The sequence below is a fragment of the Daucus carota genome, chromosome 4 (genome assembly GCF_001625215.2).
Source record: "Daucus carota subsp. sativus chromosome 4, DH1 v3.0, whole genome shotgun sequence".
NCBI lineage: Eukaryota > Viridiplantae > Streptophyta > Magnoliopsida > Apiales > Apiaceae > Daucus > Daucus carota.
Window position 1 is genome coordinate 9,857,401 of NC_030384.2, and position 72,089 is coordinate 9,929,489.

The 72,089-nt window shown below is 36.8% G+C and overlaps 4 protein-coding genes and 1 long non-coding RNA gene across 5 annotated transcripts; 4 read left to right on the forward strand and 1 right to left on the reverse strand.

Moving 5' to 3' along the window:
* The first annotated feature begins 10,794 nt into the window (after window positions 1-10,794).
* LOC135151948 (uncharacterized) lies at window positions 10,795-12,680 on the forward strand. The gene is made up of 3 exons (XR_010290930.1): window positions 10,795-11,528; window positions 11,606-11,681; window positions 12,548-12,680. It is a non-coding gene; the product is annotated as an uncharacterized LOC135151948 (long non-coding RNA).
* A 28-nt stretch (window positions 12,681-12,708) lies between these two features.
* Window positions 12,709-14,020, forward strand: LOC135151949 (uncharacterized). Its single transcript, XM_064091150.1, has 4 exons — window positions 12,709-12,937; window positions 13,018-13,110; window positions 13,192-13,308; window positions 13,408-14,020. The coding sequence occupies exons 2-4, from the start codon at window positions 13,108-13,110 to the stop codon at window positions 13,783-13,785; spliced, it is 498 nt and encodes a 165-aa protein (XP_063947220.1). The 5' UTR covers window positions 12,709-12,937; window positions 13,018-13,107; the 3' UTR covers window positions 13,786-14,020.
* A 1,820-nt stretch (window positions 14,021-15,840) lies between these two features.
* On the reverse strand, window positions 15,841-16,593 carry LOC135152164 (protein MAIN-LIKE 1-like). Its single transcript, XM_064091996.1, has one exon. It carries the CDS (start codon window positions 16,591-16,593, stop codon window positions 15,841-15,843), a length of 753 nt encoding a protein of 250 aa, XP_063948066.1.
* Window positions 16,594-40,996: 24,403 nt separating this feature from the next.
* Window positions 40,997-46,375, forward strand: LOC135152165 (uncharacterized). Its single transcript, XM_064091997.1, has 8 exons — window positions 40,997-41,138; window positions 41,220-41,384; window positions 41,514-42,472; window positions 42,866-42,888; window positions 43,332-44,166; window positions 44,269-44,940; window positions 45,178-45,244; window positions 46,176-46,375. Exons 1-8 carry the CDS (start codon window positions 40,997-40,999, stop codon window positions 46,373-46,375), a joined length of 3,063 nt encoding a protein of 1,020 aa, XP_063948067.1.
* Window positions 46,376-57,753: 11,378 nt separating this feature from the next.
* On the forward strand, window positions 57,754-58,355 carry LOC108203407 (uncharacterized). Its single transcript, XM_017372323.2, has 2 exons — window positions 57,754-58,167; window positions 58,257-58,355. The coding sequence occupies exons 1-2, from the start codon at window positions 57,754-57,756 to the stop codon at window positions 58,353-58,355; spliced, it is 513 nt and encodes a 170-aa protein (XP_017227812.1).
* The last annotated feature ends 13,734 nt before the right edge of the window (window positions 58,356-72,089 follow it).

The window sequence follows — 72,089 nt, forward strand, 5'->3', positions numbered from 1 at the left end:
AGCATGTTCTTTCTTTAGTTCTTCTTCTTCTGCAGCAATCAACTCCAAGTCCAAATTGGCTTCTGGATTTTCTTGTTCAAAAATTAACTTAGCAAGTTCTTCATCAGTCATTGGTTGATCTGATCCAGCCACTGGTCTCTGCTTTGACCCAGATGTGACATTGTGTGTTGGGACTGGAACAGACTTTGAACTTTGCTTAGGTTTTGAACTGTCAGAGTTTGAAATTCTTCCACCAGTTCCTGCCTGAAATCTCTTGTGCTTTGTAAAATCATCAGCATCATCATCATCATCCTTTTTCTTCCTTTTCAGAGTTTGAGTAGTAGACTTGCATTTGACTTGAGCTACTCTCTCCCCCTTTTTGGCATCATCCTCATCAGGAATCAGAATTGATGTGATCAGAGAAAGTGATGTTTGGATAGCTTCCAGCTGCTTTGACATCTTTTCTTGATTTGATTCAATCAAGGTCATCCTCTGGTCCAGAGATTCATTTGCAGTGACCAGCTTCTGTACACTTTCTTTTATAGGATTGATGGTCCTTTTCTTTTCCAGTTCATTTGTCTCCTTGACCTTTGCCACCTCTGTTCTTAGACCATCTATTGATTTAGATGTCTGGGCATGAGCAGGATGAAATGTCTTTAGATAGAGAATTGTGCCTTTGAGGCTTGACATAACATCAGAGTTTGTAATTTTCTTCTCTGCCATAGCTAAGAACTCTTCAGCTTTAGGTGTTTCCAAGGAATGCTGGTGGCTCAACCAGAGTTTATCCCAGACTTCACTTGGTGGATCAACCTGAAGATCCCTTGGGAGTGGCTCAGAGGCTGTATTCAGAGTTTGTAGCCTGGCATTGAACTGGCTAGTAGACTCCCATTTTTGTTGTGTCAGAGGGACTTCAGCATTTTCATCCTTGTCAGTATCTGAACTGGCATCATCCTCAGTATCAGAGTTTGCTTTTTCATCTTGAGGAACAGGATCAGCAACTTTCTCCACATTATCCTTAGCAGATTTTTCTTGAGCTTCAGACTGTGACAGGATGGGCTCTTTACCAGTCTGAGCAAGAGATTGTAAAGCTTCTACAGCTACTTTGTCAGGTTCCTCAACTACATCAGACCTGTAGTTCTCTGGAGCTGTATCATGAACAATGGCATTCTCAGGTATTTTCATTGGAGAATGAGGAATTGGAGTAGAATGGCCATGATCAGATATTGGAGATTTAGGATCAGACATTTGAGACATTGTGGCTCCAGCTTCAGTTGTAGCTTGTGCATCACACGCTATTTCTTCATCTACTGCAGATGCTGTAGAAGTTGCTTTAGGAGATGTTGTAGGAGATATTAGAGGAACAGCTTGAAGAGGGTCCACCATCAGAGGTTGAGATGAATCATCAGGAATTGAACTGGATGGTGCTTGCTCTTCTTGGATGGTGAAATCAGTAATTTCAGATTCTGGAATCTTGGCCCTCTTTGGCTTGTGTGCCCTTCTTTTGAATCTAGCTGGTTTTGGACTGGGCTGAGCAGGTTCATTTGTTGTTGTAGGAATAGGTTCAGGATTTACATCTTGTGCAGGTTCAAGATCATCAAATTCATATGCTGCAACAAGTCTCCTCCTTCTTTTCTGCTTTGGAGTAGAAGCAGCTTCAGAGTTTATTGGGATATCAGAGTTTGGAGCTTCAGAGTTTGGTGGTTTATCAGACTTTGTCTGTGGAACTTGTGTATCAACAGAGGTTCTGATTTTTGTTGTAGAGGGGGCATCAGACTTTGTGGATTGAGATGGTTTTGTTGTGGATGATCTGGGTTTTCTGGTGACTGTAGGAGAGGTTGGATGTTGTGGTTGAGGTTGTTGAGGCTGTGGTTGTGGTTCCTGAGGAAGATTCAGCCTTGCTCTGAATGGAGCTGGGATTTGCAGAGGCCTGAGAACTGGTCTTTTCTCATCTTTAGATATGAGATCCTTAAAAGCCCTTTTATGAAGTTTAAAGGGTTTGATCTCATCTGCAGCATCAAACTCCACTTCTCCAACAGTGGCATTAAACAATAATTGGCAAAATCTTGAGAAATATATGACTTTCCTATTCTCAAGCATTCTTTCACCAATATTTCTAAGAACTAATCTACCAAAATCAAAAGCAGTAGAGTAGATCAGAGAATACCCGATCTGTAGCATGTCCATTGGAATAGCATCCCAGTTTGTAGATTTCTTCTGGAAAGCTCGGGTAATGCAATCAAAGAAAAAGCTCCACTCCTTATTGAGCCATGGACGCTTCAACTGACCCAGTTTATCCAGAGATTCGTAGTACCCCAATTCAAGCATCATTGTTCTGAGATTTGCATCTCCATTTGTAATGTACGCAGAATGTTCTGGCAAGTTGAGTGCCTGACGAACTGTTGCTGGAGTAACTGCATACTCCTCCCCGTCATAGGAAAACACAATTGATGGTGATCCATCTGCACCACCATTGTCATATGTACCCGACCTCCAAAAGCTGATGATTTGGCTTCCTGAAAGTCTTGCAGGAGCGGTGAGAGCTGTACCGATGACACTCTGTGCCAAGAATCGCTGAAAGGGATGATAATCCCTTGGGGCTTCAGCAGTATCAAGGATGGCTGCATAGTTGTTGGGAACAAATTCAACACCTGCCAAGATAAAAGCTGTAGTGGCCATTATATCAGAGATTGTGTTTGAGAAAATGTGTGTGAGAAGATTTGAATATTAGAGAGAAGAGAGCAAGAGTGTGTTGAGAGAGTATGTGTAAGTGAAGAAGTGAATAAGTGTATAAGTGAATGATAAGAAATAAAATCTGAAGTGAAAAACTCTTCAGATTTTGTTTCACTGAACACGCATGAGCTGTTTGTTCACTTGGACACCTGTCACAATACAACTGGTTGATGAAAGTTAGTGGGATGGAGAAACGATATTAGTAATCATGAGTGCAGTAAAACACGCGCAGTAATAAAGGCTGATTACACGTTCTCCTATTAAAATGTTTTTCATGTAAACCCACTAACAATACACCCGTTTGAAAATACTCTCTTCACATTCTCTGAATATTTGAACTCCTGAAATGTACAAGATTTAAAAAATCAAGAACAATTCACTCGAATTTTAAACTCTGAGATTTAAATCATAGAAAATAAATTTCTAAATACCTCAGAATAAAAACATAAGTGTCAGAATATTCATCAATAAATCAGAGTTTGTTCTAAAATCCATAGCTCAATAATGTGCTTGTGAAATCTGTGTGTGGACATGTGAAATCAGAGAATATAAAATTTCACAATTTCGTAATTATAAGGTAGACAAAAATAATTTATGCAAGCTCTCAAAATTTAGACTGGGACATACTCTGATGAAAACAATAAAATAATATAACCCCCTTTTTTTTTTTTTTTTTTTTTTTTTTTTTTTTTTTTTTTTTTTTTTTTTTTTCAGGACGCTTCTCAGTGTAAGTGAGGCACGACCTTTAAATATAATATGGCATTGGTATTTCTCCAGTAATCAGAGAATGTGACTGGTCACCATAGATTATAAAATCTTAGCAATTACTTAATACCAGCAAATGTTTGGTTCTTCCCAGTCACTGTCATCTAAGATCTCAAAGGAGTACCATGCTTATTCTTCAGGGGGTTTTGTCTCAGGGTAACAAAACATCAGAGTTTATAATCACTGTCTAATATATGAGAGAAAATTCAAATTAATCAGTCTCACTTATAATTAAGATATGTGAAGTAGTAGAGTCTCAATGATATCAGCATGCATAGTGTGAACTAATGCAGCACAAAATTGAGATCAGGATTAAGGAACTTAGCTGAGATTCATGATTACTCATTCTGAACATGCTTCATGGTATCTTCATAGGTGATTTGTCTCAGAGAAGATAAAAATGAGATCATTTATCAAGATTCAGAGTTTTATAAGCATCAGAGAATACTATCAGAGAATGTCATCAGAGAAAAGCAAACAGAGTATATCATCAGAGAATGTCATCAGATTTTAACAATCAGATTATATCATGGCAAATGTGTGAGTAATACATCTGGTAAATTTGACAATTTAAATTGTAAAGATCTAACCAATATGTTTACTCAGTTCCTGATATCATTCCTAGCTCATTCACCAGCCTAGTAAAAGTTGCTTCACTTAATGGTTTGGTGAAAATGTCTGCTAGCTGCTGTTCAGTAGGAACAAAGTGAAGTTCAATGGTTCCTTCCTCCACATGCTCCCTGATAAAATGATATCTGATACTGATGTGCTTTGTCAGAGAATGTTGAACTGGGTTTCCTGTCATAGCAATAGCACTTTGGTTATCACAATAAATAGGAATTTTAGAGAAGGATAACCCATAGTCCAACAGTTGATTCTTCATCCAAAGAATTTGAGCACAACAGCTGCCTGCAGCAATATACTCTGATTCTGCTGTTGATGTTGAGATGGACTTCTGCTTCTTACTGTACCAAGAAACTAGTCTTCCACCCAGAAATTGACAACTTCCACTTGTGCTTTTCCTGTCAATTTTGCAACCTGCAAAATCTGCATCAGAGTATCCAATTAGATTAAAATCTGATTCTCTAGGATACCATAATCCCAATGATGTTGTTCCCTTGAGATATCTGAATATCCTTTTTACTGCAATCAGATGAGGCTCTCTTGGATCTGCCTGAAATCTTGCACATAGACATGTGGCATACATAATGTCTGGTCTACTTGCAGTCAAATAAAGCAATGATCCAATCATTCCTCTATAGTTTGTGATGTCCACTGATGCACCAGTATCTTTTTCTAGTTTGGTTGCTGTTGCCATAGGAGTAGTTGCAGCTGAACTGTCTTGCATACCAAATTTCTTCAAAAGATTTTTGGTATACTTGGCTTGATTTATAAAAATCCCATCTTCAGTCTGTTCAACTTGTAAGCCCAGAAAATAACTGAGTTCCCCCATCATGCTCATTTGGTACCTAGACTGCATGAGCTTGGCAAATCTTTGACAGAGTTTAGCATTAGTGGAGCCAAAGATAATATCATCAACATAGATTTGAACTAAAAGCAGATCATTACCATGATTCAAATAAAACAGAGTTTTATCTATGGTACCTCTAGTAAATCCACTTTCAAGAAGAAATTGAGCTAGAGTTTCATACCATGCCCTTGGAGCCTGCTTTAGTCCATAAAGTGCTTTGTCCAACCTGTAGACATAGTCTGGATGTTTTGGATCCACAAAGCCTGGAGGTTGTTCAACATATACCTCTTCATCCAGTTTCCCATTTAGAAAAGCACTTTTGACATCCATCTGAAATACTTTGAATTTCTTGTGTGCAGCATAGGCCAGAAAGATTCTAATTGCCTCCAATCTTGCAACTGGAGCAAATGTCTCATCATAGTCAATACCTTCCTGTTGTGAATACCCTTTTGCCACAAGTCTTGCTTTATTCCTTGTAATGACACCCTCACTGTCAGTTTTGTTTCTGAAAACCCATTTTGCACCAACTATTGATCTGTCTTTGGGTCTTGGTACTAGGGTCCAGACTTTATTTCTCTCAAATTCATTTAACTCTTCTTGCATTGCTTGAATCCAATCAGCATCTTGAAGAGCTTCCTCCACCTTTTTGGGTTCTGTTTGTGACAGAAAGCAATGATGTAAACACTCATTGGCTGTAGCTGTCCTTGTTTGTACACCTGCTTCTGGATTTCCAATAATTAAATCAGGTGTATGAGATTTTGTCCACTTCCTAGCATGTGGAAGTTGACCATTTTCATCATTGGATCCTCCCCCTTGATCCATGCTCTCCTGATTCTGCTGATTATTCTCTGTAGCTCCCCCTGCAATTGTGCTATCAGAGTTTGAATCAGCATTCTCTGATGAGTTTGAGTTAACATTCTCTGATGAGTCTTCAGTAGAGTCTGAAACATTCTGATGCTCCCCCTCAACAAGTGCTTCACCATCATGAACCTGTAAGTTTTCATCAGAGTTTACTGTATTTTGTTCACAGTCAGAGTTTGACTGATCATCAGAGTTTGTTGAATCAGAGAAAATTTCTTCATTTTCAAAATGCAGTTCTTCATGATCATCCATATCTGTTAGACCCATTATTCTTTTGTCATCAAATGACACATGTATGGATTCCATGATCACCTTGGTTCTCAGATTATAGACTCTGAAGGCCTTTGTTATGATAGGATAACCTACAAAAATGCCTTCATCAGCTTTTAAATCAAACTTGGTAAGCTGTTCTGGATGAGTCTTCAATACAAAGCATTTGCACCCAAATATGTGAAAGTACTTCAGATTTGGCTTCTTTTTCTTCACCATCTCATATGGAGTTTTGCCATGCTTATTAATCAAGGTTGCATTTTGAGTGAAACAAGCTGTTTGAACAGCTTCTGCCCAGAAATAAGTAGGCAATTTAGCCTCATCAAGCATAGTTCTGGCAGCTTCTATAAGAGTCCTGTTCTTTCTCTCAACTACACCATTTTGCTGTGGTGTTCCAGGTGCAGAGAATTGTTGCACTACACCTCTTTCTTTGCAGAACTCCTCCATTGTTGAATTTCTGAACTCAGTTCCATTATCACTTCTAATGATTTTCACTTTGTCATCAGATCCATGATCCAGTTGTGTCACATGATCCATCAGATGCAAGGCTGTTTCATCTTTAGAGTGAAGAAAATATACCCAGGTGTATCTGGTATACTCATCAACAATGACAAGAGCATATTTCTTCCTTGCAATGGATGGTACATTGACTGGTCCAAATAGATCAACATGTAGAAGATGATATGGTTTGTTTATTGAGAATTCAGTCTTACTCTTGAAAGATGTCTTTCTCTGCTTGGCTTTTTGACATGAATCACACAATCCATCAGATGTCAGTAGTGATTCAGGGAGTCCTCTCACAAGCTTTTTCTTTATAAGCTCATTTATTGAATTGAAATTTAGATGTGAGAGCTTCTTGTGCCACTTCCAACTTTCTTCTGCAGAGATTCTTGTAGATAAGCAAATTGCTTTTCCCTCAGAGTTTGTAGGCAGGTGGATTTCATAAATATTTCCATATCTGTGTGCAATCACTGCCACCTTGCCTGTAGACTTACTTACTATCTCACTGTGTTCTTCATAGAAATCAACATGATACCCTTTGTCACAGATCTGACTGACAGAGAGTAAATTGTGCTTTAGCCCTTGAACAAGAGCTACATTTGATATGATGACATTTCCAAGATTGATATTGCCATATCCCAGAGTCCTTCCTATGTTGCCATCTCCATAAGAAACACTTGGGCCAGCTTTCTCCACAAACTCTGATAGCAGGGCTTTATTTCCAGTCATGTGTCCTGAACATCCACTATCCAAGACTAGGATATTCTTCCTGTTGCCCTGCAATCACAAAGACCACTAATTGTTAGTTTTAAGGACCCAGACTTGCTTGGATCCTTTGGCCTTATTAAGTTTGTTAGCTTTTGCAGCGGATTCTTTATTATTATCAGAGTTTGAGCTAACAGACTTTGTAGCAGAGTTTGTACTAGAAACAGAGTTTGTACTTGCAGAGTTTTTATTAACCTTTAAAGAAGGTTTCAATTGATAATAATCATAATACAAACTATGATATTCTTTGCAAGTATAAATAGAATGCCATAAACTACCACAATGAAAACATGGATCTTGTGGTTTATATCTAATACTACTTTTTCTAACTCCAGACTTTGTAGGTAAAGAGTTAATGTCCTTGTTCTTCCTGCAAAAATTAGCAAGATGATTAGTATTACCACAGTTATGGCATGTCTTCCTAGGTGCATTTGGAATAGGCATGTAGTTATTACTCTTGTCTATACCAATCTTACCATTTCTATTTTTCTTAGGCTCTCTGTTTTTGTCATCAGACTTTACCTCTTTAAGCTTGTGTTTAAGCTGTTTCTGAGTCATCAGTCCTATGTTAACCTGTTTGGGCTTTTCAGATTTTAAATTGTTGTTAATCTCTGATTTTGGTCTACTCTGTTTAGACTTAGAGGATTCAGCAACAAATTTAACAGGTTTAACCTTAGGTTTTTGAGTTTTGACAAACTCTGTTTTTGATGACTCAGCTTCTGAGTTATCAGTGTAACCTAGTCCCTTTTTCCAATTTCCACTACCTAAGATATCCTGAGTAGTTTTGCCTGAACTAGTCCATGTCTTAATAATCTCCCTCTCCTTAGCAAGTTCTGATTGAAGAGATGCATACCTCTTTAATAATTCATCTTTGACAATGACAGCATCATCTCTTTCTTTCTGAACTTCTAGCATTTGAACTAATTCTTTTTCTAAAAAATCATTCCTTTTCTTTACACTCAGAGTTTCAGATTTTAATCTTTCATTTTCTAAAGTCTGATCTCTAAAGCTAGTGTGCAAAGTTTTAAGAAATAATCTTAACTCAGTTATATCTTCAGTATCAAAGGCAAGTGTAGAATGAGGTACCTTTGCAGTAGATTCAGAGTTGTTGTCAGTGTTTGCCATTAGAGCATAGTTGACTTCTTCTTCTGAATCAGATGTATCTGTCCAGTTTCCTTTCTTGGTGATAAAGGCTTTTTCTTTTTCCTTTTTGGCCTTCTTGCATTCAGATGCAAAGTGACCCTTTTCACCACAGTTGAAACAGGTGTACTTGTCAGCTTTTCCAGCTTTCCCTTCCTTGCCCTCATTCTTCCTGAAGTTCTTCTTGTCATAAACTCTGTCAGAGTTTTTGTCTTTTCTTGAAAAACTTTTGCCTTTGTTGAACTTTTTGTAAGCCAACTTCTTGAAGCTTTTCACCATCAATGCTGCTAACTGCATCATCTCACCATCACTGTCATCAGAGTCTGAGACATCAGAGTTTGAGTCATCAGATTTTGATGACTCAATGTCAGACTTTGTGACATGAGCTTTTCCTTTGCTCTTAGCAGCTTCCTCCTGAACTTTCAGAGCAACAGACTTTGATTTGCCTCCATGGCGTTTGCTTCTCTGCTCCATCTCAAGTTCATGAGTCTTCAGTCTTCCAAAAACATCATCAAGAGACATTTCTCCAAGTTCAAGATTGTCTCTTATTGTGGTGACTTTCAAATCCCACTTTTCAGGAAGAGCTAGAAGGAATTTGAGGTTTGAGTCTTCAAGATCATATTCCTTGTCCACCAGAGATAAGTCATTCAGCAGTTTGACAAATCTATCATACAGATCTGTCAAGGACTCACCAGATTTTGAGTCAAAGTGCTCATACTCCTGTGTAAGGATGGTTTTCCTGTTCTTCTTGATGGCCTTAGTTCCTTGACATCTGGTTTCCAGAGCATCCCAGATTTGTTTTGCAGTTTTGCACCCAATCACCCTATTAGACATTGCATTATCAAGGGCACTGTGCAGAAGGTGTTTCACCTTAGAATCTTTACCAATTGACAGGATGTCCTCAGGGGTATAATCTTTCTTTTCTTTTGGGACCATTTTCTGAGGTTCATCTGCAAGCCCAACAGAGAGCTTGGTAGGCATATGTGGTCCATCATAAATCCTGTCAAGGTATTCTGGATCAACAGAGTCTAAGAATATGATCATTCTCTCTTTCCAGACTGGATATTCAGATGCCTTAAGGATTGGAACTCTAAAGGACGAAGCTTGTGATTTTTCAGACATGATTGTGTTTAAGATCTCACTGTAGTAATCTTAACAGAGCTGGCTCTGATACCACTTGTTAGGTCCTATATTTTCACTATATAGAATGATATAGTGATCACAATCTGTAACACAGTAAGACAATATAAGAGATCGAAAGCAGTAAACTCTTATATTCACAAAGCTTTAATAGTTACAAAAACTCTCTCAGTGATTTATATTCTATCACCAAGAGCTGCTAGGGTTCTTAACAATGTACTCGATAACTCAACTCATATAGAGTAACCCTAATCTGTGTTTATATAGACACAGTTACAAAATCAATCTCTGATTTGATATCCTATAAATCAGCTAATAAATCTATCAATCAAAGATTGCTCCAGTTTTCTGTTTAGTTTCCATAGTCAGCAAATCACTCCTCAGCATCTATCCTTCCTTGAAGTATATCCGCTTCTGAGCTCTTTCCACGTGTAAACTCTGTCGAGTCTTGACTATGTAAACTCTGATCAGACTTTATCAAACTCTGTCAGACTTTACTAAACTCTGTCAGACTTTACTTAACTCTGATCAGCTTCTAGCTTAAACTCTGATGATTCCTGTTCTAAAACAAACTTTAAGAACATTAGCAGTAATCATCAATTATATCTAACAATATGTTTTAGTGTGGTATTGTGTAGGTTTCTTGGAAGGAGAACGAAGAGGGGAATCATAGCTTTAATTGAAAAAAAACGGCGAAGCAATCGGATGCACGAGGAGAAAGTTATGGACGTGACAAGGTTGGGTGTCAGGGCTGCTGATTTGGCGCGGCCGCCCCGTTGGCGCGCCCGCCCCAACTCTGGCGCGGCCGCCCCACGACCTGAGCGGGAATTTTGGCCCGATTTGCCCGTTTTTGATCCGTTTAAAGGCCCGTTTGCTGGGAAACTTAAAGGAGGACTGGGGGAACTTAAAAAATAACCTAGAAACATTCTAAGGAGCACGTGACGGCTACGGAGAAGATCTAGTTCATAATTTCATCTTTGTAATTCTTCGAAGTAGGCGATACTTTTCACTACGCCATAAAAGGCCTATCGCAACGCGACCTTTGTAAATGTTGCTAAAAAATGTTACCTTAGCTACACTACTTTCACCCTTCCGCAACATAATATTTTTCATGTTAGCTTAGCCAAAAAGGGGATGTTGCCTTTGTTAGAAAGTGTTTAAGGGTACAACATGGAGACAAATATGTTAGCTTAAGCTATTAAAATGTGAAAATAATATTTTAACTTAAAATTAAAGAAAAAAGTAATTACTTGTATTAAAAATAAAAATAGAAGTTATGTAATAATATAAACTAAAAATATAAAAAATTATATAAAATATTAAATAATTTAATAGGTGAATGATTTTATTTTAAATAATAAATATATGTTTATTTATTTAAAAAGTAAAATAAAATGTAAACAAAAAAATAAAATATAAACTAAATATATGTATATATGTTTATTTGAACAAGCGGGCGTGGTTCCCGGTGAAATCAGACAAGCAGCGGGACTTTGTTTCACTAACACCCCGCCCCATTTTTTCACTTCCTTTTCCACTCACACTCAGTCATCTCTCATTTTCCACACAGTCCTCTCTCGCTCTTCACCCCCACATCTCGTCTCTCTCTCTCTCTTTTCACCCCCACAGTCGCCTCTCTCTCTTTTCACCGTGTCTCTCTCGTCGCTCTGGTCTCTCTGGTCTCTCATCAGCACATCTCTCTCATCTCAGGTTTGGATTTCAAGTTAGGGCATGGTTTGAGGGCTCGATGCTTTGATACTCCTAACTAGGGGTTTCTCTCTTTAAATCAGGGCTTCATTTCTTTATTTTCTTCCATTTACAGGTCTTTCTTCTTTTAAACTACATCTAATCGTACTTTATCTTTGATTTCAGGTATTTTCAGCGGAGGCTTTGCATTTGGAATTAGGTATGGTGGCTTTGATTTAATTTTTTTCATTTGTATATAGTGGGGGCTGTTAATCTAACTTTATTTTCTATTTTCAGGGCTTCTTCGGTTGATTTTAAGGATTTCATTTAAAGGATTTAAAATTAGGGTTTCAGTTTAAAGATTTTGCTACAGGTATCTCCCTCTCTGCTTCAACATTTTTGAGTTTTTGGGTTTGTTTTTGTTGTTATTTGTTTTTATTAGGGAAGTTATCTGATTTTTGTTTTTATTAGGGGTTTGGAATTGCATTTTATGAATCTTTGTTGTTTTCATTTTGTGGCATTTGTTATTTGTTGCATTTTGTAGTTAATATTTGTTACTAGTTAACATTTGATTTATATTTTGTGGTAAGTGTATGTGTCCAGGACTTGTTATTAAATATTTATGCTTGAAATAGGTTGTTCTGGTGACCAGTTATGACTCTGTTTTGTGGTTTCTATATGTATGCTCTGTTTATAACTTAAAAAATTTGACAATTAAGAGTAGCTGGTGTTGATTCTCTGTTGAACATTTGTATATTTTTGTGCTCTGCTGCCATACATGTAAGATTCCATTGTAGATATTGTGAGCTAGTTGGTTAGATGCCATAACATATTATCTTGGCTCATAAACTCTATGTATACTCTATATATAACTTAAGGGAATTGCGATAAATTTCTATGTATGACTTACCTGATTAAAAGAATATTGTTGTTAATGATTTGTATGATTAATAATATGCATGTGTTTGGTCTTATATTTGAAAGTGAAACTATAAATTATGACATATATGTATATTCTGTTTATCTTAACCCCTGGGATGAGGTAGTACATGGCAGATATGTTAACCCCTGTATAGGTTACCATAATAAACATATAGGTTTTGAATGTTTTATTTTAAGTATAATCCATATATGATCTTCAATATATAAAGTAAAATAATGGTCTTGTCTAGGAAAGGCATTGAAATCGTTTGTTTATGTGACCTAAATAATAAATAAACTGAATTGTCTTAATTGTAGCCATGGACGATGTGGATAATACTTGGATAAACCTTCCAAAGTATAGTGTCGAGTACATCAGAGGAATAAAATCCTTTATTCGGAATGCATTCCCTAACGTAGCCGTAGGTGATGAAATGACATGCCCCTGTAGAATGTGAATTATATGAGTAGTTCGATAAAGTAATTCTTATTAATATTTGCAAGGCCCGCTATATTATTCCCGATGAACTGGAAAGTTGGGCAATTGAGACAATTCATGCATCCTGGAGGGGGTATAAGTGTCGAACTAAGGCAGCGCATTATACAGCTTTTGAAACTGATGAAATTAGGCTACAAAATAGGCCTGATGATATTCCACTTGAGAGGTTCAAATTGCTGTTGGAATATTGGAATGATGAAAGTATTCAGGTATACTTGTGATTTTAGGCACTAAATATTGTCTTGGGAACATAGTATAAGTTGCTCAACTTTCGTTTAATTTTTTGTAGGATAAAGCCAGGAAAAATTCAAATAGCCGCAAGTCATATACCGAGACTCACACTCTTGGTCCTAAAAGTATCGCACAGCTTCGACACAAAATGGTATATGGTCATCTAATTTAAATTAATGATTTCTGGCTTTCTTGTTCGATAATTTATGTCTCGTATAATCTATTTTTGTAGAAAAAGAATGCCCCAGATGAGTCTGAACCATGTGATGCAGAGGTTTTTGTGAAAACTCGGACTCGTGATGCAGGACGCGAGTACAAGACCAGTACTAAAACAATGAAAAAGAAAATTGTAAGTATTTAACTTAATCAGTTACACATAATATTTGCCCTTTCAGTTTTCTCTGTTTTGCATTTGCTCGTTTATGTTCATGTTATTGTACTTTTGTAGGATAAAATTAACAAAAAAATCAATTCCGGGGAGGCTGCTGATGAAATGCTTTTGGATAAAGAGCATGGCCCGACTTGGCTCTTAGGGAGATGCAAGAAGCCGCAAAAACTATCAGCTGCTGCTCCAACGGATACATATGTCAAAGAATTGACAACAAAAATTAAGGAAGGCCTTGCTGCTGAAGTCGAGGAAAAAGTGAAGAAAATCCAAGAAGAGGTAGATGAGCAGGTAAACAGGAAGGTGCAACAAAATTTGGCATCGGTCCTTAAGAAACTTGGTGAAGCAAACCCGTTCACAATTGATGTTACAGAGCTGTGTGCACATGTGGCCAGTGACAATGACGATGGCACACCAATGACTAAAGGCACCAGCTTCTAGTTTGCTAATAGTATGGTTGTTTAGACTTTGGTTCTTTGAAGTTATTTTGACTAGCTAATAGTATGGGGTTATATATCTAGACTTTTTGTTATTAAACTGTTAGTTTGCTGGTAGTTGGTCGATTCTGGATATTATGTTGGTTTAGCTGTGGATTTGATGTTGGAGTAAATTGGATTTGATGTTGGTTTTTGTATGTTTACAATGGTTTGTTGAAATGATGGACAAATTTTGGGAAGTATTGTATTTTAACAGTAGAATTGCAAATTTTTTTGGATAAAATGTTGCAGTAGCCTATTTAAATGTTGCAAAACTTGTATTTCAAAACTGTTGCAGTATAGGAAAAATATGTTGCCAATTTAGCTGCTGCCACCTGGCAACTTGATGGCCCCCACGTGGGCCCCACAGTGGCCCCCACGTGGGCCCCACAATGGCCCCCACGTGGGCCCCACTTTTTTAAAAAAATAAAATTACTCTAAGGTAACATAATTTTTTGTTGGAGTAGGAGAATAAAATGTTAGATTAAACACTCTTTGCTAACATATCTCGGTTGTTGCTGTAGGCAAACGATATGTTGCCTTAGACCCCCTAAGGCAACGGCAAAAATCCTATCATAAAATAAATGTTGCCTTAGCCCTTTTATGGGCCTTTAGCAACATATTGACCCCATTCTGCAACAATTTTTTTATGTTAGATAAGGCCTTTTATGGTGTAGTGTTTTGGATGCTCGTTTCGGATTTGTTTCTTAACTCTTGTTCTAGTACTTTGATATTGTTTTCCCTATTCAGTACCATGTTTACATTCGAACCCATGATGATGAGAAGTTCGATTATGAACTAATCATTGTCATGGGATTTTAGCGGATTTATCGATGAATTTCAGTAGTTAATTTGCCTTGTTCATATGTGATGGTTTGATTTCCTCGTATTGGTTGTGCTTATTCGTCTTGGATGCGTAGCTAACATCTAAGATTGCTTGTTAATCTTTATTGAAGTGACAGTGAATATATTGATTTAGAACTTGCCATGCGAGCATAGGTTTCGTGTTCGATAACATGACTTGTGATGTGATTTTACCCATCTTGCATCGCCCTATGTAATCTTGATAGATAACTTGCTCTTCAACCGTTATGTTTTCAAATTCTATAGACATATAGGGTCTAAGCATAATTGGTGTCTGTTTACCTTCTATCTTAATTGTGGATGTGTAGCAGTATGGTGCACGTATAACGACAGTTAGCGTGTATCAGTCTCGTGTTATCTGATTAGTTATCAACCATTACAATCGAATAAGGTAGAACTCTGAATGAAGTTGTTAATGAAGCTAGAATCCCATGTTTTATTCTCATTAGTAAATCGTATTCTCTTAGTTGATAAGTCTTAGTTTCATAATTCAAATAGGATTAGTTAAGTAGAAAACCAAAACCCAATTTGATACTTGTCCAAGCATTGAATAATAATCATACATTGGTGCATAAGTGCATATTTCTGAATACACCAGTCTCTGTGGGTACGAACTTGAATAATATTCTATATTACTTGTGACCACGTACACTTGCGTGATTTTGTGCGAACAGCGGCACTGGCTCTGGCTTCCCGACTCGCAATCGAGAAATGTCTGTGTACCAATGCATGTATCCGGTGTCATCCACTGAGTGAGAACGGTGAGCCACTACAACCTCAGGATGCTCCACGAAACGGGACCACTCACCAATCTCCGCAAACCATATAGCACGCCAATCAATGGGATTCCAAGGCAGCTTCGGCTGCCTGTACTCTGTCTTCGAAACAGGGGGTGGTGGGATGCCCTGTGGCAGTCCAAACTGTCTCAACACTCGCTCGGGATGCTGGTACTCCACAATATCATAACAGAGCAATGGTACCCTAGCTAGGCCAGCAAACTGTGCCTCCCAATCCTCAGCAAAAAATGTCATGATCCCCGTCTGAATCCTCCTCTATCTCGTGAAAATGAGCATAGGGCATCCAACTAACTATATCGCCAGCAACTCCATCAAACTCGCCTCTGTAATGTGGCAAGCTATGATGAGGAGCCGCTGAACTATCCCGCCTCCCCCGTTTCCTCTTGCCGCCCACAATCCAACCCCTTCTGTGCAGCTGTAGTCAGACCCCTGTACAGATATGAAAGGACTGCTGATCCCCACGACCATGTACGCACATGGCTCAGTGTGCGAAGATGCCTGATATAGCGTGGATGGACAACATTCCTACTACTAGTAGGAAAAAGGATAGAGCCTACCACGAAGAACATATAGGCCTGTGTGTGAACAGCTATACGCCTCGGATCAGGACCTGGATCAGCACTCCCATAGGTCTCAAACAACCAAGTCAGCCTCACCCCTCCTCTAGTAAAGCCATCCTTCACCTGGTGAGGAGTCAATTCCTCAAACCATGCCCTCTCGAAATATGACTGGTTACCGTCAATACCATCTCCAACTAGTGGCCGACCCACAACAGGTAATCCTAGTATGTAGCCAACATCCTCTAGAGTGACTGTCATCTCCCCCTGCCTCATGAAGAAGGTATTGGTCTCGGGCCGCCACCTCTCCACTAATGCACTAACAAGCCTGGTATCATTCTGAAGAACAATCCCAAGGTTGGCAAACACGCCAAAGCCAACCATATGCAAAATCTCCCTCTGCGCGTCTGAAAGAACCCAATGCCTTAAAGACCGGTTGCTAGACATACACTCCAGAGGACCACGCTCGACTCCATTCCAAACATCTGAACTCACATGGTATGAGTTATCCACGATAACTGCTCCACTAACAGGACCCGACAAAATATCATCCATCCTGAAACACAAATACCAATCCAACAATCAATAAACTTAGCATACTAACCGAAGCATACCATCAATTGACAATTTACAATCTATAAACTTAACATACTATCAATACACTTAGCATACCATCAATTACACTTAACAAATACCATCAATTACACTTAGAATACTATCAATTACACTTAACAAATTCCAATCCAACAATCAATAAACCATAAACCAAAAATGAATTACACTTAACAAAAACCATCAATTACACTTAGAATACTATCAATTACACTTAACAAATTCCAATCCAACAATCAATAAACCACACACCAAAAATAGATTACACTTAACAAATACCATCAATTACACTTAGAATACTATCAATTACACTTAACAAATTCCAATCCAATAATCAATAAACCACAAACCAAAGATAATTTACGATTGGTATACTATCAACTACACTTAGCATACTATCAATATCCAACAACAATTAGCACTAAAAACAAACAATTCTAACTAAAATTTCCTTTGAGGCATTTTCACGAACACTTAGCATACTATGAATTACACATCATCCATAACAATCCATTTATCAAATCAATACTAACCAACAATCAATTACACATAATTGATTACATACATACAATCACAACATCCAATCCTGAAAGGCATATGTTTAGCCTATTTGTATTTAAGAGTTTTAACTCAACTCTGATAAGAAAGAAAGTAAATTAGCAAGCACTATTGAAGGAATCCGTACGAAGAACGTCAAGTGATTTATTAAAATCATATGTCTGAAGAATTTCAGGATGCTGCTGCACACCACTGAAAGAAGTTCATTAATATGTTCAAGCCTCAGTGTACAAATAATATTTTGTAGCACGTCCAGAAGTCCAGAAGGTATAAAGTTTTAATACTTTATTTATTCAGAAGATTCCAAACTATTTCTACTTATGAAGATGAACTACGAAGACAAAGACTCGATGAACAAGCCACTTCTCAAATGTTTATTTGATAAAGAATATTTGACTCAGCTAGATACAGATGAACCAGACAGTACATTTGTGTGTCAGCTACTCCAATTAAATATTATGCATCAACAATAGGTGGTCGTTTAATCAAGACAAAGAATCAGATCTTTTAAAGGATGTCAGAAGACCTGCTGCTGAAGACTGTGCTCTGTATAATTATTCTTTTAATTTATTCACATCTCAAAATAATTATATAAGTTATGTAATTTATTTATTTATTAAATTGATTCACACTTGAATTAATTTAATTTATGAATTTATATGATTAATATAATTAAGTGAATAATTATTGAATTAATTATATTAAAGAAAAATCAATTTATATTGATTTTGGGCACGGTATGACAATCACATAGATTGTCATACCGCACCTGGAAGGTTCCATTCATTAGTGGCATGACAATGTTTCAGTTTGTCATACCGTTCCAGTTGGCATGACATTACTCAGTTTGTCATACCGAATTGAACAAGGCATGACAATCTCCTTGATTGTCATACCGAGTTCAAGTGGTATGACATTACTAGAGATTGTCATACCGACTCAACACTTAACCACCAAGTCTTATGTCATATTCAATTGTCATACCGAAAATTGTATAGTATGACAATGCTTCAGTTTGTCATACTGATTCAATTGTAGCATGACATTAGCTCCTATTGTCATACTGATTTCAATTGTAGCATGACATTAGCTCCTATTGTCATACTGATTTCAATTGTAGCATGACATTAGCTTATATTGTCATACTGATCTTTGTAGCATGGTCATACCATGTTTGTCATACAAGTTCAAGGTGTTGCCTATAAATATGGCTTCAACCTCTTCATTTGTTCTTATTCAAAGCTTTGTAAACTTTCAAGTTGTTAGTAACTTGCTATTCGTTATATCCACAGTTTTCTGTACTTTGATCACTCGGTTGTTTTAATCACTAAACTAGAATACATCCTGTCGAATTTATTCTACGAACTTTAGTGGACATTAAAACGAACCATATTAATTATATAACGACTTAAAACATTGTTATATTAATTAATCAAAATCTGATTAACAAGTTTAATTCAAATCAGATTATTCCGCCGCGGTTATTTTGTGACGATTGTATTCAACCCCCCCCTTCTATAATCGTTTCAGGACCTAACAATTGGCATCAGAGCGGTTGATACCATTTTCCGTATCAGATCCTATACACAGTCTGTAACGTCCAAATATTTTTTATTCGAATTAATTTTATTTCAAAAATTAATTCTGATTTAAAATATTTTTCTTTCAAAAATCCAAATCTCATCCAAACACTATTCACTTCAAATCGTTAAACATGAGTACACAAAAGATCAGTAGCATTAAAATCCCACCGTTCAGCAAGGAACACTTTGGCCTATAGAAGAGGCACGTGTTATTATTCCTCCGCACAGCCAACAGAAAATATATCGGGATATTAAACAAAGGTGTTTCTATTCCGATGAAAGTCATATTAGCACACGAAGAAGAAGGTGTGTTAATACCTCATCAGACCATTCCGAAAGAACTTCATGAGTACACAGATGAAGAGGGTGAACAGATGAACTTAGATGACGCTCTTCAACTAATTTTGGTGGAATCTCTAGATCCAGTAATGTACAATGCTGTTGTTAATTGTACAAACGCCAAGCAAATCTGGGATACGTTAGAGATCATCAATGAAGGCTCAGATGAAGTCAGAGAAAACAAGAAAGAGATACTGATGGCTCAGTATGAACAGTTTGGTTCCAATCCCGGAGAAGGGATTTCAGAAGTGTTTATCAGACTTAATAATCTGATTAATAATTTAAATCTGAATGGGAAATTCTATGACAAGAAAGAGGTCAACATGAAGTTTCTCTTAACACTTCCTGAACATTTGGAACACAGAATCACTGCCATCAGGGAAAGCAGAGATCTGAATGAGATATCTCTGGAAAGACTCTACGGAGTGTTGAAAACTTATGAACTTGAACAAGTTCAAAGTAAACAGAGATATGGCTGGGGTAAAACACTGAACCATTCGAGAGCTCTAGTTGTTGAGTCACCTGTACCGGAAGAGAAGAAGGATGTTGTTGTTCCTTCTAAAACCACTCAGGAATTTGTTGTACCTGAGATGGGTCAGACTGCCTCTTCCAATGGTGACGAAGAGTTCTATACAATGGAAGAGTTAGAACAATTAGAAGATCAATCTCTATCACTGTTTGCCAAGAAGTTTGGAAACATGAGATTCAGGAAGAATCCCTCCTACAAGTACAAACCTACTGTGAACAGCCCAAGGTTCAAGGAAAGAGAAAAGATTCCTACGATGAGCTGAAGCAGAAGTATGATGCACTTGTGAGAAAGCATCAGGGTACTTCTGGAAATCAAAATTACAAAAGCAAGTCTTATCTGGCAGAAGAGAAAAGCTGGGATGATACAGATAGTGATGAAGAGGAGCAGCTAGGGAATGTTGCTCTTATGGCTAATGCTGGATCATCTTCACCTCCTCCTGCTGGAAGCTTTCAGGTAGATCCTACATGCCCTAAACTTTTTATGCAATTAGGACTTGAAAGAGATGATGCTATTAAAAAGTTGAAAGCTGCCAATCTTAAAATTGATACACTAGTCTTAGATATTCATGCTTATAAAATGAAAGAGATGAACGTATTAAAACCTAAAATAGAACAACTGACTATGGATTTAGGATTACAATGTGCTAAAGTCAAAGTTCTAGAGAAAGGTGAGATTGCTTTAAGACTTCAGCTAGACGAAGAGAAAGTTAAGTGTAAAGCCTTTAAGGATGCCTCCACTATAGTCAAAGAACTTAATGATAAACAAGAGATCAAGAGAACTGTTGGAATAGGTTTTGACTATTACAAATCTGTAGGTAAGGCTAGTAACATTACTCCCTTTAAGAAGAGTGCTGAGGAGAGAGGGATTCCTTTTGTTTTGAAAGATTCCCCTAAACCTTTGTTTAAAACCTCAGAAGCTGAACCTCTTTTAGAGACTCCTGTTGTCATTAGATATGAACTCAAACAGGAAGACCTTAAAATGAAAGAGAGTAATGAGAAGAGAGATGAGATCCTGACATCACTGAAACCAATCAAAGTGAAAGGCAATGTTAGGTTGCCTAAAGCTGGTTTAGGTGTCAACTCTGAGAGAACTAAATTCAACAAGCCTAATAATTTTGTGAATAGTAAGAACAAGAACAATAAATGTCATTCTACTGAGAACTTTAAATCTGTTAACAAGGTTAGAGTAGAATCTATTGATGTTCCTACTACTGTGACTGATATTCCTGTTGTTCCTGTTTTTGATGCATGTCATAAATGTTGTGGTGTTGATAATTGCATGACTTGTGCTTTCAATATGATGTCTGCTTATTTTAGAAATTTGCATGCTAAAAATGAAAACACATCGCCTAGACAACACACAAACAATAAGCATGCTAGATCAAGGACTGCTAGTCCTCCTCGTGTGAGGAAGGAGACTTATGTTCCAAAGCCTAAAACCAAGGTTTATAAGGCTGTTGTTAAGGAAGTAAGTTCCGTCAAATCAGAACCAAGTATCAGTCCAAGAGGCTCTGTTGTATTACCTGATAGAAATCAATTCTTTAAGTTTGCTGGACCCAATCAAGTGTGGGTCCCAAAGAAGGTTTGATCAGTATGTCTTTTGAAGGGTGCCAGTGGAATTGTTCGTGTTACCTGGGTGCTTGACAGTGGAGCGTCAATGCACATGACTCGCAATAGATCCCTGCTGGAAGACATAAGAGAAGGAGCTGGCCCTACAGTCAGTTTTGCTGATAATAGCAAAGGTCGTACTGTGGGATATGGCAAGTACAAAATAGGAAGGATCATCATAGAAGATATTGCAATAGTTGAAGGACTTCAACAAAATCTCCCGAGTGTCAGTCAATTTTGTGACAAGGGATATTATATTCATTTTGAAAAGGAGATATGTATCATTAAACATATCAAGGATAAGCGTCCTTCACTATGTGGCATAAGGAAAGGCAATATATTCGTAGCTGATTTGTCTTCAGGACCAGGAAACGAAGTTCACTGTTTCTACGCCAAAGCGTCTACTGAAGATAGTTGGTTATGGCATAAGAAGCTCTCACACCTCAACTTCAAAACCATGAACTCTCTAGTCAAGAGAGATCTAGTGAGAGGCTTGCCTTCCCTGGAATTCTCAACTGATGATCTTTGTGAAGCTTGTCATAAAGGAAAAGCGAAGAGAGCATCTCACAAAGGCAAGACCATCAATACCATTACAAATCCACTTCATTTACTACATATGGATTTGTTTGGCCTCGTGAATGTTGCATCTATTGATGGAGGAAGATATGCCTTAGTCATTGTGGATGACTTCTCGAAATTTACTTGGGTTTACTTCGTGGCCTCTAAGGATGAAACTCCGATGACAGTGATTGATCATATAAAGTTAGTTGAATTGGATAAAGGTGTGCCAGTCAAAGCTGTAAGGTCAGACAATGGCACAGAATTCAAGAATCAAACTCTAATCAACTTTTACTCTGAAAAGGGAATTAGAAAGCAGTATTCAGCACCAAGGACTCCTCAGCAGAATGGAGTCGTCGAAAGAAAGAATCGTACATTGATTGAAGCTGCAAGGACTATGATTGCTGAAGCGAAGCTTCCACTGTACTTTTGGGCTGAAGCTGTGTCTACTGCCTGCTATACCCAGAATAGAACTTTGATCAACAAGGATCATATGAAAACTCCATTTCATCTGTATAACAACAAGAAACCTTATGTCAAACATCTTCATGTCTTTGGAGCCAAGTGTTATGTTCACAAGGATGGTGAAGAGAACTTGAATAAGTTTGAGCCAAAGGCATCTGAAGCAATTTTTGTTGGTTATACAAATAATGCTTATAGAGTTTTTGTAATTGATACTCTATCAGTGAAAGTTAGTGTCAATGTAACATTTGATGACACTAAACTACCAAGTTTACAATCTGCTGATCCATCTGAATCTCTGAAGTTTGACAACTATCCAGATTCTGATTCAGATGATGATGTGCCACCTGAGGTTGCAACAGGTGATGACAACAATGATAATGATCCAGGCAATGGTGGAGGAAATGGCAATAATGCTGGAGATTCCACTAATGCTAGTGGTGGATCATCAGTCAACCTGGCAACAACTCAGGGGGAGCTGGTGGATCAACTAGTCATACACATCAGCTTAATGATAATACAGCTGAATCATCAAGGACACAACTTCCAAGGGAAAGGATTTGGAGCAGAGATCATCCCTTTGATCTGATTATTGGTGATCCTGATGTTGGTGTAAGGACTAGAAGTGCTACGACAAATGAATGTCTATTCTCTGGTTTTCTTTCACAATTAGAACCAAAGAAAATAGATGAAGCACTTGCTGATCCTGATTGGGTTCTTGCCATGCAAGAAGAACTTAATCAATTTGAGAGACAAGAAGTCTGGGCCCTGGTTCCAAGACCAAAAGGAAAGTCTACAATTGGAGCTAGATGGGTCTTCCGTAACAAGTTAGATGGTGATGGCATTGTTGTAAGAAACAAAGCCAGACTGGTTGCAAAAGGTTATTCTCAGGAAGAAGGAATTGACTACGATGAAACCTATGCTCCAGTTGCTCGTCTTGAAGCCATCAGAATATTTCTTGCATTTGCTGCACACTCCAACTTCAAGGTTTATCACATGGATGTGAAAAGTGCATTTCTGAATGGAAAGCTAGAAGAAGAAGTATATCTGGAACAGCCCCCTGGCTTTGAAAATCCAGAGTTTGCTGATTTTGTGTACTTCTTATTCAAAGCTGTCTATGGGCTCAAGCAGTCACCAAGGACATGGTATGACACTCTCTCTGAGTTTTTAATTGAAAACAAATTTACTAGAGGTGTCATAGACAAAACTCTCTTTTACAAACTGCATGATATTTGTTCAAATATATGTTGATGATATTATATTTGGTTCTACTAACGATAACTTGTGCAAGAGATTTGCTAAGTTGATGCAGAGTAATTATGAGATGAGTATGATGGGTGAATTGTCCTACTTTCTTGGTCTTCAAGTAAGCCAAAAGGAAGATGGAATATTCATTTGCCAATCCAAATATGTCAGAGATCTTCTGCGAAAGTACAATCTAGAAGACTCTTCTCCGGCAAAGACACCCATGGCCACTGCCACAAAGCTTGACCAGGATAAATCTGGTAAGAAAGTTGATATCACAAGCTATCGAGGTATGATTGGCTCTTTACTTTATCTTACTGCAAGTAGACCAGATATCATGTTTGCAACATGTTTGTGTGCTAGGTTTCAAGCTGATCCTAAAGAATCACATCTTATAGCCGTCAAAAGAATCTTTAGATATCTTAAAGGTACACCTGGTTTAGGTATTTGGTATCCTAAGAATACTGGTTTTGACTTAACCGGCTATACGGATTCTGATTATGCAGGTTGCAGGATTGATCGAAAGAGTACGTCTGGAAGTTTTTAAGTTAATTCATTTTTTCTTGAATTAAAGTTAAATTCATAAATATTTATATTTAATTAAAGTTGAATTTTACAAAATATTTGTGTAATTTATAACATATTGTATGTAGTAGAATTTTGATTTTGAGTGAAAAATGTTTTATTTTTAAAAGAAAATCAAAATTCATAATATTTATTTATATACATCTGATAAGTGCATATTTTTGTATATTTTAAATGCCTAATTATTGCCTGTTCTCACTTATTTATTTGTTTATTTGTCTTTTTTTTAGGAAAATTGCAAAAGCTAGAAGAAATAAAAGAATAAAGCAAAAAGGAGGAAAAGATGGGAAGGAAAGGGATCATAGGGGAATATTCTCAAGGAAGCATCTAGATGGGACACCTACACCCCCCTCTACCCTAATTTTCCCCTATAAATACACACCTCCCCATCATGTTTCAACCAACCTAGGATTTTCTCTTTTTAGTAGCCTCTCTTTTATGTAGTTGATCTAGTAGTAGCACTCTAAATTTGTAAACACTTTTATTATATCAATACAAGTATTCATTTTTGTTCTTAAATCTTGCTCTTTACTTTTACTTCTAGGCTATGAAATCTTTCTCTAACCACATGAGACTCAAAATTACTTGTGGATTGAAAGGAGCCTAAGTATATGTTTTAAGCTTGCATTTTTTGGTATTTAGATTGAACCCCTTTTAATTCTCAATATTATTAGTGGGTTCAATGGTTTAGTATTCTAGATTTTGATTTTAGCTTGTAGTTTGATGGGGTTTTGTTAGATACATGGTAGATAGGCTAGTTTTGAAGTTTTATTTGATTTGGAGTTAGTTTGGTAGGATTTGGTATTGTTCTTGTTCTTGGTTTTGGTATTTTTAGGGGCTTTTTGGTGTAAGTTTTAGTTTGTGATTTCGAAATGAGGTTAGTGGGTTTATGTTAGAAATATTATGTTTAGGCTAGATTTGAAATTTGGTTTAGTTTGGAGTTGATATGGTTTAATTTGAGTCTTGTTTGAGTCAAAAATGGGTAGTTTAGGGGCCATTCGGGCGGGCCGGGGCGGTTCGGGCCGGTTCAGGCGGTTTTGGAACCGTCACCGGTGGAACCGTAACCGGCACGCCAATACTGGCGGTCCGGTCCGGGCCGGGCCGGGCTGATAATTTGGAAACCGTAACCGTGAAATACGGTTCAAACGGTTCTCCGGTTTCTCCGGTTTAAACGGTTTAAGCGGTTCGGTGGGTTGGCGTTCGGCTGACTGCGGTTCAATCGTGTCCTGTCACTTTAGTTGTGGTATGTGATGTGAACATAGCATATAGGCTATAGCCTATAGCACTGTAACAAAAGTACAGAATAGACTATGCGTGCGTGCGTTTTTCTTTTTCTTTTTCTAGTTTATTTTGTTTTATTTTTTTTTCTTTTTTTAGTTTATTTTGTTTTATAATTACATGTTTAAATTTTAATAATTCTTATATTTTAAAAATCGATAATAAAGTTTTATATGACTAATTTTTAATAGGGTTAATTATCAAGTTAGTCACTGAAGTGGACTTAATGTATCAAGTTGGTCAATGAACTCAAAATGCTATCAAGATGGTCACTAAAGTCACTATAAATATCAAACAAGTAACTTGAAATATGAGTTCAAGCAGTAAAAATATTATTTATAAAGTTTTACACATTATTTTTAAATGTTACCATAACCGACTAAAAGGTTATGACTTCTAGTATTTAAAATAATATATTTATATTTTATCAAGTTTATTTATTATATAGTTATTTCTTTGTTTTAATTAAAAATGAATAATAAATAAACTTGATAAAATCTAAATATATTATCATAAATATTAGAAGTCATAACCTTTTACTTGGTTTTGGTAACATTCAAAAATAATGTGTACAACTTTATAAATAATATTTTTACTCCTTGAACTCATATTTCAAGGTACTTGTTTGATATTTATGGCCACTTCAATAACCATTTTGATACCGTTTTGAGTTCAGTGACCAACTTGATACATTAAGCCCACTTCAGTGACCAACTAGATAATTAACCCATTTTTAATAAATTGTAAACTAATAAACAATTTTTTAGTAATAAATAATAACAATTTTATATATTGAAAATAGATTTTACAAATAATGTGAGAGGACTCCTCTCTAAAAAATTCAACAATACAAACCGCTTGTACAAACTAAATAAATAAATACATAACGAAATAAATACATTTATTCTTGTTTGGCTGGATTTCTAAGTTAATTACAATTCAGAAATTATAAATTAGTTTTATGCTAAGATGACTTGTAAGTTATTTATAATAAAGTCAAACTATCAATAAGGCTATACGCCCATAATGTATTCCTATATTTTATTGACTACAGACTTTTGATTAGCATTTCCTGATGGAAGTAAACAAAACACGGATTATGCGGGCTGGAGGAACCGCGGGCTGTGCGGTTCGCGGTTTACCGCGGGCTTGCGCGGTTCGCGGTTCAACGCGGGTTTGCTCGGTTTGACGTGCCGGTTCGTGGCGGTTTGCGAATCGAAGATCCAGGAACCGTAACCGGTTCGTCAGCAACCACGGTTCGTGCCGGTTCGTGCCGGTTCGAACCCGGCACGTTAAAATACGGGCTAAATGGTGGTTCGGTCCGGTTCGTGCCGAGCCAAACCGCCCGAATGGCCACCTCTACTGATCACATGACTTTTATATTATTTCACCTGCTCGACCATTCCAATTCACGTGGTTTCTATTAAGTTAACATGTTTATATGTTTATTGTTTTTTTAATATCTGCCACTTTATTTTCATTTTCATTTTTACTTTCCTTGTTAAATGCGTCGTGTAACATAATTTCGATAGTTTAATTAGTGTAATTGTTAATTTAGATTTAGGATTATTAAATATTAATTGTTAAGTTAGATTTATAAAAAAAAAACATCTCAAAATTAAATGGTCTAATTCGCCTAAATTAGAAACTAAGGTTTTCGCGAAAATAATTTTAGTTCTTGTGGATCGAATCTTATATTATTAAAACGGGATCGTGCACTTGCGATTAAAATCATATTTTTAGCACATCAAGTTTTTGGCGCCGCTGCCGGGGACTAAATTTAATTTTCGCGCCTTAATTTTTAATTTTTCGGATTACTTTTTTTTATATTCTCTCATTTCCTTTTTGTTTGAATTTTAGGAAATTGGAGGAATATGAGCTAGCTTGGAATAAGTGGAGAATATTCTTGGAGTATTGGAAGCTTGCTTGGGTAACTTGTATCTCTCTCCTATTTCAATTTATTTTATTTAGAAAACCACAAAAAAATTGAAAATTAAAAAAAAACCACAAACAAATTAAAAATTTTAAAATCCAAAAATTTTAGATAGAATTACATATGTGTTGCATCATGCATTTAATCACTTAGGGCACATTATCTAGATTTTAATTTTTGTTTTTAAATTTTCGTACCTATTTGTGGTGATCGCTGGAGGATCCTAAGGTACGTTAATTTCTTCCTTTCTTTAGATTAAATCACGTAGTGTAGAAGCATCCATATTTGTTTACCGCTTTTATTATCTCGTTGTGTGGTGCATCATTTTAAATAAATCTTAAGGGCAAAACCACTCATAAGATAAGGGAAGGGATTTAATCACTCTTTCCTTGGCCCACAACAATTTAATTCTTCATTTTGCATTCCTTAGCCTTTTAATAAAATTGAATTAGACGTTAGCCCCTAGGATTTCGCGCTCAATTAGGAAGGTACCTAAAAGACGAGGTAATCTTTAATTATTCCGACTCTTCGGTGTCTAAGGCAAGCGAAAGCTTACCTGGCCGATTAAGTTTTGGTGTCTAAGCGCGGAGATTGGCCTCTTGGCAATGCCTGCTCCAAACTGGCCAAACCGGTCCGAATAATTTTGGATTTATCGAGTTTTTGATGGTCCTTAACGTTAGGAGCAAGGTCTAGTTCATTTTTATTAGGGAACCCTAGAACTAGGTTTTTCTTTCAATTTTACACCCTTTCTTTTGTGTGTTTTAATTTTTAGCACTTATTTGCTACGTGTTTACTATCTTGTTTATGCGAACTACTTGGGTTAGGAACGAAGCATCTAGATTAGTAAGACCGATAATCGAGATTCCCTCGTCCTCTTCGAATTCCGAAACCCTAGAAGTTCCCAAACCGATAGTTAGCATGGCGTTGTCTCTTAAAGACCGTTGTTACCCGTCCCGTTCTGCTCAACCATCGTGCATCACCCTTCCTCCCGTTAATGGGAACAATTTCGAGATTAAGGCACATCACATTAGCATGTTGCCTAAGTTTTTAGGGAGTGAAGGTGAGGATCCCTATCTTTTCATTCAAGAATTTGAGGAGGTTTGCGGTTTGCAAAAACTCCACCAATTAACGGAGGATTCAATTAGACTTAGGCTCATCAATTTTGCGCTTAAGGAGAATGCTAAAAAATGGCTATATAGTCTTCCCGTTAATTCTATCTCCACGTGGGAGGGGTTCGTTGTGGTGTTTCTTAAAAAGTATTTTCCAAATCATAAGACTACTCGAATTACAAATGAAATAAATCAATTTCATCAAAAGGAAAATGAGTCTTTTTGGATTTTCTTTGACCGCTTCAAAAATCTTCTTTCACAATGCCCCCACCACGGAATAGAAAAATGGAGACTTTGCAAGATAGTTTACGAGGCCTTAGATAGTCAAACCACTGCGTTATTAGAGTCTATGTGCCAAGGTAAATTCATGGAAAAAGATGAGGACCAAGGGTGGGAATTTTTCGAGGATTTAGCGGAAAAGACTATGATGTGGGAGTCAACTAGGGAACCTAAAAAGTCAATTCAGTCGTCTAGCGCTAGGGGCTTGCATTCGATAGGAAATAATGTGGCAACCGATGCCAAACTAGCCACCCTAACTAGGAGACTTGAAATTTTGGAAACTAGTAAATCTCCCCCACAAATGTCGATGCTCCCCAATTACAATTTTCCTAATCCCGGAATCCAACCTTTGCACGAACTTGAACAAGTAAATGCGATGTTCCAAAATTCTAGGAATGATGCGTTTGCACCCACTTATAATCCCGGGTGGAGAAATCACCCAAATTTCTCATGGACCCAAGGTCAAAATTGTCAAGTCCCTCAACCCAATTTTCAAATGAATCAAGGGCCAAATTCTTTTTCAACTCCTCAACAAAATTTTCAACAAAGGCCCAACCAAACTCTTACCCAAATCAAGGTCCAAATTCATGTCAGAACCCAATTCAAACTCCTTTGAATCGTCCCGGTTTCAATGATTCGGATAAACGCCTCAATTCCTTAGAAAAGAGTTTGGAAGCCTTAATGAAATCGCAAACTAATTTGACCCAATCTCAACAAACTTTCATGACAACCCTAACCCAAGATAGGCAAATTTTGCATTCTAATGTGCAAGCCGTGTCTAAGTTAGAGGCCCCATTGAGTCAATTAGCTAGCGCGTTGTGTGAGCGAGAGAAGAACAAGTTGCCAAGTCAACCCGAGGTCAATCCTAAGTTTCCTCTCAATCAAAGACCTCCCGAGAATGTTAATGCAATTATTTCTCTAAGGTCGGGAAACCAAGTGGATAACAAAGTTGGTGAGAACGTTAATGAAAATGAAGAGTCGATTCCTAAATCAAACCCTTCTTTGTCTAGCACTATTTATGACAAACCCGAATGTTCTAGAATCCGCGAGTCCATGAATGAACCTAGTCCTGGGCCCATTTCTAAAAATCTCAACGAAGAAGTTTACAAACCAAGGGTTCCTTACCCACAAAGACTCATTCCTCCTAAACAATCGGCCCAAATGGAACAAATTTTAGAGGTTTTCAAACAATTCAAGGTCAACATACCTCTTTTAGATGCCATTCAACAAGTTCCTTCCTATGCCAAGTGTCTAAAAGATTTGTGTACCCACAAGAGAACCATTCATGTCCCAAAGAAAGCCTTTTTGACCTCTCAAGTAAGCTCGATTCTCTCGAATCAAATTCCCGTGAAATATAAGGACCCCGGTTGTTCTACAATTTCTTGTGTCATAGGCAATACTTTTGTGGATAAAGCTTTACTTGATTTAGGAGCGAGTGTGAATCTTCTTCCTTTCTCGGTCTACCAAGCCCTAGGTTTAGGGGATCTCAAGACCACCAATATGACCCTTCAACTTGTTGATCGTTCTATTAAAATGCCAAAGGGGATTATTGAGGATGTTTTGATCAAAATCGGTGACTTTATCTTTCCCGTTGACTTTGTTGTTCTTGAGACTCAACCCGTCACGAATCCTAAGAACCAAATTCCTATCATTTTAGGACGGCCTTTTCTTGCTACATCCAATGCCTTAATTAATTGTAGGAATGGTTCAATGAAGCTCACTTTTGGAAGCATGACCATAGACTTAAACATTTTCAATGTAGGAAAAGAACCCAATGAGCTTTATGAGCAACCTATAGGGGTTAATGTGGTCAACAAGTTTGTCACATGGTCTAGTTTTGAGGATAGTGAGATTGAGTCTCTTCTCAACGAGGATTTCAAAGTCAACAACGAGAACAATAGGGAATATCATGAGTCGTTGAAAGATTTGACCTCGGAGGAGTTGTTAGGAGAATTGAACGACATTTGTTCGAAATGGGAAACTCCGCCCGAGATTGTGCGTGTTGACCCTAGGCCCGATTTAGAGAGTCATGTAGGTGAATCACCGACATTTGACTCGTTGTTCCATCATTCGCATAGCTCCTTAGGGAAGGATGACGTCGTTTCTTACATCGTTCCTAGTGATTTATCCTATGACCAAAATCGCATAATCTCTAATTTGCTTGATAACAAAGAAGCATTAAGTTGGTTTAGGAAGAACATTAGTGACATTTGTCCTATAGGGATGAACGATTGTCACATGCTAGAGAAAGTCTTTGTGCCTAAAAATTTTCGCACACATTTTGACTCCTTCTCGAAGCTTCCTCCCATCTTTCCTTCCGGAATTGGCTGATTCGCTTCCGTCTCAGAACCTTCCCCCGTAAAATTCAAGTATGGGGAAGGAAATGTGTGAGTAGTGTAAGTGTTCATTCGTAAATAAAAATCCCCTTCATATCCATTTCAGGTATTTTTCTCTTTACTCTCTCATTTTAATTCTCTCTTTTGCATACATTGAGGACAATGCATGATTTAGGTATGGGGAGGGCTTTAGTGTAATTCTTAAAAAATGAAAATCCAAAAAAAATGAAAAATTAGAAAAATCCAAAAATAGAGATGTTATAGCTAAGTTGTCTTTCCCTCACTCGAACTTTAGGAGTAGTTGGTGTTTAGCATGTTTTCGAAAAGTATATATATGTAGTGTCTTTTAGATAATATGAACATAGTTCAGTAAGGTTGTCTTTTGAAGCTTGTATCGACTGATTTGTACTTTAAATTCCAGGATGGCACACACTTTCGCACGAGACCTTTGATGGAGAGATTGTCTAGTGATATTATTCGATACCTGAGAGAGAACCCACATGTTGAAACAATGTCGAATCGAACCTTTGCGAATAAAAAAAAAAGAGAAAAAAAAAATAGAAAAAAAAGAGAGATAGAAAAAGAAAAGGAATAACTACTTCAATACCCATTGTTCTTTATAGATAAAATCTTTAGATAAATGGGCAAAAGTAGATTGGCTAGTCTCGTTTTGCGGTCTTTGTTACTCGAGCAATTAAGTCCGTAGGGGGATTTCAAAACCTAGTGCCCTAAGACCGTTTGGTTTGGGAGTCACTGACCTAAAGCTCGCTACATGGGTAACATTGTTTGCTTAAGAAAACGGACAAAATAAAGTCAATGCAAAAAAAAGAGAAAAATAAAAGAAAAAAGAAAAAAAGAATAAGAGTTTGTGAAGTTTGGCTAGATATTTGTTTCGATAGAGATTGGGTCAGTTCAAAATTGGTTGAAAAAGAGAAAATGTTCTTAGACAATTGGGATCCATCAAAGGCCTTAAATTACTTACACTCCTTGGATTTCTAGTAAATTTTTGTGTCGATTCAAGTAGATTAGAGGCAACTGGATCTTGATTATTAGTAAAAGAGTCTTTGAGTCGTATTTTCCTAAAAAACGCTTTTTGTTAACACCGGCGAAATTAGAGTAGAGTCGAGTAGACACTTGCTAGAATGTCTCACAGATTTTATGAGTATATCTTCTGTAAACCCTTAGGAGACAAAACTCCTCTTGTAGAGATCGTCTACGAGTTTAATGGGTTGGTGAACCTAAAATCACCCGTCACGCCTACGAAAAGGAGCCTAGGAATCGCATCTAGTTTTCTTAGTTTATTTTATTTTCTTTTGATTTTACTCGAGGACGAGCAAAATATAGGTATGGGGAAGTTTGATAAGTGCATATTTTTGTATATTTTAAATGCCTAATTATTGCCTGTTCTCACTTATTTATTTGTTTATTTGTCTTTTTTAGGAAAATTGCAAAAGATTGAAGAAATAAAAGAATAAAGCAAAAAGGAGGAAAAGATGGGAAGGAAAGGGATCATAGGGGAATATTCTCAAGGAAGCATCTAGATGGGACACCTACACCCCCCTCTACCCTAATTTTCCCCTATAAATACACACCTCCCCATCATGTTTCAACCAACCTAGGATTTTCTCTTTTTAGTAGCCTCTCTTTTATGTAGTTGATCTAGTAGTAGCACTCTAAATTTGTAAACACTTTTATTATATCAATACAAGTATTCATTTTTGTTCTTAAATCTTGCTCTTTACTTTTACTTCTAGGCTATGAAATCTTTCTCTAACCACATGAGACTCAAAATTACTTGTGGATTGAAAGGAGCCTAAGTATATGTTTTAAGCTTGCATTTTTTAGTATTTAGATTGAACCCCTTTTAATTCTCAATATTATTAGTGGGTTCAATGGTTTAGTATTCTAGATTTTGATTTTAGCTTGTAGTTTGATGGGGTTTTGTTAGATACATGGTAGATAGGCTAGTTTTGAAGTTTTATTTGATTTGGAGTTAGTTTGGTAGGATTTGGTATTGTTCTTGTTCTTGGTTTTGGTATTTTTAGGGGCTTTTTGGTGTAAGTTTTAGTTTGTGATTTCGAAATGAGGTTAGTGGGTTTATGTTAGAAATATTATGTTTAGGCTAGATTTGAAATTTGGTTTAGTTTGGAGTTGATATGGTTTAATTTGAGTCTTGTTTGAGTCAAAAATGGGTAGTTTATGGGCTATTTAGTGTAAAATTTGGTGTTGAATTTAGTTTAGAGGTTAGTGGGGTTTGATTTGTTATATTTGAAATGGCTAGATTTTCCGGTGAAATTAATTTTCCGGCGAGATCTAAGCTTTTCCGGGCCACTCTGTGAACTCCGGTGAAATTTGGGCGTCGAATTTGTTTTTGTTTGAAACTAGTTTTTATATTCTCTGTTTAATACACACGCACCTTTCCTGTTAGTTTCTCGATTTACTTTAGTTTATTACCGGTAAATAGTATACTGTAGCTGCTCTGTTTGTTGATTTGCTATTGCCTGCCTGCCTGGTTATTTATTCGACTGTCCTGTTTTCGTTCTAGTTATTATGCGTGTGTGTACACCACCTGATCACATGACTTTTATATTATTTCACCTGCTCGACCATTCCAATTCACGTGGTTTCTATTAAGTTAACATGTTTATATGTTTATTGTTTTTTTAATATCTGCCACTTTATTTTCATTTTCATTTTTACTTTCCTTGTTAAATGCGTCGTGTAACATAATTTCGATAGTTTGATTAGTGTAATTGTTAATTTAGATTTAGGATTATTAAATATTAATTCTTAAGTTAGATTTATAAAAAAAAAACATCTCAAAATTAAATGGTCTAATTCGCCTAAATTAGAAACTAAGGTTTTCGCGAAAATAATTTTAGTTCTTGTGGATCGAATCTTATATTATTAAAACGGGATCGTGCACTTGCGATTAAAATCATATTTTTAGCACATCAATATCTGTTTTAACTCGGCATGACAAACCTTAGGTTTGTCATACCGAGTCTGAGTTGTACTTAGTTTATTTCAGTATGACATTGTTTAGCTTGTCATACAAGCGTTGAATAAACTCGGCATGACAATTGTAACAATTGTCATACCGAATTTTATACTCAACAACCACAGCTGTTTTAAAACTCGGTATGACAATCGAAGCAATTGTCATACCGACTTTTAAATCCCGTATGACATAAACTTACATTGTCATACCCACTTCATCACTTCATCTTCATCGTATACACACACTGTTGCATACACACACTCGAACTCCATTCGGTTTTTCAAGTTTTCTCTTCAAAAACTTGCTGGTTACTCTCTACAAGCTTTAATCGCTTGCTGGTTACGCATAATGTCACGTTTTTTAGCCGTTATTCTGCCGAATTTTTATCGAAAAATCGAACCTATAACTCGATTTTGAGGACTGTTCTTCACGATTTCGGAGTTGAATTGTGACTATTTGTGACTACACTTGCTGTGGATAACCTTTCTGGACTGATTCGTGGTGCATTTGCTTGGATTTCAAACCTCTGTTCTTGATTTGGGGTTTCGAATTTATAAGGGTTTCTGCTGAATTTAAGGACCCGTTTGGCTCTTTGGGTTATTTGGAATATAGTGGGAGATTTTTGGAAGTATACTTGGTCATTTTCAATTTAATTAATTTTTAATTCGAGTTTAATCTTTTAATTCGAATTATTAATTAATTGTTTAATTGATTAATTAATTATTAATTGAAATTTGCGAGATATTTGAGGATTAACTTTTTATTTGAAAAATTCTCGCTTAATTCAATTCTTAATTATAAAAATGGCTGGCCAATTTGTGATCGGGGAGACGAACTACAATGGGTACTTGGACCCTGATATTAGCTTAGTGAGATTCAGACCCTGGGTAAGACTCCTCAACAGTCAAAGCTTAGTCAGCACGGCGATCACTGCAGCTGCTGATTTGCAGATTAGACCACTCCAGGATTTTTACTCCTCTGCCATCAACACTACACTGCTAGAAAGCTTCAGGGTCTCGGGAAATATTGCTGGTGGACGAAGTATCACTATATCTGTGGATGATGTAAATAGGATTCTTGGATTTCCACGCAACAACTTTGCTGAGATTCCTACAGATGCTGAGATTGTCCAATTCTTTCAGACCATTCATTATCAAGGAGAGATTCATTTACCGAGGATGCTGAAAGGGAATCTTAAACCTGAGTGGGACTTGTTCTTCGATACGCTGGCGAAAGTCTTTTCACCTACCACTCGAAGTAACTACAACATCATATCTTCCCTTCTTCAGATCATTGGATTCTGTATCGTTTACAATCGACCAATCAACTTTGGTAAGTTGCTTCTTCAGTCGATTCTAAAGAAGTTGGGACCACTCAGCAGCCGATCAGTTGCACAGAATGCCAAAGTGGTATGCTTTTTCCCTCGGTTCTTAATGCTCTTTCTGAATGATAAGATGACAGACGCGGAGAAGAACTCATATTTCAATTCTCCAATTGCACCAACTCCGCGTGTCTGTACAAAACTGATGAAATCTCTGACCAACAAGAGAAAACATGAATATGTTCCCCTTGTCGTAACTCCATACTTGTTGGAACAATTCAATGCTCAACATCAACTGCATCAGTTTCAAGTGGCTCAAGAACAAGAACAGCAACAGCAACAACCTCAACCACAACCAGAACACCAACAACCTCAACAATCTCCACATCAATCTCCACATCAATCACCATACCAATCACCACATCATTCACCTCTACATCATTCTCTCTCAGTTGAAGACGAACGTCAGGAATACAACTTCTTCGAAACTCAACCATCTTCATCTGAACCACTACCACAACAACAACACACCCACTTTTTCCCTCAAACACAATCAACCTCTCAACCACTACCTGCAGACTCCACTTCAAATCCAGAGTTGCAGTCCTTTAGACAGGACCTACAGGTAGCTCAGGTACTTTCTGACTTCTCTTCTAACTTTAATATTGATATGTCAGATTATGTTTGTGACCTTGATTTTGTTTTCCAGACTACCAGCAATGAACCTGACAACACACAGGTTCATATCCCCGCTGATGACCTTGTTCAAACTACTCCTTCTTCTGCAAACACAACAATCATCACTACTACTCAACCTATTCGTAAGATTGCCAGGAAGAGGAGTACAAGCAGTTTGTCGAGTCAACCCGCAGCTCTGTCTTCCATAAAGAAGCCCAGGTTGGAAGCCCTTGAGACATCTGCAGCCTCATCCTTGCCTTCCCAACAAGGCTTGGACATGGAACAGGCACTAAAACAGTCTTTGGATTCATTCTCTTCACAGAATGAAGCCATTGAAATTGACCGTCCTGCCACGGTACCCTGTACAGAGTCAAGAACTGCGCTAGCACTCATGCTAGTGCAAGACCAAACAGATACACAGGTTACTATGTTTACTGATTGCACAGTTTTTCAAAATCAAGATAATATGTATGAAAACTATGCTGATCGCACTTTCTTTTATGATCAGGAGGTACTTGGCAGCGTGCAAGTAGATCTGCCCTCACAGGCATCCGGAGGACATTTTGTTCCTCCACTACCTTTGAACCCATCTCAGGGGACATTGGTAGTTTATACAGGTTCAGCTGGAAGAGTGCAATCAATGAGTGAAGAAAGGCAAACACCGAGCGATACACATGCACATGAGGCTAGTGAAACAGCTATGAGTGTACGTGAGGTGAGTGCACACACTGACCCAGCTCTGTTTGAGGAACAAATGTCTAAGCTTAGAGCTGAATTAGCCCGGATGATAGCTGAAAATGAGAGGCTAAAGGGTGCACAACTGGTGACCCTAGAGAAGAAAGCTGATGAAAGGCCATCCAGTTCTTCCAGGGATGAGCTTAAAGATGAAATTCATGAGTTGACTGTCGAAATGAGATCTAATCATGCTCTATATATGGTCAAATTTGATGATATCGACAGTAAACTGGATCAACTCCTCAGGAACTCAAATTCTGATGCTGATACCTCCAGAGAGGATCCCTCAACTAAGGGGGAGAATAGAAGAGATAGAGGAGATGGAGACAAAGGTGACAGGGATGACAAGGGAAATAGTTCAAATCAAAGCAATAAAGGAAATACTTCTGAATCTGCCCCTGACAATTCTGTAAAGTCAAAAGGCAGGGAACCGTTACATCAATCTGAGGATGTCTTCAATTCTGATAACTATGATGATTTTCCACAAGACATGGATGATGATGACGTCTTCGATGCTACTTACCGTCAAGCAGAGGAATAAGGCAAATTTGAGGAGATCTATTTATTCCAGGATGAAGAACCTGTTGATGCTGAACATGAAGAAAATGTCCGAAAGTTTAAAGCTGAGAATGAAGCTAGAAAGCGTAAGCTTCGTGATTACCAAAAGCTTCTAGAGGACAAGCTGATCACTGAGGATCAAATCAAGATTTAAAAGTAGAAAATCTATGATGCTGCGTGCAAGCAGAAGAATCTTGATGTCAAAAGGAAAGTTGGAAAAAGCTGGGACATTGAAAAAAGAATCTTTAATGGACCTCAAAGGGAACCTTTCAACGACAAGAAATTCTTATCTCTGATCTATGATCTTCGAGAGGTAAACCCTGACGAGGATGTCTTTATGCATGCCTTTGCTTTGGAATTAAATTATTTGACTGTGGGAGTCAACAATCTGTTAGAAGAATGGGAGCTAATTGTCTATACACAGAGGAATGGTTCTTTCAGACTATCTGTCGAATCTCTGAAATCATTCTCTGTATCTGAGCTCTGGGTGCTTCGAAACAAGGTTAGGCGAAGCTCCAACTTGAATGAACTCCTTCGTGACAAACTGCTGGAACAAGCTGTATTCAACAGTCCTCAGGTTGTCAGGAATCCTTACTGTGTTAAGTTCGTTCACAAGGAGATCTTCAGCACTGTCTATCTCAACGAAGAAGCCTTGCCAAAGTATCCAGCTAAACAACTTGCTCTTGCCTCCACTCTTTTAAGAACCAAGGGCTTTGCTTCTAAAGCTAAGTCTGATGCTGATGATGTGATTCTTGCTCACTGCACTCGAAAGAATGTTGCTCAGTACTTTCGAAGGATGAAAAATGTTACAAAATCTCAGCCATCAGACTTTCGCGAAGACCCTGTGGATTTGGAAGTGCTACATCAACTGGCTCTGGCACGAGAACGTAAGAAGCGTGGTGAGTCCACTACATCAGAAGTGCCATCCAGAGAAGAACCATCAACTCATGTCCTTCACAGTTCAGATATCGAAGAAGGAGAAGTTGATCTTTAGATTTAATAAGGAATTTGTAATATATGTTCAGTAAGAACATCCTTATGTAATCTAATGTACTTGTTTGAATTCTGGTGAATGTTTAATGAAATACCAGAAACCTTTTGCTATTTACAATTCATGTTTAATCCTTTGTCTTATCAGTTAGTTGAGTTATCCTCTCGATAATTTGCATGTTATGTTAACAAACAAATAGGGGGAGATTGAAAGGCATATGTTTAGCCTATTTGTATTTAAGAGTTTTAACTCAACTCTGATAAGAAAGAAAGTAAATTAGCAAGCACTATTGAAGGAATCCGTACGAAGAACGTCAAGTGATTTATTAAAATCATATGTCTGAAGAATTTCAGGATGCTGCTGCACACCACTGAAAGAAGTTCATTAATATGTTCAAGCCTCAGTGTACAAATAATATTTTGTAGCACGTCCAGAAGTCCAGAAGGTATAAAGTTTTAATACTTTATTTATTCAGAAGATTCCAAACTATTTCTACTTATGAAGATGAACTACGAAGACAAAGACTCGATGAACAAGCCACTTCTCAAATGTTTATTTGATAAAGAATATTTGACTCAGCTAGATACAGATGAACCAGACAGTACATTTGTGTGTCAGCTACTCCAATTAAATATTCTGCATCAACAATAGGTGGTCGTTCAATCAAGACAAAGAATCAGATCTTTTAAAGGATGTCAGAAGACCTACTGCTGAAGACTGTGCTCTGTATAATTATTCTTTTAATTTATTCACATCTCAAAATAATTATATAAGTTATGTAATTTATTTATTAAATTGATTCACACTTGAATTAATTTAATTTATGAATTTATATGATTAATATAATTAAGTGAATAATTATTGAATTAATTATATTAAAGAAAAATCAATTTATATTGATTTTGGGCACGGTATGACAATCACATAGATTGTCATACCGCACCTGGAAGGTTCCATTCATTAGTGGCATGACAATGTTTCAGTTTGTCATACCGTTCCAGTTGGCATGACATTACTCAGTTTGTCATACCGAATTGAACAAGGCATGACAATCTCCTTAATTGTCATACCGAGTTCAAGTGGTATGACATTACTAGAGATTGTCATACCGACTCAACACTTAACCACCAAGTCTTATGTCATATTCAATTGTCATACCGAAAATTGTATAGTATGACAATGCTTCAGTTTGTCATACTGATTCAATTGTAGCATGACATTAGCTCCTATTGTCATACTGATTTCAATTGTAGCATGACATTAGCTCCTATTGTCATACTGATTTCAATTGTAGCATGACATTAGCTTATATTGTCATACTGATCTTTGTAGCATGGTCATACCATGTTTGTCATACAAGTTCAAGGTGTTGCCTATAAATATGGCTTCAACCTCTTCATTTGTTCTTGTTCAAAGCTTTGTAAACTTTCAAGTTGTTAGTAACTTGCTATTCGTTATATCCACAGTTTTCTGTGCTTTGATCACTCGGTTGTTTTAATCACTAAACTAGAATACATCCTGTCGAATTTATTCTACGAACTTTAGTGGACATTAAAACGAACCATATTAATTATATAACGACTTAAAACATTGTTATATTAATTAATTAAAATCTGATTAACAAGTTTAATTCAAATCAGATTATTCCGCCGTGATTATTTTGTGACGATTGTATTCAACCCCCCCTTCTACAATCGTTTCAGGACCTAACAAATCCAATATATACACGCAATACATACATAGAATCCCAAAAAAAACAATGTATATACACATACACGCGAGGATATATATACACGCACCTTGTTACATATTTGATGATGTCACAGGTATCTAACTTGTTTAGTGTGCAGAATCGAATATCAGAGTTTATCTGGAAATCAGAGTTTGACGACTGCCAACTGGATCAGAGTTTAATGAAGATCAGAGTTTGCAGGCGACTGATTTCTAGGAAAAGATCTGGATAAACAAGGAAGGAGAATATCATGGAGATTATGCAAATCAGAACAGTAAAAGGATAGCTACTGATTAGATTATTTTAGGAAGCAGATAATTGTAAATCAATCAGTAGATATCGTGAAACTGTGTATATAAACACAGCCTAGGGTTTACTCTAGATGAGTTAAGCATTGAATATTATTCGTGTAACCTAGCAGCTCTTAGTGATAAAATATAAATCACTAAGAGATTATTTGTAAGCTACTGTGATTTGTGAATAAGAGATTAGTTGAATTGTTCTCTTATACTAGTGTTTTATTATTGATTGTGACCACTATATTCATTAATATAGTGAATAAATTCGGCCTAACAAGTGGTATCAGAGCCAGGCTGTTGATATACTTACAGTAAGATCTTAAACACACAATCATGTCTGAGAAATCACAAACCAGTAGATATGAGTCTCTTAGGGTTCCGATCCTCAGGGCATCTGAATACTCTGTCTGGAGAGCTAGAATGATCATGTTTCTGGAATCTACTGATCCAGAATATCTGGATAGGATTTATGATGGTCCACACATGCCAACAAAGCTTTCTGTTGTAGTGGGAGATGAACCCCAGAAGATGATCCCCAAGGAAAAGAAGGACTATACTCCAGAGGACATCTCATAAATCAGTAAGGATGCAAAGGTGAAGCACTTGTTGCATAGTGCTCTGGACAATGCCATGTCCAACAGGGTAATTGGATGCAAAACTGCAAAGGAGATATGGGATGCCTTGGAAATCAGATGTCAAGGAACTAAAGCCATCAAAAAGAACAAAAGAACCATACTTACTCAAGAGTATGAACACTTTGATTCTAAGGCTGGTGAATCATTGACAGATATATATGACAGATTTGTGAAACTTCTGAATGATTTATCTCTGGTGGACAAATAATATGACTTAGAGGATTCAAATCTCAAATTCCTACTAGCTCTTCCTGAAAAGTGGGATTTGAAGGTGACCACCATAAGAGATAATCATAATCTTGAGGATATGACTCTTGATGATATCTTTGGAAGACTGAAAACCTATGAACTTGAGATGGAACAAAAAAGCAAACGACATGGAGGCAAATCAAAGCCAGTTGCTCTAAAAGTTCAAGAGGAAGCTGCTAAGAACAAAGGAAAAGCACATGTCACAAAGTCTGATACCGAGTCATCAAACTCTGATAATGACTCAAACTCTGATATTTCCTCAGATACTGAGGATAGTGATGGTGAGATGATGCAGCTAGCAGCATTGATGGTTAAGAGTTTCAAAAAGATAGCTTACAAGAAGTTTAACAAAGGAAGGAATTTCCCAAGAAAAGACAGAAACTCTGATAAGACAAACTACAGGAAGAATGATGGCAAAGAAGAAAAATCTGGAAAAGCTGATAAGTCCAAATATACCTGCTTTAACTGTGGTGAAAAGGGTCATTTTGCAACTGAGTGCAAGAAGGCCAAGAAAGAAAAAGAACAAGCCTTCATCACCAAGAAAGAAAGCTGGGCAGACTCATCAGAATCAGAGGAAGAAGTCAACTATGCATTGATGGCAAACACTGATAACAGCTCTGGAGCTGTTGAAACTAAGGTACCTCATTCCACTCTTGCCTTTGATACTGAAGATATGACTGAGTTAAGACTGTTCCTTAAAACTTTGCATGTTAGTTATAGAGATCAGACTTTAGAAAATGACACATTAAAATCTGAGGTCCTAGATGTTAAGAAAATGAATGATTATCTTGAGAAAGAACTAGTTCAGATGTTGGAAGTTCAGAAAGAAAGAGCTGATTCTATCTTCATTAAAGATGAGTTATTAAAGAGAAATGCTTCTCTTGAATCAGAACTTGCTAAGGAAAGAGAGATAATCAAAACATGGACTAACTCAGGAAAAATCACTCAGAATATCTTAGAAAGTGGAAACTGGAAGAAGGGTCTAGGATACACTGATAAAAATGAAGCTGAGTCTGTTAAGCAAGGATCTATTAAATCTGAAACACCTAAGGTTGCATCAGTCAGATTTGTTGCTGAATCAAAGACTCATGACAAATCCAAAACTGATAAGCCTAAACAGGTTAATATAGGCTTAATGACTCAGAAACAGCTTAAACATAAGGTCAAAGAGGTAAAACAAGAATACAGGATTAAGGAACCTAGGAAGAACAGAAATGGGAAGGTAGGAATAAACAAAAGCATTGAATATTATTCGTGTAACCTAGCAGCTCTTAGTGATAAAATATAAATCACTAAGAGATTATTTGTAAGCTACTGTGATTTGTGAATAAGAGATTAGTTGAATTGTTCTCTTATACTAGTGTTTTATTATTGATTGTGACCACTATATTCATTAATATAGTGAATAAATTCGGCCTAACAAGTGGTATAAAAGCAATAACTACATGTCTATTCCTAATGCTCCTAGGAAAACTTGCCATAACTGTGGAAATTCTAACCATCTTGTTTCTTTTTGCAGGAAGAATAAGGATATAAACAACTTGTCTGCTAAATCAGAAGTTAGAAATAAGAATGTTAGATATAGACCTGATAATCCTTGTTTTCATTATGGCAGTATGTGGCATTCTATCTATACATGTAAGAATACCACAGTTTATATTATGATTATTATGAATTGAAGCCCTCTTTGAAGAAAAAGATTGATTCTCCTGTTTTAAACTCTGATAAAAAGTCTGTTAGCATAAACTATGATTTAAACTCTGATAAATCTTCCGCTGTCAGTGTTAACAAACTTAACAAGAACAAAGGATCCAAGCAAGTCTGGGTCCTTAAAACTAACCATTACTGGTTCTGTGATTGCAGGGCAACAGGAAAAATGTCCTAGTTCTGGACAGTGGATGCTCAGGACATATGACAGGAAATAAAGCCCTGCTATCAGATTTTGTGGAGAAGGCTGGCCCAAATGTTTCTTATGGAGATGGCAACATGGGAAAAACTTTGGGATATGGCAACATCAATCTTGGAAATGTCATCATACAAACAGTAGCTCTGGTCTCAGGACTTAAGCATAATCTTTTCAGCATAAGTCAGATCTGTGACAGAGGATATCATGTCAATTTCCTTGAGGAACATTGTGAAGTAGTTAGCAAAAGCACTGGAAAGACTGTTCTGAAAGGATATAGACATGGTAACATCTATGAAGCCAAGCTTACTTTAAACTCTGCAATCTGTCTACTAAGCAAATCCAGTGTTGAAGATAGCTGGAATTGGCACAAGAAACTTTCTCACCTGAACTTCAGTAATATCAATGAGTTAGTAAAGAAAGATCTTGTAAGAGGACTGCCCAAATCAGTATTTACACCAGATGGTCTTTGTGATTCATGCCAGAAAGCAAAACAAAGGAAATCATCATTCAAGAGTAAAACTGAGTTCTCTATTCTTGAGCCTTATCATCTGCTACATGTTGATCTTTTTGGTCCAGTAAATATCATGTCCATTGCAAAGAAAAAATATACTCTGGTCATTGTTGATGAATGTACCAGATTTACCTGGGTATATTTTCTTCACAGTAAAGATGAGACATCTTCTCTTCTGATTGAACATGTCAAGCAATTGGACAAAATTTCTAAAGATGCAGTAAAGATCATCAGGAGTGATAATGGCACTGAGTTCAAGAATTCTAAGATGGAAGAGTTCTGCAAAGCAAATGGCATCAAGCAAGAATTCTCAACACCTGGAACACCACAGCAAAATGGTGTTGTGGAAAGAAAGAACAGAACTCTGATAGAAGCTGCTAGAACCATGCTGGAAGAAGCAAAGTTGCCAACTTACTTCTGGGCTGAGGCTGTGCAAACTGCTTGCTTCACACAAAATGCTACACTGATAAATAAGCATGGGAAAACACCATTTGAGATGGTTCAAGGCAGAAAACCAAATCTAAAATACTTCCACATATTTGGGTGCAAATGCTTTGTTCTCAAAAGTCATCCTGAACAGTTGACCAAATTTGAATTAAAGGCTGATGAAGGAATCTTTGTTGGGTATCCTCTGTCAACCAAAGCTTTCAGAGTTTACAATCTGAGAACAAGAGTAGTCATGGAATCAATTCATGTCTCGTTTGATGACAAAAAGATAACTGGGCTGGAAGATTTTGATGAACATGAGCAACTGAGATTTGAAGATGAAGATGCATTCTCTGACTCCATAAACTCTGATTCTGAACATATATCAGAGTTTATCACTTCACATCAACAACCTCAAGCACATGCTGAGGGGGAGCATTTTCACAATGAACATCTGGATGAAAATGATGAAAACACGGCAGAAAACGTAAACTCTGATTCTGATTCTACAAACTCTGATAACTCTACATCAGAAAATCATGAGACTACATCTTCAGGGGGAGCATCAGAGAATCAGAATAACACTGGAGATAGCATGGATCATGGGGGAGGATCTGATTCCAGGAGTCAACTGCCACATGAAAGGAAGTGGACAAAGTCTCATACACCAGATCTAATAATTGGAGATCCAGATGCTGGAGTACAGACAAGATCTGCAACTGCAAATGAGTGCTTATTTCATTCATTCCTATCTCAGACAGAACCCAAGAAAGTGGAGGAGGCTCTTAAAGATGCTGAATGGGTAACAGAAATGCAAGAAGAGCTCAATGAATTTGAGAGAAACAAAGTCTGGACATTAGTACCAAGACCAAAGAACAGATCAGTAGTTGGTACCAAATGGGTGTTCAGAAACAAAACAGACAGTGATGGTGTAATCACAAGAAATAAAGCCAGACTGGTAGCTAAGGGATATTCTCAACAAGAAGGAATTGACTATGATGAGACCTTTGCTCCAGTTGCCAGATTAGAAGCCATCAGAATCTTTTTGGCCTATGCTGCACACAAGAAATTCAAAGTCTTTCAGATGGATGTAAAGAGTGCTTTTCTCAATGGGAAACTGGAGGAAGAGGTGTATGTTGAACAACCTCCAGGTTTTGTGGACACAAAATTTCCAGATCATGTCTACAGACTGGATAAGGCACTCTATGGACTAAAGCAAGCACCAAGAGCATGGTATGAAACTCTGGCTCAATTTCTTTTGGACAGTGGTTTCAACAGAGGTACAATTGACAAAACTTTATTCTATCTCAACCATGGTAATGATTTGAGTTCAAGTTTATGTGGATGATATCATTTTTGGATCTACTAATCCTAAACTCTATGAGAGATTCTCAAAGCTTATGCAGTCAAGATATCAAATGAGCATGATGGGAGAGTTGAGCTATTTTCTGGGACTTCAAGTCAAACAGACTGATGAGGGTATTTTCATTAATCAGTCTAAATATACTAGAAACTTGCTAAAGAAATTTGGCATGCAGGATAGCTCAGCTGCTACCACTCCAATGGCAACAGCCACTAAGTTAGATAAAGATACTAGGGCACCAGTAGAAATTACTAACTACAGAGGTATGATAGGCTCACTTCTATATCTAACTGCCAGTAGACCTGATATCATGTTTGCTACTTGTCTATGTGCAAGATTTCAAGAAGATCCCAGAGAACCACATTTAGTAGCAGTCAAAAGGATCTTCAAGTATCTTAAGGGTACAGTTGAAATGGGACTCTGGTACCCCAGAGAATCAGACTTTACACTCATTGGTTACTCTGATGCAGATTTTGCAGGATGTAAAATAGACAGGAAAAGTACAAGTGGGAGTTGTCAATTTCTAGGAGGAAGATTAGTTTCTTGGTTCAGTAAGAAACAAAAATCTATCTCCACATCCACTGCAGAAGCAGAGTATATTGCTGCAGGAAGCTACTGTGCTCAGATTTTATGGATGAAGAATCAACTACTAGACTATGGGTTAACTCTGACTCAAATTCCTATTTACTGTGATAACCAAAGTGCTATTGCCATGACAGGAAATCCAGTACAGCATTCTATGACCAAGCACATCAGCATTAGATATCACTTCATCAGGGAACATATGATGGAAGGAACAGTGGAACTACATTTTGTTCCTACAGATCAGCAGTTGGCAGATATCTTCACCAAACCTTTGGCTGAAGCAACATTCACCAGATTAGTAAATGAACTAGGGATGATCTCTGGTCCTTTCTAAACTCTGCTTTAGTTGCTTACATAAACATCTGCACAATTTCTTGTCATAAACATTGTTTAAATCTGTCCATGTCTTTCTCTGATACAAACTCTGATCGTTATGCTCTGATATGGTAAACTCTGATACTGAAACTCTGACTCGATAGACTCTGATTACATGAATTTTGATCTAATTAGGAATTGATCCTGTGAAGAAACTGTTGCAAATTCTTGCATTTAACCTTAAATTACTCAATACTCTAATATTTGTTTAGTTGCATCTGTGGAACTCTACATGCACTATCATGCTCTTAATCTGATACTAGGATTGTCTTATTTCTCAGACTATAGTACATTTGTCAGCTGTAGACTTTACTTTATTCTCTTTATGAGCACAGAGTCATTAAATCTTAAGTGTGGAACTATGTCTTCTCTATTAAAAAAAATATCATCATCTCAGGCACTCCTTTGAGATCTTAGATACTATGAAAGGAACGATCCAAGTGCACTGCTGGTATTAAGCACAATGCATTAGAAAAGCAAAAATTTTTCTTGGTGACTTTTCATATTCTCTGACTACTGGAGAAATACTCTGAGAATACTAGCATAAATTCGTTCCATAATGGTTATAACTCACTTACCCTGAGAAGTTTCCATTCGAATGTCTGGCTGTAAATTATATTAAGAGAAGCATATGTTAAACTCTGATTCACTCCATAGTAGACTCTGTTGCAAATTGAAGTGTTTAAATTAATTTCTGATACGCTGATTTAGTCTAAATTCTTGAGAATTATGTCAATCTGTGTTGAAAATTTTGAGTCATGAATTCACACACTACACTCCATTTATGTAACTTACAAATTTTTCAAATATTAGTAATTTCTTGTTAAATTCAAAATATTTGTAAACTCTGAGGATACATAAAAATCTTTATAAGATTTTTTTCTCTCGATTAGATACATCATTTGTGTAAATTCTGAGTCTGTCATAAAATCTGATAATTATTTAAATTCTGACTTTAGTCAATCTCTGACTAATCTTGAAATTTATTTAAACTCTTATTTCAGTAATCAGATTTATTTACCAACGGCACAAAAACTGCTTGTATTCCTTAGTGGAGTAAAACATGATACATGATTATGTTTTTCTTGGAAATAGTTACACAAACGCACTGTTCATAATTATTGCTCCACTACCTATATTTTTTTACCGCTCAGAGTCTGCCACGTGTCCCACTACCACTTTACTTTCCCCCCGATATGTGTGTATGGATATATATACTCAGTAAATTATTTTTTATCCTCTTATTTCACACGCCTCTTTTACTCTCTCTTTCTCTGAAAATCTACAACTCTCTCTTGCGTATTTTATCAAACACCTTACGCTTACTCCTCATTTTTCATCTTAAACAGCGATAATGTCGACCACTGCTTTTGAAATCGATGGTGCTAAGTTCGTAACAAACAACTATGCTGCCATTCTTGATAATGCTGAAGCCCCATCAGAGTTTCATTTGATTCAAGATTTTCTCGCTCATAGTGAGCTTATGTATGCTCTGACCCAGCCTGAGTCTTTCTCTCCTTCTCAAGTGCTCACCTTCTGGAGGACGGCCAGATATGATGATGAGGGTGATCATGGTTCTCCATCTCTGACCTGTGAGTATGAAGGTCAAGAATATTTTGTGTCTCCAGCAACAGTCAGGAAGGCTCTTCATCTTCCTGATCACAACAAATTCGATTCCTCTGTACCCACTCAAACTCTGGGAGATATGATGATCTTCTTTGGGTACTCCGGAAGTCCTGAAAAAATGGGAGAGCTCAAGCGTCCACACCTCTGCAAGGAGTGGAGCTTCTTTTATGACTGCATCACCAGAGCATTTGGCAACAAATGCAGCAACTTTGATGTCATACCCATCTTCAGTCAACAAATTGGGTATTCTCTGATTCACAACCTCAAATTTGATATTGCTACTTCAATCTTGAGATTTATAGGTGATAGGAGAGAAGAGAATATGAATGTTGTTTATTATGCTAGATTCTGTCAACTTATATTCTCTTATTGCTTCCCTGCTATTCCTATTCCTGAGTCTGGTAATGAGTTGCCTTTTAAAAATACCAAGCGTGCATTTACTGATCTAATTAAAAAGGATAGCAAGAAACCACATACTCTTGTGTTTGCTATTCTTGCAACTGTACAGGACAAGTTGAAGCTGGCAATGCCAGATAAGTATAGTCCGGTATTCTCTGATGAGAATATACCTTCCTCTTCCCACCAACCAAAAGAAGATGTGCCATCCTCTGGTCCCTCCCAACAAGGGCCAGTTGTAAAATCTGACCACAAACCATCCTCTGGTCCTTCCCAAAAGGGGCCAGTTGTAACATCTTCACCAACCAGAGTATTGAGATCTTCTAAATCACCATCCAAACCATCTCCTCCACCCAGGAAGAGAAGATTCTTGCAGAAGATTTCAGACTCTGACTCTGATAATGAGCCAGTACCAACTCCACTTGTCTCCAGACCAAGAAAGAAAATTAAGCCCACAACAATCACTGATCTCACTGTGGACCCACCTCTGGACTCAGTGGCTAATCCTCTTGAGATGGTCACAATCTCCGATCCTGTGATGGTGGAACCTCTTTCAGCAGTTCCTCTGACTACTCAATCCACAGAAGCTGACATTCATATGTCAGAATCCATTCCTGACATGCAAGCTCAGTCAGAGGATCTCTTGCTCACAACACCAGCAACTGATATACCTATATCAGAGGAAACTCCAGAAGGCAATGTACCTACACCTCTAGAGTTTGATCAGGAATCTCTGATTCCAGTTGAAGACCTTGTTGCAGCTCCTGTTCAGGAGATCTCACATAATGCAAACTCTGAAGAAGCTACAGCCCCTCTGGGTTCTCATACAGTTAGCATTGTAGCCAATGATGATGATGATGATGCTACAGAGGTTACCTATGTTCCACCTGTTGATTCAGCTTCTCTTATAGCTGAAATCTCTGCTCAAATCAGAGAAACCATCTCTGTTAGAGAAGTCTCTCCACTTCCCACTTTTTCTCCAGTCAGAGTATCTTCATCTATCAAGACTCCTTCACCAGCTCCTGACTCTTCAATTCCTCATTCTAGGCCTGCAGAGAGCAAGGTCTATAAATTAACATATTCCAGGAAAATGTACAGAGCTCCACCTTCATCTATGGAAGCCAGATTGTCCTCCATTGAATCTACTCAAAGCTCTATGCAGCAAACTCTGGCTGACTTGAGCTCCTCTGTAGCTCAGCTGGTTCAAATTCTCACCTCTGCTGATGTCAAAAAGAGGGAGAAAGTATCTCAAGACAAATGCAAAGTGGACCAGAAACAACAACAGAAGCCAGATGATAAGGACAAGGATGAAGAAAGGAGGAGAGCTGATAATACAAAGTCTGATAATGCAAACTCTGAAATAGTCTTACACACTCAGGCTGAGGAGAATAAGAGAGATAAGGTTGGAAGCAGCTCAACTCAGACTCAGACTACTCAGCCTAAATCTCAAACTCTGATTCTAGATGATAGTGGATCAAGAGCCCTTTCTGAGCAATTGATTAAGATTGGTGATCCTGACTCCAAGATCTTGAGTCAGAATCTGAAGATTCAAGGGAAGGAAACTACATTGTTCTACAAAGCTCCTACACAACTGGCTTTTGATGAAGCTGTTGCAAAGAACTTGTTTGAGAAAGAGAATCCTGGAGTCTCAATTGACGCTGTCAGACAAGAAGAAGAGAGGTTGGATGCTGAGAAGAAGAAGATCAGCAAAGCAAAGTCTGATGAGCAGAAGCAAATCACTGATTCCTCAAAGAAATTATCATCTTCAAGGAGAAAAGGGACAGTGATCAGTGAAGTTAATTATGCTGATATCAACAGACCAAGAGTTTATCAGACAAAGTATGACTCTGATTCAGGAGATAAAGGGAAGAATGTCATTGATGGTATTCCATCTGAAAAGAAGACTGAGTCAGAACTAACACAAACTCTTGCAACAATTCCTGAGCCTGCTGATCAGGATTTAGCCTCTGACATTGCTCAAGCTGAAAACTTGAAAGAAAATCAGCTAAAAACAGCTGAAGAAAAAGCCACTTGGATAAAATCAACCTCTGACAATGCTCAAGTTGATAAAGCTGAACCAAAGAAGAAGAGCTTGTTTGGAAGCCTTGGTACAGGACAGTACAAGGAATGCTCACTGATCACAAGAATCAGAACCCAAGGAACAAGAGCAAAGGAAGCATATGACACAGCTGGTCTAGGTCACAAGAAAGAGAAAATTCAGACCAGTGCAGCAACTATCTTTAGGGATCCATATCCTCTGACTGACAAGGCTGGAGAAGTTGTTACACAAAAGGACCTTGATAAAATAGAATCAGTACAAATTCTGATGGATACTCATGATGGAAAAGAAGACAAAGAGAAGATAACAATCTTTCTCAACAATGGAAGAGTATACAGAATTTCTGAGGCGGATATATTAATGAAATCTCTAAGGGAACTTGAGCATATTCACTATATGCTTGAGATAAAGAATGAAACTACCCAGAGATGGTCTGAGCTGTTAAAAAGAACTATTCAAGAGAAAAGAAGATTTTATGGGATAAGTTCTGAAGCAGAGTATGTTCCCAGAATAACTCAAGAAGATGGTTCAGAGATTAATATGAAGAAAAATAGCTCTGTCATGGAGACTATAGCAGGAACCAGAATCTTGGGTTACAACAATGAAGCTGACAGACCTAGGGTTATCCAACTGGGAGAAGCTATGGAAAGAAGCAAGGCAAGTGCCTTGAGATCAGCCATATACCAGACATGAGAAGACAATGAAGAGTTGAAGACTGTCAAGGCTCAGATGATACAGACTCTGAGACAAATTGAGGAAGATCTGATAACTCAGTTTGTCAAAGAAAGCTATGGGTATAGACTGATTGGATAGTTAGTTCCTGCTGGTTCTGTAAGTTGTAATTAGTTCTGTGAATTAATTATTTCATGCATTTGTTCTTGATTATTTTTGACATCATCAGTAAATATATAGAACTTGTTCATTCTGTCTAATGTACAAGTTGGGGGAGATTGTTACATATTTGATGATGTCACAGGTATCTAACTTGTTTAGTGTGCAGAATCAAATATCAGAGTTTATCTGGAAATCAGAGTTTGACGACTGCCAGCTGGATCAGAGTTTAATGAAGATCAGAGTTTGCAGGCGACTGATTTCTAGGAAAAGATCTGGATAAACAAGGAAGGAGAATATCAAGGAGATTATGCAAATCAGAACAGTAAAAGGATAGCTACTGATTAGATTATTTTAGGAAGCAGATAATTGTAAATCAATCAGTAGATATCGTGAAACTGTGTATATAAACACAGCCTAGGGTTTACTCTAGATGAGTTAAGCATTGAATATTATTCGTGTAACCTAGCAGCTCTTAGTGATAAAATATAAATCACTAAGAGATTATTTGTAAGCTACTGTGATTTGTGAATAAGAGATTAGTTGAATTGTTCTCTTATACTAGTGTTTTATTATTAATTGTGACCACTATATTCATTAATATAGTGAATAAATTCGGCCTAACACACCTTAAGTATAATCGTGTTCTTGAAGCTTGATTGGTATGTGAATGTAGTTGTGTTGCAGTTGTGAGAGGGTTTGAGGGCGAGAGAGTTTGTGTTTGTGTTTGAATATGTAAGTATGTAACTGATCATATACGTGCGTTTGCGCGTTTTAAAACAGACTGGATTATCCGCGGTTATTTACCGCGGAAAGGCATAGTGTCACTGATCATATACGTGCGTTTGCGCGTTTTAAAACAGACTGGATTATCCGCGGTTATTTACCGCGGAAAGGCATAGTGTCCGCTTAAAAAACGCGGATAGACACAGTGTCCGCGGTTTTTAAGCGCGGATACAAAAAAATATTTTTTTTCACCACAGCCGTTGGATCATCGATCCAACGGCTGTGGCACCATGTGTCAAATAAACGTTCCCTGACAACCACATGTCAGGGAACAGGACCCTATATATATATATATATATATATATATATATATATATTCCATTCTTTTCCTTGCATGTGCTTCTTTCATTTTAGATAATTCACTCCTTTTACATGTTTGATCATCTTACACATACACCCAACATAGAAACATATATAATTGGTTAAGAAACTCTTTTCATCCTGATAGTTGTGTTGTGCAATATGTAGAGTTTCAAATGATTTTGATTACGGTTAGCACGTAGTATGTCATTATTTTATTTTATTTTCTTGCATGGGTCTTACGGTGCATATAGAGCGTTTTTCTTCACCAATTTTCCTTCCTTAAGTTTAAAGACGATTATATGAGAAAATCTTAAATTGCAACAAGCACCATATACGCATCCCACATATGGGCTTGCAAGTGGTGTGTGTAGTAACATGTAGTACAACCCGCGTATGAGCCATATGCGTGTGTGCGCTTGCGCATCTGCAGTATGCGTGTACAATTCCTATGTGTGTATTCCATGTGTGGAGCTCAACATTCGCATCCTTATGATGCGTATTTACGGCACACACATTCTTCATGTGCGTGTTTGATTGGGTATATAGGGCACGTTCCGAACATATAGTTATTTTGGGCACCGTTACATAATAAGTTGTTGGTTAGGGCTGTCACCCATGTACATGAAGTTGTTGTCATTCTTATCCTTTTTATTATTTGTTTTTCTTTTGCGTTGTAAAATATATATTTTGTAATATATATTTTCTATATTTTTTTAGTAACTAAAATTTATAATTATTTTTTATTCAAAAGAGAAAATTCTAAAATAGTAACTAGAAATATATCTCTTATATATTTTATATTACGTGTAAAAATTCAAAGAAGGAAAAGATAGTAACACCCATATTTTAAAAGTTTTTGTTCAATATTTTGACTTACCTACGTTCATTTATTAATTATAATATATTTTGATGGACCTTTCTATTGTAATCAAATTTTGCAAAATATTTGTTGGACTTTAAAAACTACATAATGGTGGCTGGAAGTTACTTCCGTCTTTTAATAACGTGGCGGCCGTGAAACTTTGTTAACTCCAAAAAATAAAATTAAAGGAAGAGCAGAGAAGGAAAATCACCCTAAAGTCCTCGAAAAATCGTGTCTTCTACCCCCACCTCTCTCCCTCTCCCTCAACTTACATTTTCTCTCTAGCAGTACACCACCTCCACACAGCTACCGCAGCCTTCCTGTGCATCGTCATTCGGATTCGACGAGGTCGAAGCTCCCCGCCAACCAGCACAAACCATCTCACCTCCTCCTTATTCCTCCTTGTTCCTCTACTAATCAATTTAGCCCCGTTCACATCCTCCCCCAACGCATCTTCGCTGCCTTACCCATCAGCCACCAACCGTCGGTTAGTCAGTGGTGGGTTCTTTTTACAAGAGTCGGGGGAAGCTGATGGCAACGTCCTTCGTGGTGGAAAAGGAGGCATTTATAGTTGTTGAAGTGGATGGCGATGATAGAGATGGAGGTACAAGAGAAGAGGGTGCGGTGGTGGATAAAAGAAATGAGGAGAAGAAAGGAGGAAAGAGTAACGGCTGTTGGCGGGTGTGGTTGGTTGTGTGGTGGCGGTGTTGGAGGACAGAGGCGACAAGAGGTGAGGATGGTACGTGTGTGTGTGATGTCGAGGTTGTTGTAGGAGGTTTGAAGGAGGTTTTTGGATGAAGTAGCAGTCCGACGAGTGTGAGATTGAGGCGGAAAGGGAGGGTTGTATATGGTTTATTTTTTAGATGGTTGTAGAGAGAGAGAGTCAAAGGGAGAGCTGGATGGAGAGAGGCAGCCATGGCCATGGTTGTTTTAACTTAAAACCTATTTTTACCCCCTTTTTTTTTGAGTTAACGGAACCTCATGGCTGCGACCTTATTAAAAGGCGGAAGTAAACCTAAGCCATCATCTTGTAATTTTAAAGTCCAGCCAACATTTTGTGAAATTTTGAAAATACAGCCACCATTTTATCATTTACTCATTAAAATATATTGAAACATTTTCGTTAAGATAATTTTCTCAAATTTTTTTTTTATTATTTACTAATAATGAGTTTAACTATTAGAAAATAATATTACAAGTCCGATGGAAATACTTATTCGACATATATGGAGGAGTAAATTACAGATTGTGTACCTAAAGTTTGCCATATATTCGATTTGTGTACCCGTAGTTTCAATATAGCAAAGCGTGTACACCAACTTTGAGCTTCTGTACGAGACTTGTACTACCGTCAGTTCCTTGGTATCTCCGTTTGTAATAAACAGAGGAAAGTGTGGGCTTTCTTGTAATAACACCACATAAAGCAATCTACTCCCTTCTTCAGTTAGATTTGCCGCCAATCTCCATTACATCAACTCATCTTTACTCTTAAAAATCTGATTATGCTTTAAACTCAGCAGCTGCACATTGTTTGTGAGATGACTTGGCTTGTGCGAGATGGCGATCAATCGGATGTCTATGCTCCTGATGAAGCACCCAACTACAGGGGTGAGCATCTAATCTCTCGAGCATCTTTACTTGGTTTTTATTGATGCTTCATATGAAACACAACATAGGGTGTATGTAATTAGTGTAATTAGTTGATGTATTATGTTGCTCTCCAAAACTTTTTGCTAGAAACCTCAGTTCTTGTTGTTTTGTCTAGATTGTTTTGATTATCTTTTGTTAGGGTTTACTTTTAGGTTGTTTACTTCTTAACATATATTTGTTTTGTGCCACCTTTTTGTTACTCTGCAGATAAGCCTGATAAATTCATTTTGATGCCAAATTTGAAAGATATCCTACAGCTTATGTTGGTGTTTCTATAAGATATGTAGGCATGTGTGATGTAGATGAGATAAGCTACTTAGAAATTGGGAATATATACACTGAATGTGGTGGAACTGTTTATGTTAGTGAGGTTACTTACAAGCTTCCTAATGCTGATTTTGAGAGTGGTGTCCCCTTTATCAAGTGATGAAATGTATTACAAATGTGTAACTCTTTGCCAGCAAATAGAGTCATGTATGTGTATGTTTTAAGAGCAAGTCCAAGAGTGTCTTAGTGGGTGCCTTATAAAAATAATAAAATATGTTGTCCTAGTATTTTAGGACATCACTTTTATACATTCACTCCAACAAGAAGCCTTATCCACGAGCCCTATTATTAAAATAGTAATATATTTAAATCATTATTGGAGGGAAATGAAAAGGAGGGGAATAGAGAGATGAAAGGAAACTAATTTTTTATTGATTGACATTGTTTAGTGCATACATAGTGGTGCCTCATTAATAAGGCACTTGTTAGATGTCCCAGTGTTTTAAGGCATCACTAGGACACCGTTGGATCAATATTTTTTAATCAAGTGCCTTATATTATGACTTAGGACACTAAATAGGGCAGCTGTTGGACTTGCTCGAAGTGAAGTGCTTCTCACCCAAGACTACCTACCTTCACAACAATATGATCTTTCTTTTATTGACCCTTTGGATAATGCATATGATAAAGAAATGACAGATCAACTGTTGCATCTTGAGGGGCTGCAAAGTGAAATGTTTGATGTGGAAGAAGATGAAGTTGTAATAGAGAAGGACAATGCTTTCAAGAAAAAAATGGTGGATGACAATGATGTCCTCAGTTTTCATGGTGATAACTCAAATATGGACTCAACAGATGATGGTGTTGCTGCTTTGAGTAAGAAGAAGAAGAAGAGTGAGGCCACCAAGTTTGACAACTATGGTGAGTTTGAGTTTGATATATCTGATCTAACTGGTATAGTGAGCGAAGAAGTAGGGAAAGTAGGAAAGGAAGGGTCGGATTTTAGTGATTACTGTGGAAGTGAAGAAGAGAGGATGGCTGCTAACACCACAGATGAAGAAGAGGAGAGTCAACCTATTTTTAATGAAGAAACAGATATGGGAGATCAAAAGTTTGAGATAGGGATGTTGTTTAGTAGTGCTAATGCATTTAGGGATGCTGTGAGAAAGCAAACTATTGTGCAAAGAAAGGCATTGAGACATGTGAGAAACTATGGGTTAAGAGTTAAGTTTGTCTGTGAAGGTAAGGGATGTGGCTGGAAAATATATGCCTCTAAAATGCAAAACAGTTCCACATACCAGATTAAGTCATGCTGCTACTCACTGTTGTGGACCTACATTTGGACAAAAGCAAATGAGCAGTACCTGGTTAGCAAAAAATTATGAGAGTGAAATCAGGATGAATCCTACCTGGCCATTAGCATCTTTCCAGAAGAAGATAATCAATGATTGGTATTGTAATGTTGGACTGTCCATGTTAGGAAGGGCTAAGAGGCTAGCACTGAAGAATATTAGAGGGGATCATGTTCAACAATATGCTAAGTTGTGGAATTATGTTAATGAGTTTAGAAAGCAATGCCTGATTCTACTATTGATGTTGTTGTAGAAGCTCGGGAAATTGGTTTGGATGGTCCTAGGTTCAAGAGAATTTATGTATGTTTAGGGCCAATTAGAAAGGGTTTAAAAATAGGATGCAGGCCAATCATTGGCCTTGATGGATGTCATCTAAAAAGACCTTATGGAGGACAACTTTTGACAGCTGTTGGTTGTGATTCTAATGATGGAATGTACCCTATAAGTTGGGCAATTGTGGAGGCTGAAAACACAGACAGTTGGAACTGTTTCTTAAATCTATTATCTGTAGATGTTGGCATTGTTAATTCAGCTAACTGGACTTTCATTTCTGATAGGAAAAAGGTATATTGCATGACACCACCTTTTATAACTATACATGCCTATCTTACATGCCATAACTATGTGTATCTGTGATCCATGCAGGGTTTGATCAATGCATTAAATGCTGTGGTGCCTAACTCTGAATACAGATTTTCTGTTATGCACCTTTAAAGAAACATTGTCAAAGAGCACAAAGGCATAATTCTAAAAAAACTTTTATGGCTTGCTGCAAGGGCTACTACAAAGTATATGATGAGTTGAAGAAGGTATTTTTAAACTTAATTTTATGCATAAATTTGTAATATTTATGCATTTATTTGTAATATTTACGCATATATTTGTAATATTTATGTCCTACATTCAACTGTCAAAGAAGTGTTACAACTGGTTGATGGAAAAGCCCAAATCACAATGGACTAGGAGTGCTTTTAGGATCTTTTCATTATCTGATATGTTTGTTAATAACCACCTGTGAGGTATTCAATAATAGTATTGGACAATTTAGGGACTACATAAAAGTGCAATTGTAAGAATTCAAACAAGGAGGGATAAAATGCTAAAATCTTACTCCCACAACCCAATTATTAATCTCTGCAAGAGCAATGTCCTACATTGGAGGCTGCATGGTACAATGGTCAGTGAAGTCAACCTATCTAGTTACTATGACTGATGGTGGACATGAGATGGTTGTGGACCTGGATAAACATACTTGTGCCTCCAGAAAATACCAACTCACTGGACTACCTTGCTACCATGCATGTGCATGTATTAAGTGGAGGAACTTGAATTTGTCTGACCATATCCATAAGAAATATACTATAGCCATGTTCCTGTCATGCTATTCTCACACAATTGAACCAATCAACAGTGAGCAGTTTTGGGAAGAAACTGGTGCAGCTCCAATTTTACCTCCGATAGTTAAGATAGCTCCAGGCAGACCAAAGAAAAAAAGGGACTGCAGAAATGATGTTAAAGCAGATAATCCCAATGCAACAAAGCTGGTTAGGAGGAAGACTACGTTGAAATGCACCAACTCTGGAGAAGAAAAACACAATGCTAGGAGTTGTAAAGCTAGGGTAATTTAATTAATTCAATTGCATTTTTTTATTGAGATGCTTTTGGTTTTTATGATCTATACTTATTTAATTTGAAATTTGTTATTTAGAAATTGGAGAAGGATAAAGAAAGGACTGAAGTAGGTGGTGGTGCATCTAAGAGACCATCCAAGAAGAGTAATGCTGCCTCAAAAGGCACAAATGATTAGGATCAGGGGACAGATGCTACAAGTCAACACAGAAGGCCAACACTAAAAACAAAAGTATGGTGGGAGTCATTGAAGAAGCTGAGACTCAGGGTGGTATTTTCACATCTTACTCTCAGCCAGTTCTAATGTCGCACACACCTCTAGGGGTGCAACCTACCAGATTTAGTACAAAAGAAAATCACAACACAAATTTGAAGAATTTGGAAGCAGCAGCTGAGGCAAGGAAAAAGAATTTAGGAAAGCGGCCTGAATGGAATCTTTAATGTATTTTGGAACACTAATTTTTTGAGCCTATCTATTTTTTTGCATCCACTAAATGAATGAGAATTATGTTACATGTGTAACATTTGTGAAAAATTGTTATTTCTGTAACATACATTGCTAATATTAACTAATAACCTGACAGGCTGCTATATTAACCAGTAGAGGTTTAGTCCACTGTCATGGGAAATGACATTTATTGTAAAACTCTTTTGACTGTAATGAAGTTTTAATGGAGGTAGTTGTTGATGTGATTGGCTGTTCAAACCTTGGGAAAGCTTTCATTTACACCTTCTTTTGTTTTCTCTGGCTATAAATTGAGGTGTAGTCTTTGTTGTTCTTGCATACAACACTAATATTCACAGTTTTTAGGTCTTTGTTTTACTAGCTTTTGCAATTACCATGTCTACATGGAGCAAGCCACAAAGTGGTTCTGTGAAGATCAATGTGAAGGGTCTGTTTGTTAGGTCTGAAATGAGGTCTGCAATTGCTTGTATCATAGAAGATGATAAAGGAAACTGGATCAAGGGCTGCCAAAGCATGATTGGATTGGCAGTGCCAACCACTGCTGAGTTGTGGTCGATCTGGTATGGCTTGAGGTTGGCTTGGGAAAAGGGTGAAGAGTCTATGAATCTTGAATGTGAGTGTGCAGAGGCTGTGGATCAGGTGCTCCATCCTGATGAGAACAATGAAATGTTTGATCTGATTGTTCTCATCAGGCAGATCATGGCTGAAGCTTGGGACCTGTGTGACATTGTTCACATCCCTGACTCTGCAAACTTGCCAGCTGCTGCTCTAGCAAGCCGTGCAATCCAGGGTTCTAGTGGCCTTGAGGATCTCTTGGAGCCACCAAGCTATGTTCGTAGGCTCTTGCATGCAGACAAGATGGCCTGATTGGGAAGGGGGTTGTGGTTTTAGTAGTTTGTTGTTTAAGTTTGTTGTTTATGTTTGTGTTTTGTTGGTGTTTGTGATTGTGTTTGGTTATGTTTAAGTATGTATCTGCAACATCATCTATCTATCTACAACTAGCATGTTTTTAATTTACCAAGCATCTGAAAATCAAGCATCAAAGAACCAGATAACAAAATCTAAATAAACACTCAACAACTGCAAATACTAACAAATTACTCCTTTCATTGACACAAGGATTTAGTACATTATATTACAACAGAGTCATCAAAAGAAAATTACAACAAAAGCATGTTCACATTTGTCATTAAGCTCAGTTGTCATGATCATTGCTATTACACAACACAATTACAAGAACAAAAAGGACCATGGCGCAAACATAAAACCAATATGAGTGCTCCCGCCTCAGTGCTTCAAGGGCTTCCTCACATAAGCTTGCATTTTGAGCCATTTCTTCTTCAAAAGCTCTAACCATCTCTCGCAAACCATAAATAACAACTCGACCTCGAAGGCACACGGGTTCGTCGATCCACCGGAAATAGTTGCAGCCACTCCTCCCTCGAAAACAACCAACAAATCTCCTACCGGCATTCGATTCAGTCCACGCTGTACGTTGCACGGCTTGTTGATGACAACGACAGTATTCATCATGTAACATCCATATTATGATTTTAGGTGTAGGGTTTTTCAACTTGGGGAAGAAATGACCCACTGTGATCATGGGTTTTGTTTATATCGGTGCTTTGTAGCCGTTATGTAGTAAAACTGCAGTTTAGTCACCAACCTTTTCAAAAACAAAATAATGTCGTTAACAAGATTTTAACGTTTGTACACACTATGTAAAGTTTTTCAAACTTGGTGTACACACTTTGCTATAATCAAAACTACAGGTACACATATCGGAGATATCGCAAAGTACGGGTACATAATCTGTAATTTACTCTAAGAATAAACGAAGCCAAACACATTTATTATTTACTTAAAACTCTATTATTAATAAAAAAATTCATATTATTCTTGAGTTAGGCTCTGTAGAGTCTTATGATAGTGGAGTATTTGGAGACCACATCTTACACCCTTAAAACAAAACAAAGATCAAGGGCAGATGTAATGGACAGTTTTCAATTCTTTGAAATTTAAATAATTATATATAGCCTCCGTATAGCATACTGTATAAAAGTATCTGTACAAACTGTAGTAATCCAAGACTTTCAATTGACCGTTAGCGGTCGATTGATCTCCTTAACTCTTTCCCCAAATCTAAATCCAGAAGATTGTGGTATAAGGTCGGCATCACGGATATAGTGCAGAACAACATACTGCATAAATTGAAGAACCATTTACAAGAAGCGCCTAACTCGGAAACTACTGGATATGAGTTCAGGTTTGATTCATCCCAATTCACTACTGGATATGAGTTCAGGTCTGATTCATCCCAATTCATATTTGAAGAACTAATCTTTTGGCTTTCTATTGTTTAGTTCTGTTATTGGATTAAGCTAGGCTAGATGCTTGTTGCATGTCAGTTAAATAGAAGAAAAACAATGTGTAATACATTGTGGGTGAATGTGATTTTGTCGGTGTTGTTTAGTTCACTATACCATAGATTAGCTTTAGCAACCACTCAAATAAAACTTTTCTAAAAAAACGTTGCAATTGAGAAAATAAATTCAGTATAATGCAACGCCCATAAAAACGTTATGATAGAATTGAATATTCGTTACAAAATTTGGATTTAGTATAAAATAAATAGTCTATTGCAATGTTATTAAACATCATTGCAATAGTTGTTATTTTTGGGGCCAAAATAAAGAGAAAGAGAGGTTAAGAGAGAGAGAAAGATGAAGAAGATGGGACAGAAGAGGCCAGATGGAATGAAAAAAAGTAAGCGATGCGGCGGGGATAATCTTCTTTCTCTACTAACTAATAACTGGGTGTATGTAATGGTTTCGATGTGTGTTTAGTTGACTCTGTACATGAGTTTAATTGAATTTGTAAATTTGTTTAATCGATTATATTTGGTTAATTTGGTCTTAAGTTTGTTAGATGAAGGGTTCATGTTCTGAATTAGGTCTTATATTTGTTTAATTAAAAGTTCATAATTTAGGGCTTTTGTTTGTTTGTTAATTTAGGGTTTTAATGAAGGGTTCTTATGCCTATGCTTACATGTTATAATAATGCTATTTTATATGCCTATGCTTGCATGATCTTATGCTCTGTTATTATGCTTGTATGTTATTATGCTTTATATGTTATTATATTTGTATATGTAAATATGATGTTTTTAGAAGTTTATAAAACATTAATTATTGATGATATTTCATCTTCTCCCACTTCTATGGATGTATTTTCATGAGTAGTATTATATAAAAAATAAGATTTTAAATACTGGGACTTGAGCGTAGATGGTAATTGAAGTCCTCAAGTTCTTTACCTTCTTGCTATTTGTGTTACTACTGCAATTGATAAGAAAATTAAGACCCGGCTCTATGATAATATTGGCTTAAGGGTTGACTATGATGCACGTGGGAGATGGTGCATTATTATACCTTATAGTGTCGATTGTCGGTTTCTACTCTGTACAGTTCTAGATATGCAGCAGAACAGGGGTATAGTGTGACACTAAGACTGTTGTCACTAGTCCCAAGACAATTGCCAGAGTTGCTTAACAATTGCCTATGATAACATAAAATTGGCATGTTTTATGACATACTCAAACACTTCAAACTCGAATTTTGGTTTACATGTGTTAACAATTTAGAAATGACATGCTAGACCAATTGGTAGATATTGTTTTTTGGGAACTAACCGGTAATGTTAGGATACTGTTTACATTGCATCCACTATTCTGGAATCTATCAAGACTCAGTCGGTTATTGTATGAGCTCGCTTAAGATGTTATCCATTGATAGCTTAACTGAGTTCAATAATTTCAATTTCATGCATGTAATCTTATTTGCTCACGATCCTCTTTGTTTCTCAACTGCTTGATAATTTATAACAGAATTTTGGTTGACTGCGGTTTCACTGGTCTGATTCTGGAATCTATTGGATCTATGCAGGAGCTGGTTTATCTGTAAGGGAACATTTTACTTTTCACTTTAGCTTTCTTTCTCTTGTTTACTAATTTCACAATTGAAGTATAAACATGAGTCCATAATTAAAAGATTACAGGAAGGAATGTAGTAATTACGAAGCAAGGATGGTAGTAAATCAAGTGAGAATGCATTATTGCTTGCCCGTCAGTGTCCTTATGAACTTATTTCACTTATAATGCTTTGTTTATTAAATAGTAAGTTAATGTCATAAAAGAAACAGAGGAGAATAAAAGAATGGATGTCAATGTCTTATTATTATATTCATTTTTAATGTAGCTGATTTGTTTTTTTTGGTAGCACAGGCTTGCAATGAGCTTAACCAAACATGGATGGAGTCTAGTAAGTAAGATGGTCTTCATCGTTTTTGATTTTACATCTTATAATAGTCTATTAAAATTAATGTAAGGTCCTTTGAAATACTTTAAAAATAGAGTAAAATTCATACGGGTGGCCGGAGATTTTAAGTTGTTACAAAAAAATGGCTGGACTTCAAAAATTACAAATATGTGGCCGGATTTCACCTCCGTCTTTTAGAAGGGTGGAGCCCGTCAAAAAGTCACTAACGGCGGTAACGGAGCTAGGGTAAAATTAGGATTAAATAAAAAACAACAGTAATCCTGGAAAAATCTTTCTCTCTTCATATCTTCTTCCTGATCTGAATAACCGGAGACATGGAATACTGTCTACCGTAAAACATATACATACAAGCGTGCCCGCATATGTATATGTACAGCAAAGCCGAAACAAGCAAAAGCCAAAGCAGTTCCTTTTACTTCTGAGCTCATGTTATTTGTTTAAAATGTCTGCATATACAATAGCCAGGCAAAAACTATCGAACTCCACAGAATGATAATGTGTTATCTAACCTAATTACAGTAGTTCATTCAATGGTAGAGCTCGCACTCGTATTCTTTTTCACAAATTGTGTCTGGAAACAAGCAATTGAATTCAGCTCCACAGCAAAATCCAATTAACCTAATCACACAGTTAAACACAAATTAGGTTCCATTAATTACTTCATTTTAGTGGCATAATTGCGTAAATGTAATCACGAAATGAGAAGAAACAATCAAATTCATCGTATCAGTAGAAACAATCAAACTTTTCGTGGGTTTAGCTGATGAAGATATGTATGTTGGGTTAATTTGCATGAAATGCCCTCCGTTTATTTAATTTTAATTGAGTTAACGGCGCCACACTAACGGCCCTTGACGGGTGCCATCCATTTAAAAGGCGGAGATGAAGTCTGGCCACATATTTGTCATTTTTTAAGTCCAGCCACTTTTTTATAACAACGTAAAAACTCCGGCCACCCTCCTGAATTTCACTCTAAAAAAATCATGCTACTTGTGTCTTAAGGCTGACACCCGTAAGCCTATCTTTGCGTGCTTACTCAAATTCATGTGTATTATTTATCTAATTTGGTTGCCCAAATCATGTATACATATGCTGAATGTAACAATATTATTTTGTTTCATCAGGAGATAATTTGTGTGTGTGTATCTTTTTCCAATAATTGCTAGAAAATATGGCTTGGATTGTGTTTATTCTGGAGATGTCAGATGAGTTTTTATTTTAAAAAAGGAAAAAAAAATGATTAGCGAACATCCTCTATAATTTCTATGAGAATCGTATAGAATATGCACACATTAATATATACTTTACAGTCGCTTAATTTATCCCTAATTTTGTTTTAAACCACAAGGAATTGACATGAGACGAACTCTTGGACAGGTGTCTCTGAAGATGGTGTTTCAAGTCACATACAATTGCTGGTACCTCTTGAAATTGGGTGCTTTGCTGGTTTCCACAGAAGCCTCAACAAGTCTTTTGTTAATGATTTTTCTTTGATAAAAAATTTGGTGTAATAATACATTAGCATATTTTATTTATATTTCTAGACTGAGAGTTGTTTGTACTAATGTTAGTAACAATAGTAATGCTCTTTGTTGTGATTGTATAGGCATGGTTAGATTTTTGGTGGGTAAAATTCTTAGTTTTGTTTTGGGGATGTTCTTGTAATGAACCCTTAATGGTGGATTAATATATTTATGAAATGGTCATGCCAATTTTTTTTATTCATACAGTTGCAATATATGATTATAATGTTTCCTTAGAGGTTGCTTTTGCTATGCATTAGGACTAAAATTTGTTGCCACATGTGCTATATTGCAATGTTTAAACCCAAAAAAAAGTGTTGCAAATTTTGTTGCAATAAAAGAACAAACTACAGCAATGATTTAAATAGCATTGTTGTAGAGGAAAAGTTGTTGCAATATGTGGCTCTGTCAATGATTTGAACTTGTTGCAATAAATGTATTAATTCATTGCAAAAAGGGCCTTATGGCAACGGGGACAAACTTAATGGTCGATTTTTTGAAAACCATTGCAATAGACGCTATTGCAATGATATTTTATAATATAACAACTATTTTCATAGGTTGCTAAATGCAATCTATGGTATAGTGGTGGATAACTGTTGTAATGTTTTGTTTGAACTCTATTTGTCTATATTGTTCTGTAGCCGTTATTGTGATATTGTCTTATAGAAAACTGTTAAAATACTACGTAGCGTTTGTGGATTCTTACTAATTTGGGGACGGTTTAGATTTAATTTTTAAGAATAAATGATGTCATTAGATGTTTTGTATTTTTGTATGTCAATTGCGTAAAATTCATGCTGATGTTATTCATAAATTCGTGTTAAGGGAAGCTGGGTAATTGTTATTCTGATTAACAAATTATCGATTGTAAACACACAAAACGGGTGAAAAAGGAACATTATACCAGGACTCAATATTCTACATCGTTTGTTTATAGTTATTTATTTTAATTTTGCAGAGTGTTGGTTCAGTTTCTTACCGTTTAAGGAATTATGAGGTTTCATTTTGCAATTACTTTTGGGAGAGCAAGCGACAAAAATATTGATTTTTGTTATTTTCAGCGCAGGTTAAAACATGATCCTAAATGCCATAATGAGCTAGAATCATTATTATTCATATATGTGAGTATTTAAATACAAAAATGTATTTATTACAAAAAAAATTGGAGACTGAGAAACGGTAGATCACAAAATTTAAAAGATGATGTAGTTGTCCAGGTAATTCTGTAACTCTATATCTGGAAATAAAGTATTTGTGTAATGTTTCTCAAATCCATATGATGTTGTTGTTATAGTTGCATGAACGTTTAGAATCCTGGAAAAATGTGACTAGAAAAATGTGAAAACACTTGTTGGATTCGCACGTTTAATAATTCTTAATAACCAACATTGTTGTTACATTCTTTGATTTTTTTATGTGTAATTGGGTTAAGATAATGAGATATCTAAATTTTTTGGTAGCACGGAGAAGAAGTGCTGGACTTAATTAGAATCCGTGGTTGTACTATTGGATGAAAAGATCATCGATTTTTGTTAATTTAGACGAAGAGCTGGTGAGTCCGTTGAGGTACAACAAAACCCAGTGACCAACCCAATTCGAGGCAAAGTTATCACCATAGATTCTTCCCGGGGAACCGTAGGTGTAAGTAACAAAAAATAGAATACCCGAACATTTGGATTTGCGATCAGATTGGGGGATGGACAAAGTGAGCCAATCTGCTAAGTTTTGTGATGAAGATGATGACTTCGTTACACCAGTTGAGCATTTTGGGAAGACTAAACAAGTGAAAAAGGGGCGTAACGAGTCTATGGCATGTAGAGGAGTTGAAAAACGAGACAAGTCAACCAGAAAAAGGATTTGAGAAACAAAGGTAAAAGAGATTGCAGTGTCTATGTACCAATGTTCCTTGCATATGTTATGCAGGGTTTAAAAAACTAAAACTGTATTTTTGATTTGGCAGGTTGCTGGGGGAGTTGGTGATACTACTCGAAGGTGTTTAGTAAACGAAGTAACCATCGAGAAAGAGGAAAAAATTGCTAGAGCTGGAGGAATGAATTTGACAATATCAAGATATCCTACTAATAGTAGTTGTATATGGCCGGGGAACTTTTGTTAATATTTTATGCGATAAATATTTATAGTCGTGAACCTAATATTTATAGTCATATTAGATGCACTCTGTCTACAATTTGTTTCAATTAAACCATCTGTCCTGATAAAGAATTTTTACTATACATCTTCAGGTTACTGAAAATCAAGGGTATTACATATGACTTCCAGTTCAGTTCTCATTCTTCAGAGAGAGATTATTATATGTAGCATGTGTATCATTACATAAAATTAGTTATGAAGAGTTTATTAGCAACTACATTGTTAGTTTACAGTGATAGTGATACTTTGTTTTTCCGTTTTCTTTATTACAAAGAATCTCAGAATTTATACTTACTCAGGTGTTCCACAAACTAAAACTATTATGATACATTATTGCACAATATAAAACAAATAGTATTGCTAAGTTAAAATAATAGAATATTTTTACATGTAAAGTAACAGTTTTTCTTATCCATTGTTTATCTAGAACTAATACTACCTTATGAGCTTATACTTCCATGGTACAAAAAAATGACTAGTGCTTATACTAGTGACTAGTTACATGGCTAGGCTTTCACAAATAAGTGGCAAAGAAGCGGCTAATTTCACAGTATCCAAATTCTTTGTTGGAGATGAATGGTTACCATAGACGGCGTGCCTTATTCTGGTGACTTATAATAAAATTAATTGAAATTTGAATCAGTTTTTTATGTAGTCATTTCAAGGCTTACCTAGCTATTTGGGTTGGTGTAGTAGATTAATCTAGTAAAAACAATTAACATTCTTTTAACAAATTTGTTTAGCTATTATAATTTATTATTATAGTTAATTTTGAAATAGGACAAAAAAAAGACCAACTAAAGTCATGTTCAGTATAATGTTCTCCAGTTCAACAAGTTTGGTTCTTCAAACAGGACTGGCAACTAATTTAGCTTATCTAACTATACACTGCAGTGCCATGTTCTGTATTCATTTCTAATTGAAGATCATCATTTGTAATCAACTTGCATGTTGCCTTTTAGCTTGTTTATTGCTCTTTTGTTCTCCGAATTAAGAGGAAGAACGACATGTTTGTTTTGTTGTTTCTTTTTATAAACTTGTTCAACATGCCGGGGATATTTTGCCTTGAGTGTAAGTGACTGATGTCTCCCGTACTGATTTTTATGCTCTCCAAATGATGATCTATGCATATCACTATGTTTAGAACAAGGTTTCCCCCTTATGTGTTGTAATTAGTAGTTCTGTATTGAGTTAGCATTGATGTGCCGGAAATAAGGTTTTTCATCTCATGTATTAGTTATGTGCCAAGGCCTGCGAGAATATATTGTATTTGTATGTTGCAGTACTTGTACTACTTTTCTCGAACAACCATTTGAACGTCAAAGTGAAAATGAAGGTCTGTAAGTCAATTACCGATACCCTATATGGAATGTATGAAAAAACAAAGTTGTAGCATACAGAGGGAACTCCCAGTTCGATAAACATAAAACTTGCCTGGGTTTAACAGAAAAACCGCTCCCTAAATTGGTGCTGGAGTTTAAAACTAACTGTTATAGAAGAGGTTATTAATCATACATATTCTATATGTATACAAATGTATTTTGTTGAGGTAGTTTTCTAATTAGATTGGTTAATTATATGAGCCGTTGGATTAGAACAAGATGGAGGGTCAGGATTAAGGACTCCAATACTCCAAAAAAGTATTGTCTGCACATAACTTAAGCCATATTATTCCAACATAAATTTATATCTTTAAATAAAATTTAATATAAAAAATAAATCGTAAAATAATAATAATTCTAGGTCACTCGTACTTAAAAGCCAGTTAGTATTAGTAAAAATATATAAGTTCTGAAAATTTTAAGAAACTAGGGGACATTTCAGAATAAAAAGTGTGAGAAAATGAATGATCTTGATGTAACTAAAATCGTAAATATTTGTAAGTCTAAATGTAAAGACAACCTTATCTGTTACATAGGGTGATAACTCAACAATAGAACATGACAAGTAAATAACACTACGCCTGCACCGGAATCGGAAGATACGAAGACAAAGGTTGAAGAAGCGGTCTATAGTCTTGAAGTAATAAGTTCACTGGAAGAAGTTCATTAATATGTTCATGCCTCAGTGAAGAATAAAGATTGAAGTATTCAATCTTTATTCTTCACTGAGGCATGAACCAGTGAGAGTTAAACACTTGGTGAGATTCTGAGAAGAACCAGTGAGACATCAAAATGAGAAATATGTGAGCATGAGTGAGTGGAAACACATAGGATTTTGAGAAGAGTGAAACACTTGTGAGGTACATATAATAATAAATTGGTATTGAAAGCTCACAAGTTGTTGAAAGAATTGACGGAAGCAACTACGGTTCATTCCATTTCACGGTGTGAACTTATGGTTGATGATTCTCTTGAATCAAGTATCTTCACAGACATTGAGGAGGACTTAGGCCTTTGCCATAATTAAGCCTTTGTGTAACCTCCCAGAGCAAACAACTCTGGATCCTTAATTGGATAAGCCGCTTTGTGGTTGGCAACTTGTGGACCATGATTCGGATTTATTTGATGAGTCTGTAGGGACCGGGAATTACGAACTCCCATTGCACCACCAGTGACCCTCTTTAAGGGTGTCTAAGGTGATTTTCTTTCAGGTACTCAGCATTTTGGAAGCTCAGTATTTGTGTGGAGGGATACACTTACAGAACTCGTGAGTGACACCCTTACCCAAAAACCGAGAGAAAATTGAGTGTTGAGTGATACACCTGCAGAACATTTTAGTGAGACACCTACCAATTACCAAATTTATACCTAAAGATAAAGTGGATGTTGTTGCTGGAATGTCAGTTTTATTCATTTCTTTTCCGTTTGGAACCTATTCTTTCAGCATAGTGAAAGGCACATGTTTAGCCTATTTGTAATTAAAGAGGTACCAACTCAACCCTGATAAGAAAGCAAGGTAAATAGCAAGTACTGTTGACGGAATCCGTACGAAGAACGTCAAGTGATTTATTGAAATTATATGTCTGAAGAATTTCAGGATGCTGCTGCACACCACTGGTAGAAGTTCATTAATATGTTCAAGCCTCAGTGTACAAATAATCTTTTGTAGTACGTTCAGAAGTCCAGAAGGTATAAAGTTTTAATACTTTATTTATTCAGAAGATTCCGTACTATTTTTACTTATGAAAAAGAACTACGAAGACAAAGACTCAACGAACAAGCCACGTCTCAAATGTTTATTTGATAAAGAATATTTGATTCAGCTAGATACAGATGAACCAGACAGTACATTTGTGTGTCAGCTATTCAGATTAAGTGCTCTGCATCAACTATAAGTTGCCGTTCAATCAAGACGAAGATCTACACTAGAGATTATAAATGAAGGCTCAGATGAAGTCAGGGAGAACAAGAAAGAGATACTGATGGCTCATTATGAACAGTTTGGTTCCAATCCCGGAGAAGGGATTTCAGAAGTGTTTATCAAACTTAATAACCTGATTAATAATTTAAATCTGAATGGGAAATACTACGACAAGAAGGAGGTCAACATGAAGTTTCTCTTAACACTTCCTGAACATCTGGAACACAGAATCACTGCAATCAGGGAAATCAGAGATCTGAATGAGATTACTCTGGAAAGACTCTACGGAGTTTTGTAAACTTATGAACTCGAACAAGTTCAAAGTAAGTAGAGATATGGCTGGGGTAAAACACTGAGTAACTCGAGAGCTCTGGTTGTTGAATCACCTACACCGGAAGAAAAGAAGGATGTTGTTGTTCCTTCTAAAACCCCTCAGGAATTTGTTGTACCTGAGATGGGTCAGACTGCTTCTTCCAGTGGTGATGAAGAGTTCTATACAATGGAAGAACTAGAACAGTTAGAATATCAATCTCTATCACTGTTTGCCAAGAAATTTGGAAACATGAGATTCAGGAAGAACTCCTCCTACAAGTACAAGCCTACTACTAACACGTTTCAAAAAGGAGGTTAGTCATCTGCTACGAGCAAAGGAAGATACAAGACTGGGATGATGGACAGAAGCAAGTTTAAATGTTTCAACTGTGGTGAATCGGGACACTTTGCAACTGAATGCAAACAGCCCAAGGTTCAAGGAAAGAGAAAAGATTCCTACGACGAGCTGAAGCAGAAGTATGATGCATTAGTGAGAAAGCATCAGAGTACTTCTGGAAGTCAAAGTTTCAAGAACAAGTCTTATCTGGCAGAAGGGAAAAGCTGGGATGATACAGACAGTGATGAAGAAGAGCAGATTGGGAATGTTGCTCTAATGGCTAATGCTGGATCATCTTCACCTCCTCCTGCTGGAAGCTTTCAGGTAGATCCTACATGCCCTAAACTTTTTATTCAATTAGGATTAGAAAGAGATGATGCTATAAGTAAGTTGAAAGCTGCTAACCTTAAGATTAATACTTTAGTCTTAGATATTCATGATTATAAAATGAATGAGATGAAAGTATTAAAGCCTAAAATTGAACAACTGACAATGGATTTAGTATTACAATATGCTAAGTCAGAGTTTTAGAAAAAGGTGAGATTTCTTTAAGACTTCAGCTAGACGAAGAGAAAGTGAAATGTAAAGCCTTTAAGGATGCCTCCACTATAGTCAAAGAACTTAATGATAAACAAGAGATCAAGAGAACTGTTGGAATAGGTATTGACTATAACAAATCTGTAGGTAAAGCTAGTAACATTACTCCCTTTAAGAAGAGTGCTGAGGAGAGAGGAATTCCTTTTGTTTTGAAAAATTCCCCTCAACCCATGTTCAAATCCCAGAAGCTGAACCTCTTTCAGAAACTCCTGTTGTAATTAAATATGAACTCAAACAGGAAGACCTTAAAATGAAAGAGAGAGATGAGATCCTAACATCACTGAAACCAATCAAAGTGAAAGGCAATGTTACGTTGCCTAAAGCTAGTTTAGGTGTCAACTCTGAGAGAACTAAATTCAACAAACCTAATAGTTTTGTGAACAGTAAGAACAGAGATAATAGATGTCATTCTACTGAGAACTTTAAATCTGTTAACAAAGTTAGAGTAGAATCTATTGATGTTCCCACTACTGTGACTGATATTCCTGTTGTTCTTGTTTTTGATGCATGTCATAAATCTTGTGGTGTTGATAATTGCATGACTTGTGCTTTCAATATGATGTCTGCTTATTTTAGAAATTTGCATGCTAAAAATGAAAACACATCACCTAGGCAACACACAAACAATAAGCATGCTAGATCAAAGACTGCTAGTCCTCCTCGTGTTAGGAAGGAGACTTATGTTCCAAAGCCTAAAACCAAGGTTTATAAGGCTGTTGTTAAGGAAGTAAGTTCAGTCAAGAGTGAACCAAGTATAAGTCCAAGAGGCTCTGTTGTATTACCTGATAGAAATCAATTCTTTAAGTTTGCTGGACCCAATCAAGTGTGGATCCCAAAGAAGGTTTAATCAAGTTGTCTTCTGCAGGGTGCTAGCGGAGTTGTT

Bases quoted from the DNA above. Each gene is read 5' to 3' on its own strand.
- LOC135151949 (XM_064091150.1), top strand. The intron at 13,309-13,407 runs GTAAGTATTTAA...GTACTTTTGTAG, and splicing joins AAACAATGAAAAAGAAAATT to GATAAAATTAACAAAAAAAT.
- LOC135152164 (XM_064091996.1), bottom strand. From the start codon at position 16,593: ATGGATGATATTTTGTCGGGTCCTGTTAGTGGAGCAGTTATCGTGGAT.
- LOC135152165 (XM_064091997.1), top strand. From the start codon at position 40,997: ATGTCCAACAGGGTAATTGGATGCAAAACTGCAAAGGAGATATGGGAT. The intron at 41,139-41,219 runs GTGAATCATTGA...AATATGACTTAG, and splicing joins ACACTTTGATTCTAAGGCTG to AGGATTCAAATCTCAAATTC. The intron at 42,473-42,865 runs GTAGGAATAAAC...TCATTATGGCAG, and splicing joins GGAAGAACAGAAATGGGAAG to TATGTGGCATTCTATCTATA.
- LOC108203407 (XM_017372323.2), top strand. From the start codon at position 57,754: ATGACTGATGGTGGACATGAGATGGTTGTGGACCTGGATAAACATACT. The intron at 58,168-58,256 runs GTAATTTAATTA...TTTGTTATTTAG, and splicing joins CTAGGAGTTGTAAAGCTAGG to AAATTGGAGAAGGATAAAGA.